Source organism: Vicia villosa, linkage group LG3 (genome assembly GCF_029867415.1).
Source record: "Vicia villosa cultivar HV-30 ecotype Madison, WI linkage group LG3, Vvil1.0, whole genome shotgun sequence".
In the NCBI taxonomy this organism is placed as follows: domain Eukaryota; kingdom Viridiplantae; phylum Streptophyta; class Magnoliopsida; order Fabales; family Fabaceae; genus Vicia; species Vicia villosa.
Genome location: NC_081182.1, coordinates 171,409,968 through 171,482,056, shown reverse-complemented (window position 1 = coordinate 171,482,056; position 72,089 = coordinate 171,409,968). Strand labels below are relative to the sequence as shown.

The following is a 72,089-nucleotide window of genomic DNA, read 5'->3' as shown; positions in this document are numbered from 1 at the left end:
CGCGTATGCCCCTTTCCCATATGCGTCTCATACGCGTACCACCAGGACCAGTTTTGCACTAAAAATTCTCCCATATGCGTATCACTTTTCCATACGTGTATAGCCTCCTTTCCATACGCGTACCATACGCGTCCTACCAGAAGTTGCACTATGTTGTGACAGGGGTGCGTATCATACGCATATAGCCCCTGGGTCTGCCCCTCATACGCGTATGGCCCCAACCCATACGCGTACCATACGCGAACTGACAGCAAAATTTTGTTTTTCCGGGTCTGCACTCGCACCAGTCCGTACTCACTCGTTTTCATCACTTCCAGTCTGCGATTTCAGGTCCAAAACACTATAATTTCATCCATTAACTCACACCTTTCATATAGACTCACTAACCTATCAATCTACAACAATTTTACATGATAATAACTCAATTCTCACTTATAAAATTGGACAATTACACATTCAGATTCAGTCCCTCTTAGAACATAACAACAACCCAATCAACATCCAAAATCCACACTATAATTCATCAGTCCAAAATAAAATTTTGTCCACAATCATACAGTACTCATTGATCATGAAGAACAACATACAACTCAACTCAATTCACACATCAAAGAAGAAATCAAACATATCAATTATGAAACCTAAAGAGGGAAAGGAACCCTCACTACCCTCTCATGTTGTAATCACCATTTAAAGAACCTATTCTCCCCCCTTACCTTGGATTAAAGCTTGATTTTCCTCAACAATGGTGGAGTTCTTCTGCCTCTTGCCCTAGCCTCTTCTCTGAATTTCACGTTCTTTTTACTGATGTTCACTAACTTCCTTAGTTTCTCTTAATTCCTTATTTTTATTAAAACATGCTAATTATTAAATTACTAATGGCCTTAGTACACACCTCCCAATTGCTAATTACACACTTAGTCTATTTTTAATTAAATCACCCTATAATTATATTATAGTGAAATTACTAAATTAATAAAATAATGATTAAGATATCAATTTAAGCACCAAATACGCCAAATAAATACGTAATAAAATAAATATCGAAAACGGGGCGTTACAGACATCACTAGAGGTGAGTTACCGAAGTGTTATTTCTTATGTGGCCTCAAAACTTCACCATATCGAGCATGCATATATGTTAACGTCAAGTGGGTAAACACCCTATAGATCCCCACAAGCACACCATAACGGTATCTCAGGTGTGATCCCCTTGATCATACAGCCAAGGCAGTCTCGTTGATCACACAGCCAGGGACAACTCCTTAACGACACAACCAGAGTCATAATACATACCTAGTAGTTGGTCTGCTTCCATTCGAGCATACACAATCATATTAAGCATCGAGTCACACAAGTCAACCAATTCCGAATGTTCAACCAGAACAACGGAAGCAACCATTGATCATATTATGCCATATATTAGTACAATACATTTCCTTAAGCATACACATATCAGTCGCATATAAGTGATCACAACATAACATATCATACATTGCATAGAACAAGTCACATAGACATTTTTTATATCGACAAAGAGGCTTCCAGTTAGTGACACAGAACGAAATTGCACTCAAGGGAAAAACATTTGTTTATGTCCATGCATGATCGCTAAGAGAACTGGCAGTGAAGGTCCGATTCGCTAAGCGAGGCCCCAGCAAATGAAGTCAGTAGCTTCACCATGTTCTAGAAAACAAAGCTCGCTAAGCGAACTCACAGCGAGACCCCCGACTCGCTAAGCAAAGCCCTAATTCGCTAAGCGAAAGTTGAAAAACTCAAAAAACCATAGGATGCACCAAGGCTAATCCACACCAAAATATTCATGGTTCAGGTTAATAGGTCATATTTCACATGTATAAACAAGAATGACAATATAGGATGAGTAATACACAAGGAATTCCATTCCAACAACCACTTCTCAAGTTCATTTATACTTAAATATGATATTATGCCACTTTAATCTCTAATTTCCATATCCCTCAAATGAATTAAAGGAAAAATATCTATTATATCCATGTAGAGCATTACAAGACCTTACCAACGCTTCCGACCGCGCTCCTTTTCGAGTTGTAGAACTCAAGTTATGGCCATTTTAGTGTAACACAATTCTGGTGCAGTCCGGAGGCATTCGCTAAGCGAATCTAACAGTGCAGAATACGGACTTTAGGGTTCTAACACCCATTAATTCATCCCAATCAATCCCAATCTGAACCCTAACATGTATTTATCACCCAAGGCATAAAAGAGCATCATAGGAACATAGTTTTACCAATTAATCAAGCATGCAACATGTTTATCTCAATTTAAGCCCTTGACATGCATTTTCCCCAAATCCTACCCAAAGTCTCTATCTAATGGAACTCACCTCAAACCATGGAGATTCTAACTTGAGGATGAGAATATAGATGATTACAACCTCGTTCTTCATTCTTGATCATGGTTCTTCATCCATAGTTGTTAAAGCTTCCCACACATGCAAGAGCTATTGGGTACCAGAGTATAAAGATATTTAGGACACAACTTAAAATAAGAGATTAAGGAGTAGAAAATGACACACAATATTTACGTGGAAACCCTCAACAAATAAGGGAAAAAACCACGAGCACCGGTAGAAAAGATTTTCACTAAGTGGAATAAATTACAACACTTCTCTCTAAATACAAGGAGAGAATAAATTACACTCTCTCTTGAAATAGGAGAACACTTACTAAAAGAACCTTACAAGGAGAACACTATTTTTTTCTCTCTTACTTTTTCTTCTTAGTTACTATGTTGTAATGCTATTTCGTGGTGTAATACAAATGAGAAATGTACCTCTATTTATAGGTGACCATCTTTACAAAACCATGGAAGATTCATAAAACCACGGGTGCAAAACCATAGGTGCAAAACTATGATTGTTTCTTTCTTTGACCCACATGATTTCCTTGACCATATGATTTCTTTGACTCACATGATTTATTTGACTCACATGATTTCTTTGACTCACATGATTTATTTGACTCACATGATTTCTTTGACTCACATGATTTCTTTGACTCATATGATTTCTTTGATCAAAATTGTGACTTTATTCACTCTTTGACCATTTGACTACAATCCATGACAATAATATCTTGGACCATTTGACCATAATCTTTGACAATCTCCCACTTAAAGTCACATTTGTGATCTTGCAAAAATTATCTCTACCTTGCCAACTGCATGTTGATTACGCTTCTAATAGGCCATAGGAAGACCTACACCATACAAACTTATCAGAGTTGATCGGTTTTGTCATTGCATCTGCTAGATTATCATTGGTGTGAATTTTCTGAATATCCACACTTCCTTCTTCTACTACCTCTCTGACAAAATGGTATTGAACTCCTATGTGTTTTGTTCTGGAATGAAAAGCTGGATTCCTTGCAATGTGCAAGGTTCTCTGACTGTCACAGTATACAATAATCTTTTGTTGCATGTGCCCGAGTTCTTCCAATAACCTTTGGATCCAAATTGCTTCCTTGCATGCTTGGGTAGCGGCTATGTATTCAGCTTCTGTAGTAGACAAATCTACAACAGTCTGCAATTTGGATAACCAACTTACCGCTCCTCCTGCAAGTTGGAACACATAGCCAGTAGTAGATTTTCTTTTATCAAGGTCACCTGCAAAATTTGAATCAACATAGCCTCTGATAGTGAATTTTGATCCCCCAAAACATAATGCAACACCCGAGGTTCCTTTGATGTATCTAAGGATCCTCTTAACAACATTCCAGTGTTCATTACCTGGATCTGCCATAGAGTGACTGACCGTCCCAATTGCATGAGCAATATCTGGTCTAGTACATATCATAGCATACATAAGGCTTCCCACCGCTGATGCATACGGTACTCGAGACATTTCCATCCTCTCCGCTTCATTGCTAGGGTTCATACTTGAGGATAATTTAAAATTGACAAGAAGTGGGGTAGAGATTGGCTTACAGTCTTGCATGTTGAAGCGACGCAATACTTTCTGAAGATAATTCTTCTGAGAAAGCCAAATCCTTTTGTCTTTTCTGTCTCGGTGAATTTGCATCCCTAAAATCTTGTTTGCTTGTCCAAGGTCCTTCATATCAAACTCCCTAGCCAACTATGCCTTCAATTCTTGGACTCGATCTTTGTTGGGGCCTTCCACCAACATGTCATCCACTTACAACAACAAAATGATAAAATCATCATTATCATTAAACCTTTTGTAATACGTACAATGGTTTGAATTTAATCTGTTGTATCCAAGGCTCATGATGAAGGAATCAAATCTCTTGTACCAACATCTTGGTGCCTGCTTTAAACCGTACAGAGATTTGGTCAACCTACAAACCAAGTTTTCTTTTCCTTGTTCTTCAAAGCCTTCAGGTTGGAGCATATATATTTCCTCTTCAAGTTCTCCGTGAAGAAACGCAGTCTTTACATCAAGCTGCTCAAGATGTAGATCAAATGCAGCAGACATCGCCAAGACCACTCTAATTATGGTGAGTCTTCCCACTGGAGAAAATATTTCATTGAAATCAATACCTTCTTTCTGAGCATATCCTTTGACCCCCAGTCTTGCACGATATCGTTCCACCTGATCATTGCCATCTCGCTTAATTTTGAACACCCATTTGTTGCCAATGGCTTTCCGACCTTTAGGAAGTTCAACAAGTTCCCATGTGTTATTTTTATGTAAGGCTTCAATTTCCTCCTACATTGCTGCCATCCACAGAGATGCATCTGAACCATTTAATGCCTCATGAAAGGTTGATGGTTCTCCATCTTTTGATAGAAGACAGTATGCATCATGACTTGACATCACATATTCCGAATGCCATGATGGTTTTCTTATCTGACGTGTTGTTCTTCTGGGATCTACATTATTGACTTCATTTGATTCTTGTTCTTCGTGCTCTGGCTCTGCTTCAGAAGAATCATTTTCTCCCGAATTTTCCTCCATCTCCACTCTAGTAGTCTCCTTTATAGTGTTGTCATCTTTTTGCTCATTTTGTAGTTCATTTTCTACAAAGATTACATCTCAGCTAACAATAATCTTGTGGGAAGCGGGATCCCACAGACGATACCCCTTCACATTGTCAGCTTAACCCAAGAATATGCATTTCCTGGATTTTGGGTCCATCTTTGTTCTTTCTTGGGAGTTGTACATTACGTACACAGGACATCCAAATACATGTAGAGAAGAATAGTCACCTAGTTTTCCCTTCCACTTCTCCATGGGTGTCTTTAAATCAATCGCAGTAGATGGTGATCGATTTATCACGTAACATGCAGTTTTGACAGCTTCTGCCCAGAAAGACTTTGACAACCTTGCTGTTTTCAACATAGCTCTCGTCCTCTCTAGGAGAGTTCTATTCACCTGCTCTGCTACACCATCATGCTGAGGTGTATGAGCAACCGTAAAATTCCGCTTAATACCTTCTTGCTTGCAGAATGTCAAGAAATCACCATCCATATATTCCCCCCCATTATCTGTCCTTAAGCACTTAATACTTTTCCCAGTTTCAAGTTCCACTTGTACTTTGAACTCCTTGAATACTGAATACACATTTGACTTCTTCTTGATTGGGTACACCCACAACCTCCTAGAGTAATCATCAATGAATGATACAAAATATTTTGCTCCTCCAATGGATATTTTCGGTGACTCCCACACATCAGAATGAATCAAGTCTAGTGTGTGTTTGCTTCTAATAGTTGAATTAGCAAACTTTAGTCTATGTTGCTTGCGTATCACACAATGCTCACAGAAAGGTAAATTTACCAACTTGAGCCCGGGTATGAGATTACGTTCTGCAAGAACTTTCAAGCCTCGTTCTGACATATGGCCTAGTCTGCGATGCCATTGATCCGCTGTCGCACACGAATCAAAAACGAGTGTTTTGTAAAAACTGTAGTAACGGTAACGACAACTCGGATATAGTCTCTCAAGGATTCTTATTCTTATTAACTAATTAATGAAACGATTAATGGGGGTTTTGTTTTAGGATCGATTTAATAGTAACAGAGTGAAAAAGTGATTAAAACAAGTGATTATGTAAATAAGCTAAAACGACAATTCTACTGATTCGGTTACCGACTTATCACTGGTTCAATAAACTTCAATCCCCTAAGCGGATTCTATTCCCCTAACGATTACAACACCAATTAACAAGCGAAATTGATATTATGAGATTTCATTCCTATTTTCCGAATAAAGCAAACGGATTAAGCACAATCACGAATTAAGCAAACGTGATTCTAACATACACACTTTAACGATTAAGCAACGATAAAGTACGATAAAAGTTAAGGAACATAAATCAATCGGTATAAATCAATGATATTCTATATAACTCGAATTAAGCAAACAAGACATATAGATTAATATCGAAAGGGAAAAGAAATTGAATTAAAGATTAAAAACCTCAAAGTATTGGAAACCGTAACCAGCAGAAATTGTCTTTGGGGATTAGTTCCTCATCATTCGTACAGAGAAAAGAGTATTTTTTTTCGTCATGAACAGTACCACGGCTGCTAGGACTTAGGGAAAAACACACAACACGTTTATGACCCAACTAGGTCGAATTACAAAACCAGGCCCACTACTTAACGACCCAAAAATTGAAAATAAAATAGTGCTGCAACTTCAAACGCAAATCTGGGAAATATAGGCTCCGAATCTGACTTCGACTCCAAAACAAAAGTCGTAGCTCTCTTTCTTAACTTTCTGGAGATTACTAGAATGCCTCAATCGGACTCCCGGAACTCCAGTTATGATTGTTTCCGTGCAAACTGCTAAAGCTGAAAATAAAGTGCGAAAATTAAATAAGTGTAAAAATAATTTAAATTATAAAAACACATTAAAAGGGAAAAATAACCAAAATAAAACATGGAAATGTAAAAGTATAAACATAGAGGATCATGTATCAAAATACACTGGTCAGCCATATCATCGTTGTTTCTTCCTGGCTTCCAGCTGCAACTAATGCATTTTCATTTTTCAACGTATCTCCCAAAAGCATGTATAGATTTGCATTGACTTTCTCTGCTTTCATCACTACTAGCGAACCTTTCACCACTTTCAAGATCCCACCTTGAACATGTGTCTTGCATCCGAGATCATCTAGTTGCCCAATAGACAACAAGTTCTTTGTCAATCCTTTCACATGTCGTACCCCTTGAAGTGTGCGAATAGTACCATCATACATATTCACTTTGACAGTACCAACTCCAGTAATTTCTACGGCATGATCATTCCCCATCAATACATGTCCTTCCGAGATAGGTTCATAAGTGCAAAACTAGTCTCGTCGTGGAGTCATGTGCCATGTTGCTCCTGAATATACTATGCAGCCATCAGTGAGTTGATTTTCACATTTGGTACTTACTGCTGCTCTACTATAAAGGATTTCTCCATCATCATGGTGTTTACGGTGATTTCCCGTAAACAACCGCTAGTCTTCCAAACTATAGAATATACTTTGGTTACTCACAGGATCGACTAGATTGGTCCTAGGACATAGTCAAGAAGTTTGTCATTTATGATAAATTGGTTCATATTTGTTGGTTACTTGGCTTCGATATAAGAAATAAATAGACAAAATGTAAAGACTGATAATCACCTTGTTATACACGTAAATATAACTCTGGAGAAAGATGGAGTAAAGATAAACTTGCAAGAAACTTAGAATACAGGAATGTAAATTGCAGAAAGTAAATACTTCGAAGTAAATTTAAACAAAAGATAAAGTTGCAAGAATGTAAATGGCTGGAATGTAACGAAAGATAGAAAATATTGAAAAGATACTTGCATAAAGATGAATACAAACGTAATTAAAATGGTGGTGTCATACGTACATTTCTCAGCGAACTCGTTCTCTTAACACTTGATACTTGAGTAATTTGTGAGTGATTTGTACAAAATGAACACACCGAATCCTGATATTAAGATCCTTATTTATACTAGTTTCGACCCTAACGGTCCTACACTAACGAAATGCCACGTTGCTCACATGCATACGCTTCGAATCCCTGGGGCGCCATCTGTCCTTGTTCGGTTACACAGACTATTTCGAAATTCAAATCCTCCCGCCTGAATTCTCTTTCGATACGTGGCAACATGATCAAAACCGAGAATGCTACGAAAACACGCCAAGCTTCAGTACCCTTCGTATTTCGCAAAAAACGCTTAAGTCTTAAAGACAATTTACTTCGAATCAGCTCCAATTCCCATTATCTTTATTTCAACTTAAACAACATCCTCGAATCATGGCCATCAGGAGCCATTTTTTATTCTCAAAAATGGTCATCAGAAACCATTCTTCTTCGAACTCTAATCCTTCAAAGAACATTTTCTCCAAACGAAATCTTCAGCTAACACATGTTAGAACAAGATTTGTTCTGATCAATATTCTTAGTTTTGATGATAACAAGGATATGAATTTTGTGTGAGATAATGTGGTACTCTAATACATTGCAATTTCCCTTTCAGGAAATATATAAAGAGTATGCACAAATCAGCGCTCAGAAGCTTTGTCTCAGAAGGTTCAACATGCAACATCAGAACATGGTCTGGCAAGACATCAGAAGATGGTCAAGGCAGAATCATAACATGGGTCTATGGAAGCATCAGAAGAACTTGAGATCAGAAGCCGAAGCACTGAAGTTCTCATGGTATCACGCTCAGAAGCACTTCAAGGTCAGAAGACAAGAAGATGCTATGCACCAAGCTGTTTGACTCTGATGATATTCAAATATTTTATTCACAAACATCAGATCAGAAGAAAGTACAGGTGGCAGGCTACGCTGACTGACAAAAGGAACGTTGGAAGCTATTAAAGGCAACGTCAGTAGACACAGCGTGAACAAGGCTCGAGGTAGTTGACAAAAGCGTGAAACATTAAATGCAATGCTGTACGGAATACGCAAAGCATTAAATGCGCCCAACGGTCATCTTCTCAAAGTGCTTATAAATATGAAGTTCTGATGAGAAGCAAGGTGGACGATTTGCTAACAATTAACTTGCTGAAACGCTGTTCAAACTCAAAGCTCAGAAACTTCATCTTCATCAAAGCTCACTACATTGCTGTTGTAATATATTAGTGAGATTAAGCTTAAATGTTAAGAGAAATATCACTGTTGTGATTATAGCTTTTCAGAAGCATTGTAAAACTCTTATTTGATTACATTAATTTGTAAGTAACTAGAGTGATCAAGTGTTGATCAGGATACTCTAGGAAGTCTTAGCTTGTGTCTAAGCAGTTGTAATTAGAGTGATCACGTGGTGGTCAGGATACTCTAAGAAAGTCTTAGCTTGTGTCTAAGAATTTGTTCCTGGAGTGATCAGGTTGTGATCAGGATACTCTAGAAGACTTAGTCGCGGACTAAGTGGAAAACCATTGTAATCTGTTGCGATTAGTGGATTAAATCCTCAGGCGAGGTAAATCACTCCGTGGGGGTGGACTGGAGTAGTTTAGTTAACAACGTACCAGGATAAAAATAACTGTGCATATTGTTTCTATCGTTCAAGTTTTTAGACTACACTTATTCAAACCCCCCCTTTCTAAGTGTTTTTCTATCCTTCAATTGGCATCAGAGCGCCGGTTCTAAGGTGCAAGCACTTAACTGTGTTTAGAAAAGATTCAGGAAGAGAAAAACGCTTCAGTAAAAGATGGCTGGTGAAGTTCATACAAATCCAACTGCATCTACATCTGGCTCTGCTGAGCAATACAACGGTAACAATGGTTATACTAGACCACCAGTATTTAATGGTGAAAACTTTGAATACTGGAAAGATAAACTAGAAAGTTACTTTCTTGGTCTAGATGCTGATCTATGGGATCTTCTGTTGGATGGTTACAAACATCCTGTTAAAGCTACTGGTGTAAGGCTCACGAGAAGCGAAATGACTGATGATCAAAAGAAAGATTTCAAAAATCATCACAAATGCAGGACTGTTTTGCTGAATGCTATCTCTCATGCTGAGTATGAGAAGATATCTAACAGGGAAACTGCCCATGATATATATGAGTCATTGAAAATGACCCATGAGGGAAATGCTCAAGTCAAGGAGACTAAAGCTCTTGCTCTAATCCAGAAATATGAAGCCTTCAAGATGGAGGATGATGAAGATATTGAAAAGAGGTTCTCAAGATTTCAAACTCTAACTGCTGGATTGATAGTTCTGGATAAAGGCTACACCAAGGCTGATCATGTAAAGAAGATTATCAGAAGCTTACCCAGAAGATGGGGTCCAATGGTGACTGCATTCAAGATTGCCAAGAATCTGAATGAAGTTTCTTTGGAAGAGCTTATCAGTGCCTTGAGAAGCCATGAAATAGAGCTGGACGCAAACGAGCCTCAGATGAAAGGTAAGTCTATTGCATTAAAATCTAATGTTAAAAAATGCACTAACGCTTTTCAGGCTAGAGAAGAAGATCCTGAAGAATCAGAATCTGAAGAAGAAGATGAACTGTCCATGATCTCCAGAAGGGTAAACCAACTCTGGAAGAGCAAGCAAAGGAAGTTCAGAGGCTTCAGAAGTTCAAAGAGATTTGAACGAGGAGAATCTTCAGGTGACAGAAGATCTGACAAGAAGAAGGCTGTCTGCTATGAGTGCAATGAGCCTGGACATTACAAGAACGAGTGTCCAAAACTTCAGAAGGAGAATCCCAAGAAGAAGTTTCATAAGAAGAAAGGTCTTATGGCAACATGGGATGATTCTGAATCAGAATCAGAATCAGACTCTGAAGGAGAGTAAGCCAACTTTGCGCTGATGGCTACAGAAGATGATGGATCAGAATCTACATCAGAATCAGATTCTGAAGAGGTATTTTCTGAACTATCTAGAGAAGAGTTAGTTTCCAGTTTAACAGAACTTCTGGAACTCAAGGCTCATCTTAGTATCAAATACAAAAAGCTGAAAAAGCAGTTTGAATTTGAAACTAAGAAGCTGGAATTGGAAAATTCTGAACTGAAGGAAAAAGTTTTAAATCTATCCAAAGATAGTGGATCTCCTTCTGAAACAGAAAAATCCATTCCTAGCATAAATCATATTCTGAAAGAATATGACTCGAGCTTCAGAAAGTTCTTATCTAGAAGTATTGGCAGAAGTCATCTTGCTTCTATGATATATGGTGTTTCTGGAAATAAAAGGTTTGGTTTTGGCTATGAGGGTGATACCTCACACAAATTTGAACCTATTGATAATCTGAAGATCACATACAAGCCATTGTATGACCAGTTCAAATATGGCCATGCACATGATATTAGGCTCACTTCACATGCACAGAAGTTTAACACTGTTCACACCAAGAAGCTTGTGACACATCCTAAGAAATATCATGCTGACAAACCTAAAAAATATCATGTTGTTCCTCCTGTTAAATATTTTGCTAAACCCAAGTTCAATCAGAACTTGAGGAGAACTAACAAGAAAGGACCCAAGAAACTGTGGGTACCTAAGGAGAAGATAATTTCTGTTGCAGATATCCTTGGCGGCAAAGAGGACAGAAAGCAAAATGTCATGGTACCTGGACTCTGGGTGCTCGCGACACATGACGGGAAGAAGGTCTACATTCCAAGACCTGGTGCTTAAACCAGGTGGAGAAGTCAAGTTTGGAGGAGATCAGAAGGGCAAAATCATTGGCTCTGGAACCATAAGTCTTGGTAACTCTCCTTCCATAACTAATGTACTTCTTGTTGAAGGATTAACGCATAACTTATTGTCCATAAGTCAATTAAGTGACAATGGTTATGATATAATCTTCAATCAAAAGTCTTGCAAGGCTGTAAGTCAGAAGGATGGCTCAATCCTATTTACAGGCAAGAGGAAGAACAACATTTATAAGATTGATCTTTCTGATCTTGAGAAGCAGAAGGTAACTTGTCTTATGTCTGTTTTTGAGGAGCAATGGGTCTGGCACAGAAGATTAGGACATGCTAGTTTGAGAAAGATTTCTCAGATTAACAAACTAAATCTGGTCAGAGGACTCCCAAATCTGAAATACAAATCAGATGCTCTTTGTGAAGCATGTCAGAAGGGCAAGTTCTCCAGACCTGCATTCAAGTCTAAGAATGTTGTTTCTACCTCAAGGCCGTTAGAACTCTTGCACATTGATCTGTTTGGCCCAGTCAAAACAGCATCTGTCAGAGGGAAGAAATATGGATTAGTCATCGTTGATGATTATAGCCGCTGGACATAGGTAAAGTTCTTGAAGCACAAGGATGAGTCTCATTCAGTGTTCTTTGAATTCTGCACTCAGATCCAATTTGAGAAGGAGTGCAAGATCATAAAGGTCAGAAGTGATCATGGTGGTGAATTTGAGAACAAATTCTTTGAGGAGTTCTTCAAAGAAAATGGTATTGCCCATGATTTCTCTTGTCCTAGAACTCCACAACAAAAGGGAGTTGTAGAGCGAAAGAATAGGACTCTACAAGAAATGGCCAGAACCATGATCAATGAAACCAATATGGCTAAGCATTTCTAGGCAGAAGCAATAAACACTGCGTGTTATATTCAGAATAGAATCTCTATCAGACCTATTCTAAATAAGACTCCTTATGAATTGTGGAAGAACAGAAAGCCCAACATTTCATATTTCCATCCTTTTGGATGTGTATGTTTTATTCTGAATACTAAAGATCATCTTGGTAAGTTTGATTCTAAAGCACAAAAGTGTTTCCTTCTTGGATATTCTGAACGCTCTAAAAGCTATAGAGTATACAATACTGAAACATTGATTGTAGAAGAATCAATCAATATCAGGTTGTAGCAACCCGCCTAAAAATTTCAGCTTTAGAGTCGCCACCTATTCTGAAAGGCGAATAGGAAACCCTACGCAGATAAGAGATTGAGGGTAAGTTATTATAATCAGGCTGAGGGAAGGTGTTAGGCACCCTCAGCCCTTTCCTAAAGGCTAATGTTCAAAGATTAGGGTTGCATGGCAGGGTTTGTAAAGAAATGTGGCAAACAGAATTTTAATGACATGATTGAGATTTTGAAGAGGGGGACTCGCCTTGTTGCCAAGTGCCTACGTACCTCCTTAGGGAGGATCAGAGTCTACGTAGTTCGGGGAAGGTTGTACGCCGTTAGGATTGAATTTGATTAGAGATGTGTTTTTTAGAGGCTTTTTGAATAGCCTATCGTAGTTTGGTTTGTTTTGTAATTTGAATGGATTTTAGAATTATTTTAGGGTTTGGGCGTACAACCCTGATTTGGCACAGTTAACCGCAATGATCAATAGGTTTGATCACCATAGTTAAAAGATTAAGGGTTTGTAACATTACCAATTCAAACCGATTGATTCGATTATCACTAATAATGACTTATTGTATTTTATTATTTTATGAATTTTATTTTATACTGTTACCTCTCATAACCGGTTAATATGGTCACAAATAATAACAGATTAATTATAGAACGAGGCAGGATTAATCACCACAATCAATAAGATGATTGCAGCCATTTAATTGAATATAGTTTGATTTTTATTTTAATTTAGCAGTATTTTAATTAAAATCATTGTTAACCACAGCGATCAATTGATTTAATCGGCGCGAATAACAAATTAAAAATTTTAATATAATCATCATGTATTTATTTTTATTAAAAAATAATTATAACATAATTAATATATATTAAAATAAGTATTTTAATTTAAAATAAACAAATAATTAAAAGAAATTTAGTTTTATTAAAGGTTTTGATTCTATGTGGTTGTTTAATAAGGTATGTAGTATAGGGAGTTAATCAGGGGCGTTAGATCTAAGGCTAGTGGGGATTAATGGTCAGATCTGGGGGACGCATGGTGTTCTATGCATAGGCGCATGTATTGGATCCAGGAACAAACATTTTCAGAAAAATAATGAAGGAGGGAGGGCTCGAACCTGCGACCCTCCACTCCCAAACGCACTCACTTACCATCCCAACCAAATTGCCTTGTTGTTTAAAACACGCGCTCATCAAATAATATGAAGAACATGACACGTATAAAAGGGAACGCGCGCCAAATTTAAATTGACGAACCAGGGGACGACACCTCATCGTCTTCCCCAACCAGACCTGAATTTCTGAAACCTGTTTGCTACGATTTTGCTACAGAATCCGTTCATGGGTACCCGACTAGGAAAATAGCGAATACGACATGCTCGCTTATAAACCCTTTGCGACCTATCTATCTTACTCGTATGAATCACGCGAACCCAACCCTGTGGTTAATTTACTCCAATTTTATCCCTAATTAAAACCCCCAACTTGAAACCCTAAAACTCAAAACAAACTCTAATGGCAGAACACGATTAAAACAAACAAACTCCAAACAATTGATTCAGCGATGATCAGAACAACAAGGCAAACTCAAATATGCATTCAAATTTCAATGTAAGTGCATGAATCATTCAGATCGAGTGAGTTTTTGGAATGACCTACCTGAGTTAAATGGAGAAATTTCTGGGGGTGTTGAAGTCGTGCGAGTATCCAGACACGTTCTAAATCCTCCAAAGAAACTCTTGCAACCTTCAAATTGGATTGAAACGCCCTGAATCCTTGAAACCGAGTTTGAGCTTTGTGAGGAAATTTTGTTCTTGAATACCTTTGCTCTGCCCAGACTTGCCAACCCTTATTCATGTGCATAGCTTCACTTACTTATAGCCTTCCATTAGGTCACGAATTGGAGGCCCATAGATCCAAAAAATCTCTTTTGCCAATCTTGGAAATTTGATTTATTCTTGATTCATAAGTTACCATATCTAGCCTATTTCATATCAATTTTTCCTTATTTAATTATGCATGAAAATGTTATTGTATTTGGTCATTAATTGTGATTGAAATTGGCCTTTATGAATATTTTATCATAATATTTGATTTTATACTTAATTAAATCATAAAAATGAAATAAAAAAAAAAATTAAATCAATTAATATGATAAATTTCGTGCCCTTTTGTTTTGGACAAGCTAATGGCTTGTGGATCAAGTTTGTACCATAAAAACATAGGCCCATTTGCAAAAATCCTTAATTTGAACCCTCCTTTTTCACATTTGGTCCCTCAAAATCACCTGACTTTGATCAAGCATATCTCCTCCAATTTTTAAGCTATGAGGGAGTTCTAATACTTTTTAGAAACCTCAAGAGGTACTCTACAAGCCACTTTGGAACATATCTCTCATTTGAAGCTTTTATCTTAATCATATCCCCTTTGGGAAAAAACTGTTTCTGAAGGATGCCTGGAAATGACCTGTAATCTTTTGCTTTGTATCTCTTAAATGAAGCATTTCTAGCCTTGGCTTGTGAGACACAAAGTTGTAGAGAATCCAATTTCCTTCAAAATAGGCTTTGAGTGGGGAATTTTTGATGTTCCATGTGAAAGTTATGCCCAGTCAAAGTTGGGTTGACTTTCTCCTAAGAAACCCTAATTTGAACCTTTTTGCATTTGTTCATCTCTGAGTTTCTATTAATGGAATCATGATCAATTCTTGATCAAATGATGATTATGCATCCTACACTTGATGTTTGCCTAATGATCATGGTTTGAATCATGCTTTGATTGTAATTGACCCTCCAGTTTGAATCAGTTGACTGTGAATTATCTGGATCGTTTGAGTGAGCAAGGTTTTGGAGTTTGCTCTTAAACCTTGTTATGAGAGAAGTGTGGAAGGTAAATTTTGGGGTATGACACAGGTTTGATGATAAGCTTGGTCTTGAAAAACCAAAGCAGTTTGAGAATTTTGCAGATTTTGATATTGATATATCAGAAGCAGTAGAACCAAGAAGCAAAGCTGCAGAAGCTGGCAGTCTCAGAAGCAATGGATCAGAAGATCAAGTTGCTGCATCTTTAGAGAATCTCAGGATTTCTGAAGAACAAACAGTCAGAAGATCACCTAGACTTGCCTCAGCTCACTCAGAAGATGTGATCCTTGGGAAGAAAGATGATCCCATCAGAACAAGGGCATTCCTTAAGAACAATGATGAATGTCAATTAGGTCTTGTTTCTTTGATCGAGCCAACTTCTGTTGATCAAGCTCTAGAAGATCCAGACTGGATAATTGCCATGCAAGAAGAACTCAATCAGTTTACAAGGAATGATGTATGGGACATGGTTCCTAGACCAGAAGGATTTAACATCATTGGCACTAAGTGGGTATTCAGAAACAAGCTGAGTGAGAAAGGTGAAGTGGTAAGAAACAAAGCCAGACTGGTGGCTCAGGGTTATAGTCAGCAAGAAGGGATTGATTATACAGAAACCTTTGCACCAGTGGCCAGGTTAGAATCTATTCGTCTATTAATTTCTTTTGCCACTCAACACAACATCACTCTTTATCAGATGGATGTTAAGAGTGCCTTCTTAAATGGTTACATAGATGAAGAAGTTTATGTCCATCAACCTCCTGGTTTTGAAGACTCCATGTCTCCAAATCATGTTTTTAAATTAAAGAAATCATTATACGGATTGAAACAAGCTCCTAGAGCTTGGTATGAACGTTTGAGTTCTTTCCTTCTGGAAAATGGTTTCACTAGAGGAAAAGTGGACACTACTCTCTTTTGTAAAACATTTAAAAAGGATATTTTAATTTGTCAAATATATGTTGATGATATTATCTTTGGAACATCTAATGCTACACTTGGAAAGGAGTTTGCTGAGTCTATGCAGGCTGAATTTGAAATGAGCATGATGGGAGAACTCAAGTATTTCCTTGGGATTCAAATCAACCAAACTTCTGATGGAACTTATGTTCATCAAACGAAGTATGTGAAAGAACTTCTGAAGAAGTTTAATCTTTCTGAAAGCAAAGAAGCCAAAACTCCTATGCATCCAACATGTGTCCTAGGTAAGGATGAGGTAAGTAAGAAGGTAGATCAGAAGTTGTACAGAGGTATGATTGGATCTCTTCTATACCTAACTGCTTCTAGACCTGACATTCTCTTTAGTGTTTACTTGTGTGCTAGATTCCAATCAGATCCGAGAGAATCTCATTTAACTGCGGTTAAGAGAATTCTGAGGTATCTGAAAGGTACTTCTAATGTTGGTTTAGTTTACAGAAGATCCAAAGATTACAACTTAGTAGGATTCTGTGATGCTGACTATGCTGGAGATAGAATAGAAAGGAAGAGTACTTCTGGAAGTTGTCAATTTCTTGGAAGTCACCTGATCTCATGGTACAGCAAGAAGCAAGCTACTATTGCCCTCTCAACAACAGAAGCAGAATATGTTGCTGCTGCTGGTTGTAGCACACAAATGCTCTGGATGAGAAGTCAGCTAGAAGATTATCAGATATATGAGAGTAACATTCCTATCTTCTGTGATAATACTTATGCTATATGTTTATCTAAGAATCCTATCTTACATTCAAAAGCTAAACATATTGAGATTAAACATCATTTCATAAGGGACTATGTTCAGAAGGGTGTTATATCTTTAAACTTTGTGGATACAGACCATCAATGGGCTGATATCTTTACAAAACCCCTTGCTGAAGATAGGTTTAAGTTCATTCTGAAGAATATTAGTATGGATTTATGCCCAGAATGAGAAGATGAGAAGATCTTATGTATGAGTATCTTCTGAAATGAGATTGGATTAGTCTTTTATAAGAAGTTCTGATTGTAATCAATTAGAAGTAGTGATTCAGTTATTACTAACGTTTCATTGTCTAAGTTGACTCAGAATCTCTTTAAAAGTTAAACAGCTGTAACTGGCTATCCAGATGGTAAACACGTGTTCACTATCTCTGGACAAGCGTGCGTGCAGTTGACGGGACGCCTACTTAGGTAACTATGCAAATCACTTCTTTTGTCATTATTATCTCTCCTCACGTCATGTAACATTAAATGCTATCCATCATTTCCTTTTATTTCGTTTTCTTTTTATACTCTTCAAACGTTTCTTTTCCCTCTTATATTTCTCTCTCTTGCATTCAGTTTCTTTTTCGCCATCTCTCTCTTTGCATTCATATCGTAAACCCTAGCAGTTTTCACTATCTGCAACTTCATCATGAATCCCTCGTCAAGTTCTGCAAATCAAGAAACTGATCGTAAACAAAAGAGAAAGGCAACTGATGAACCAGAAATCAAACCCAAAAGAGTAAGGATCACCTATGACCCTCTCAAAGTGAACCCGTTTGAAGCTATGATGTCTGGAAACTACTCTAGACGTGTGTATCAACCCCTTGATGGTACCCCTCAATCACCTCCCTCTTCACAGACTTCCACCACTTCTTCCTCTTCTTTCATCTCTCTGGAACCACCTTCTTCACCATCTGATATCTCCTCTCCTCCAACCCGTCCCTCAGATATATCCTCATCTCTCTCACACCCTTTTCCCACCAAAACACCTAACCCCTACAGTTTTGTGTTTCCCGACTCCAGGTTCACTGTCAACCCTCCAACACCTACCACTCAATCATTTCTAGAGCTTTTACATTCTGATGTAAATAGCTGGTTGGAGATTCTGGGTGCTGCTCACCTTAATCATCTAGATGAGTATGCTACCTGCAACCTCTGGGAAGCCTTTCGCCAGGATTTTCTGGTTAGGGCTACGGATGTCCAGAGAATGATCATGACTGAAGCACCTGGGGCTCGTGGTTGTCTCTTGGAAGTTGGTGAAAGCAGCTATCACCATATCATCAGGAACAGAAGAGTTCTTGAAGAGAGGATACCTGCAGATGAGATGGTAGAGGAAAATCCCTGCAGAGACATTATGGTATGGAGACCAAGGTTTCCAGTGCTGACTGGAGATTTTCAATGGCTGTTCAATTGGTTCAGAATGAACCCTTCTGAAAGTGATCCTCACATGGTCTTTCCAGAAGTGGTTTATCCTGCTGAAGTTGCTAGTCCTACTCCTCCAACAAACCTAGCAGCTATTCTTCAGGCGTTGGAAGTTGGAGCTTCTGAGTTGCCTGAACCAGAATATGCTGAGGCTGGTCTTGAGTCAGACTCAGATGTTGAGATGGAAGGTACAGAAGCTGAAGACCTCCCGGAAGATCGTCCTGCTGAGATTGCTGTTGGCAGAAACTATGGTGCTTCTTCTTCTGGTGTACCCTCAGCTTTGATGGAGACCTTGGAAGCTCTGCATCAGAATCAAGCTTTACTGGCTTCTCGTTTGGACGCGCAAGAAGCAGCCAATGTTGAGTTTCGCTCCTTCATGGCAAGGCAAACTGCAAGCACTGATGGGGTTCATGACATTCTGGCGCAGATTTTGTCTAGGCTAGGGTCTTTGTAGTTTTCTTTCCTTGTTGCATCTGTTTTCTGCATACATCTTTTGTAATCCTGCTTGTTTAAATCAATGAAAAGTTTAATTCTGTTTATTTCCTTTGTCGTTTTCTACATCTGAATCTTTTATATTCTTTTTGATGTTATGACAAAAAGGGGGAGAAAATATATGATAAATGATCTGATTAATATTATCAGTTACCGGGTAAAAAGGCCCCACATTATTAACAGAACTTGCAAAGTTCTATGCCTTAAGTTGTGTTGTTGCAGGAATTGAAGATTCTCTTTAAAGATCAACATAAGAAGCAACAAGATGAATCAAGCCCTTGGATTCTTGAAGCAAGCTGAGTGCTATGAAGCTTCAGAATAAGAAGCAAGAAGGAAGAATGTTCAGATATTCTGATGATAGAATATGATCTGATTCTGAATGTCTATTTGTTCTGATACATTCTATATGGCTTATATGGCTCTGATACATATTATGTGTTCTGAAACATATTTTATATTCTGATTCATTCATGCTGACTTTTATCGTTTAGTTTTGTTCTGTAACATTTCAGGATGTAGAGACGCTCTGATGAAGCTCTGGTACATTCAACAATGTTCTGATACAATCTAGCATGAAGTGATGTAAGAAGAAATTCAAGCTCTGAAGCTGTCCCAATGGAAGCAAGAATCAGAAGCTATGAATGTTCTGAAGATCAAAGAAATTCAAGTTCTGAAGCTGTCTGATGGAAGCAAAAGTCAGAAGCTGTGAATGTTCTGAAGATCAAAGAAATTCAAGTTCTGAAGCTGTCCGATGGAAGCAAAAGTCAGAAGCTGTGAATGTTCTGAAGATCAAAGAAATTCAAGTTCTGAAGTTGTCCGATGGAAGCAAAAGTCAGAAGCTGTGAATGTTCTGAGGATCTAAAGAAATTCAATGTTCTGAAGCTGTCCTATGGAAGCAGAAATCAGAAGTAATGAATGTTCTGAAGATCAAGCACTGTGAACGTCTCTACCGAAATAATCAGGGAAGTCTTTTATTATTAAAATTCTTCTAGTATTAATTTCAGGGGGAGATTATTCATCTCAGGGGGAGATTGTTAATCTCAGGGGGAGACATATTCACATGCTTACGCTATAGTTGTGTAATTTGTCTTTAGCCGTCTGCTCTTTCTGATCGCAAATTCATATCATTTATATATGTTTTTGTCATCATCAAAAAGGGGGAGATTGTTAGAACAAGATTTGTTCTGATCAATATTCTTAGTTTTGATGATAACAAGGATATGAATTTTGTGTGAGATAATGTGGTACTCTAATACATTGCAATTTCCCTTTCAGGAAATATATAAAGAGTATGCACAAATCAGCGCTCAGAAGCTTTGTCTCAGAAGGTTCAACATGCAACATCAGAACATGGTCTGGCAAGACATCAGAAGATGGTCAAGGCAGAATCATAACATGGGTCTATGGAAGCATCAGAAGAACTTGAGATCAGAAGCAGAAGCATTGAAGTTCTCATGGTATCACGCTCAGAAGCACTTCAAGGTCAGAAGACAAGAAGATGCTATGCACCAAGCTGTTTGACTCTGATGATATTCAAATATTTTATTCACAAACATCAGATCAGAAGAAAGTACAGGTGGCAGGCTACGCTGACTGACAAAAGGAACGTTGGAAGCTATTAAAGGCAACGTCAGTAGACACAACGTGAACAAGGCTCGAGGTAGTTGACAAAAGCGTGAAACATTAAATGCAATGTTGTACGGAATACGCAAAGCATTAAATGCGCCCAACGGTCATCTTCTCAAAGTGCCTATAAATATGAAGTTCTGATGAGAAGCAAGGTGGACGATTTGCTAACAATTAACTTGCTGAAACGCTGTTCAAACTCAAAGCTCATAAACTTCATCTTCATCAAAGCTCACTACATTGATGTTGTAATATATTAGTGAGATTAAGCTTAAACGTTAAGAGAAATATCACTGTTGTGATTATAGCTTTTCAGAAGCATTGTAAAACTCTTATTTGATTACATTAATTTGTAAGTAACTAGAGTGATCAAGTGTTGATCAGGATACTCTAGGAAGTCTTAGCTTGAGTCTAAGCAGTTGTAATTAGAGTGATCACGTGGTGGTCAGGATACTCTAAGAAAGTCTTAGCTTGTGTCTAAGCATTTGTTCCTGGAGTGATTAGGTTGTGATCAGGATACTCTAGAAGACTTAGTCGCGGACTAAGTGGAAAACCATTGTAATCTGTTGCAATTAGTGGATTAAATCCTCAGGTGAGGTAAATCACTCCGTGGGGGTGGACTGGAGTAGTTTAGTTAACAACGAACCAGGATAAAAATAACTGTGCATATCGTTTTTATCGTTCAAGTTTTTAGACTACACTTATTCAAACCCCCCCTTTCTAAGTGTTTTTCTATCCTTCAACACATGGGTACTAGCAATACATCCTTGAGATGTACTTCCTTTAGAAGACTTCTCGCCATTCTTCTTGTTGAACCAACATTCTTTCTTCAAGTGTCCTCTCCTACCACCATTGTAGCATTTGAGGTTTATCCTTCTTCGAGATTTTGATCTACCATGATTTTGAATCCCACTAGGGCCACATTCTGTTGATCTACCTCTCGTCATTGTTAAAGCTTCTATTTGTTTTGAGCTTTCTTGTCGATCTTCCTTATTTTTACGCCTGGATTCTTCTTCAAGAATAGCTCCGGCGACATCATTAAAGGATGGACGGTCAACAATATTTTTGTTTGTAATATTGATGATGAGTTGATCATACGAATCTGGTAATCTCTGAAGAAGAAGTTCCGCTCGTTCATTTTCCACTATTGTGAAATCTGATGCAGATAGTTGAGCAAGTAATGTGTTGAAATTGTTGATGTGATCCGGCACCGAGGTGGATTCACTCATTCGAAGAATGTAGAGTCTCCTCTTTAAGAAAATTCTATTGTGAAGTGACTTGACCTCGTACAGTTGGATGAGAGTATCCCAAATCTCCTTTGCAGTTTTCTTTTCTGCAATACTGGACAAAACTGAATCCGCCATTGCTAAGTGCAAATTGGCAACAGCATTGTCATCCATATCTTTCCACTTTTCATCAGTTATATCAACAGGTCTACCTTCAATTGCTGGTAAGCAATTATCCTTCCTCAGGATCGCCTTCATCTTCAATTTCCAAAGGGAGAAATTACTCCCATTGAATTTCTCAATCTAAAATTTTGCTGCCATTTAATTATTATTAATTTTTTCCACTAAACCGGTTTGCACAATTTCACTGTGAGTAGCACAATATACGTAAGCAGTATTGTATATTTTTACCGCACACTAGAATAAATCTAGTATACGTTAACAATCACTGCAAAAGTATACAACCACACGTGTGAATAGTAACCGAATGCTGCAACGGAAATAGGGACCGACACCAGCAGCTCTGATACCACTGTTGGGTATCAGAGTATAAAGATATTTAGGACACAATTTAAAATAAGAGATTAAGGAGTAGAAAATGACACACAATATTTACGTGGAAACCCTCAACAAATAAGGGAAAAAACCACGGGCACCGGTAGAAAAGATTTTCACTAAGTGGAAGAAATTACAACACTTCTCTCTAAATACAAGGAGAGAATAAATTACACTATCTCTTGAAATAGGAGAACACTTACTAAAAGAAACTTACAAGGAGAACACTATTTTTTTCTCTCTTACTTTTTCTTCTTAGTTACTATGTTGTAATGCTATTTTGTGGTGTAATACAAATGAGAAATGCACCTCTATTTATAGGTGACCATCTTTACAAAACCATGGAAGATTCATAAAACCATGGGTGCAAAACTATGATTGTTTCTTTCTTTGACCCACATGATTTCCTTGACCATATGATTTCTTTGACTCACATGATTTCTTTGACTCACATGATTTCTTTGATCCACATGATTTCTTTGACTCGCATGATTTCTTTGATCAAAATTGTGACTTTATTCAATCTTTGACCATTTGACTACAATCCATGACAATAATATCTTGGACCATTTGACCATAATCTTTGACAAGAGCTTGATGAATATGATGAACTTCTCTTCTCCTCTCCAAGTTACATGTGTTCTTCTCTTCCTCTCATCCAATCCCATTTCTCAAATTCTGATTTTGTGAAGTGAAATGGGAGAACTCCACTTAAGTAAAAATTAGATGGAAATGTCTAATTTTCTTTCTAACTATGCAATATTCAACATTAAATAAAAGTATCGTATACAAGGTAAGCATTTTTAGAGATTCAAAGGAGGAAGGAGAACTAAAGGTAAGCATTTCTATGTGTTGTTTGATTTTCTATTTTTCAAGTTCGGAGATTTAAAGACTTCAATGTTGATACGTTAAATCAGTGAACAACAGTAAAAAAATTAGAAAATTTCTTTATAGACCTCCCAACCTTCTAGTCCACCTCTGGTGAAAAACCCAAACTACCCCTAACTTCAGAAATGCATTTCCGAAATGCAAGAAAAAGGTGTTTTCGGAGATGCATCTCCGAAAGCGCCTTTTTTTTTTGAAAAAATTGCCTTATTTCGGAAGTTCATTTCCGAAAACAGCATTTCGGAAGTTCATTTCCGAAATACTGCGCATTTTGCAGATTAAGCAAAACAGCCCCCTCCCCCTAATCATTTACCCTAATCATTTACCCAAACTCAAACTCTCTGCAAAAATTCTGCAAAAGCAAGTGTGAAGTAGCCAAACTCTTCTTCCAAACTCAACCAAACTCATCATCAAACACTAATTGGTAAGTTTCTCATTGTTTTTTCAAGTTTTAGATCCATTTGAATAAACTTTATTAGGGTGTTTAGAAACTGAAAAAATCACATTAAGATAGGTTATTACTGATATTAGGATGTTTAGTAGGCATAAAAATAGTTTTGGTTTAGGTTTTTGGGGTCTGCCATTGGAGGTTGCAGAGAAGTTCTGCGCAGGGGTGTTTCGGAAGTTCATTTCCGAAAACACCTCCATCCCAGTTTTCGGAAATGAACTTCTGAACTGTATCAGAAGTGCATTTTTTTTGTTTTTTCATTTGTCTCGCATATTAATCGATTTCGATTGTTTACAGGAACATGTCAGGCAACCAACCATCGCGCATCAGACAGGGTAGGGAGACCCAGACTGCGTCGGCTAGACGCGAGCGGGCGGCGGCGCAGCTGGCGTCGACACAGGGACGGGGGCAGGGTCGGGGACGACGTGTGCGAGTTCCCGTGGGCGACGGAGAGTGTACATCTGCTTCAGGATCTAGGAGTCGACTGACTCGGGTATCTTCTTCCCGCCAGCGAGAGGAGGAGGAGGATGAGGAGGAGGTGGCGGCAGTGCCCTATTCCGAGCCGGAGGGGGTACCGGATGTTGACCCTCCAGCGGGGGAGGGGGATGAGCAGGAGGACAGCTATCCGGGAGGGCCCATTGACACTTCCGTGCTGATTCACTACCACGATCACGTCGCTCGGCGTATCTGGGAGAAAGAGGTATTTTTTTTAAATTAACCGTTTATTTGTCACCATTTTTTTATAATTTAACCGTTTATTTGTCGCTTATTTAATATATGTCGCTTATTTGTTTTTCTGTAACAGGAGAGAGAGCCGTTGAAAATGGTGAACCACGCCCGGAAGATTTTCAGTCTGTTTAAACCAGCAGCTGAGTGGTTTAACGACCATCTGCGAGGTTCAGGGCTTAGCGGGCTCTGCATGACGGGGTACACCACCATCAGCACCGGCATGCAGGGGGCTCTGCATGACGATCACCTTGCATGACGTGCAGTGTCTTCTCCACCTGCCGATTAGGGGGCCGCTGTTGCACCACTCCCGGATCCAGAGGGTCGAGGCCATTGAGTGGATGACGCTCTATTTGGGCATGGAGCACGAGGTTGCTCACTTTGAGTGCGTCACGACATCTGGGCCTCATATCCGGTTCACCACACTGAGCGCTTATTTTGAGCACCACCTGGACGCGGCGGCCGATGCCGAGTAGGAGGGTGACGAGCTATTCACACAGTATCACCGCGGCTGCGCTCTCCGGTGCTGGTACATGCATGTGGTAGGCGCTGCATGCTTTGTGGATAAGAGTGCAAGGTACGTCGACGTGACCTACATCCGCTACTTCATGAACCTGGATACCGTTCACCAGTGGAACTGGGGGGCAGCTACTCTGGCATACCTCTACCAGAAGCTGAATGAGGCCTCCAACTGGAGGACAAGGCAGTTGGTCGGATCCTGCACATTACTTACGGTACGTTTTATTTTAATACATTATCGTATTTATTTATTTATTTATTTATGTTTCGTATTTATTTTTAATACATTATCGTGTTTCTGTTTCAGAGCTGGATCATCTCCTACTTCTCCCGCATCCACAGCTTTCACATCGATCCTGCGTAAGTGGACGCCATGCCCAGGGCCACCAGATACGTTCTCCAGAGGGGGAACGATGCGATGGGACCATACCGTGGATACCTGGACCGCACGATGCACGACGACGTCACCTGAAGGCCGTTCAGCGACTACGCTCAGATTGTCCCCTTTGATGGCATTGCTCTATATTCAGGTCGGCTGGCATGCGGGACTACCATCATGGTCCAGTATCTCCCTGAGCGGATTCGTGCAGCGGATACCCAGGTCACCCTTTGAGGCTGCTCCCGACACATTGACCTGAGTGCAGCTCACTGCCATATGGGAGGACTGGAAGCATCATGTGGTACCGCAGGAGGACCGTCTCACTCGGGTCACACAGGACTGGCACAGTGAGGAGGGATACGTCACATGGTTCTATCGGGTGTCACATCCTCTGCTGAGACCCGACGTTCCCGACGCTCCTAGGCCAGCACACGAGGAGATCCTGGAGAACCAGCAGGCCGAGGATGACCACGCCATTGATCTTATGCCGATCTGCCAGCGTATAGAGATGCTTGGGCGGGACGCGTTGGATCGAGGTGTCGTTCAGCAGGGCGGTCCAGAGGCTGTGGCTGTGATGGAGATGATCGTCACTGATGCGGGCCGTGCGGCGGGGTACAGGCGGCAGAGGAGGGCCCAGGGTGAGAGGGTTAGGCACACCCAGTAGTGGTCGGGTTTATTTATTTTTTGATTTCGGATTGTATCTTTCACACAATATTATTATTATTTTCGGCTTGTATATATTATTTGGATTTGATTTATCATATTAGTATTTTCAGTTTATCTGTTGCTTATTTTATTTGGCGTTTGCGTTTAATTAAAATGCGAGACTGTTAAGCTAAAACATAAAAAAAAAAACATAGTTTCTGCATAATTCGGAAGTTCATTTCCGAAGACACCCCCCATGAGGTGTTTTTGGAAGTTCATCTCCGAAGACACCCCCCATGAGGTGTTTTCGGAGATGCACTTCCGAATTGTGGAAATTTAAAATAAAAAAAAGCGCTTCGGAAGTTCATTTCCGAAGCAGGGGTATTTTGGGATTTCCGCTGGGGGTGACCCCCATAGGGACCTGGCTAAAGAAATTTTCAAAAATTATTATGGTGGAAGGATAAGAGAGAGAGAGAAGTATTTATCCAAAATTAGATAAAAATATCGTATATAATTTTAAGCTTACGCAATAAAAAAAGGGACAAATAATTCAATCCCACCAAAAAGAAACGTTAAGGCCTAAAATGAACCAAATTTCTCTACAATATCCATATTATTAGGGTTTAGGGTTTCAGAAAAGTATGATGGCGATTTTTTCCGGCACGGCTCTCCTAGCGGTGCTGCGAATCTGAATTTCTGGGGTTTAGCACAGAGGATTCCAGTTAGGGGTAAAGTCATCTCTCCGATTTTGGTTTAAACTCTTGGTCTTAGGATCAGGGACCTTGTTGGAGGGGTTGTACGTTTATTCTCTGACTTAGGGTTCTTTGGGCTTCACCAAGGTCTTCTCTTCTTCTTCTATCTTTCTGTTTTGTCGTCGTGAGCCGGAGCGTGGGTGTGTTTTGTGGCTTCTTTCTTTCAGATGCAGGAAGGTGTGTGGACGAGGGTTTCTCATTTCAAGCGTTCGTTGCCGAAATGGGACACTTTCCCGTTCGGTGGGAGGAACCGGAACCCATCTCTTTCAAACAAGGATATTACGTCTATGTATGTTTCAGAGTTTCCCGATGTGTCTTCGGCAAAAGATTTGTTTGACATTTTTGGGTGTATTGGGAATGTGGTTGAAGTAGCGATATCTCCTAGGAGGAACAGGTTAGGTAAGAGGTTTGGTTTCGCTCGTTTCGTCGATGTTGAAGACGGTAGGCTGCTTGCAGTTCGTCTGGATAACACTATTTTGGGAGGGAAGAAAATCCACGTAAACCTTCCAAGGTTTCGTAAAGGGTGGTCAGGTGGTGCTTTTAGGGAGGGAGGATCGAAAACTGGCTTGTTGGTGAAAAATAATGCCAGGACAGAAGCGGACGGAAGGGGAGGAATAAGGGTCAATGATGGAGCTCTTAAGGAAGGATGCTCTTATGCAGAGGCGGTGTTTAAGGCAGGGGAGAAGATAGATAAACCAGAGGAGCCCATAAAATCTTTTCTGTTTCAGCCGTGTGAGTCTCGAAGGAATAGACTAGCTAAAGCATATGTAGGCAAAGTGTGTATTCTGGGTTCGGCGTATAATATACAAACACAGTTTGATATGGAGGGAGTCTTCGCGGTTAAAGTCTCGCCATTAGGAGGTAACTTGTGCTTATTAGAGGAGGTTGAGGAAGGTTTTATCGAAGATTTGTTGAGGGAAGGTGAAAGTTGGTGGAGGAATTGGTTCTCGGAAATTAAAAGATGGGAGGAGAGCATGGTGGAGGATAGGAGGGATATGTGGATTAGACTATACGGTATACCGGTTCTGGTTTGGCAGTCGGAGTTTTTCGTGGCGTTGGCGGAATCATGGGGAAGGTTCATATGCATTGATGATAATACGGCGAAAGGTCAAGCCTTTGACGTAGCGAGGATGTTGATTAATGTACCCATTTCTTTTAAGTTGCCCGAGAGTTTGGTTTTAGATTTGGGGGGGAGGCGTTTCAACATATTCCTTCGGGAGGATGCTATGGGACAATCTTTTGCAAAAGCTGGTACGCCGGGTTCTGCCACTTCGGAGTGTGATTCCTCTGAGTCGGAAGGAGGGTGGGCAGAAGCAGAATCTGCAGATTCCTTATTCTCGCAAGACAGCATTGAGCAATTTTCGAGTAACGGTATTTTGGAGTCAAGGAAAGTGAAGGCAGTTGGTTTGTCTGATGGCGGTATGGTTAATGGTGGAAATCAAACGGCCAGCGGTCCTGTTTCTGTTTCTGTCTCTCAGATTGGGAAAGTTATCAATAGCAAAACGGTCGGTCTCGGGATGTTCGATGATTCTTTAGCTTTGATCAGGGGATCTAGGGGCTGCAGGTCGGAGCCAGGGGTAGTAGGTTCTGCGCTGGCTGAAGCACATGCAGGTATTGTGGATGGTGGAAGATTTTGTGGAGGCCAATCCTGCGGTATTTCTTCGGCTGAGATGGTTAGTGATACAATCCTGTTTCCAGAATGCCTTATTAATAAGAAGGGAGAGTGTGATACGGTCAGGGGCTGTAAGAGGAAGGAAGCTGCGAGTAATTTTCATTCTGATAGGGTAGTGGAGGGAGCCTCGGACGAGAGGCACAGGTCTATGGATGTTGTTGCTGCAAGTGGTTTTCAGGGTGGTCCCAGCTCAAAGCAAGTTAAATTCATGGCTTTGAAGGATTGGCGAAAGAGAGGCAAACACGTTCAAAAAAGACAAAGCAGTAAGGGCAACATGGATACTGTTTCGGTGGACCACAGTGGGGGCAATCCGGCTCTGTTTTACGGTAACCAAATGGAGGCTTCGGACATTCTTCGTAGTAATACGAGACAATGGAAATTCTTAGATTCGAATGTAGGGGATAAATTGTGGGAGGCTATAGTGGCTTTGGGAGTGGTAGACAGGGAGGGCCGGAACAAGTTAATGAATAGAATTGAGAACTTGGAAAAAGGTGCGAGTCTTAAAGATCAAGAAGGGCCGGTTAGGAAGGAAATAAACATTGGTTCTCAATGATTATTGGATCTTTAAATATTAGAGGGGGAGTGAATGCACTCAAAAGAAGAAGGATTAATGCTTTAATTAATAAAGGAAGGGCGGATATATTTTTATTGCAAGAAACCAAAATTTCGTGCATGTGTGATGATTTGGCTAAGAGCTTTTGGAGTTCTTCGGAGGTGGATTTTTCTTTCTCTAATTCATTGGGGAGATCGGGAGGGATTCTTACTATTTGGAAGAAAGAGAACGTGGAGGTTTTGAGTAGCTTTAAAGGAGAGGGTTACCTCGGGATTCATGTGAGGTGGAAAGGATACTTATACTATGTGGTGAATGTTTACTCTTCGTGTGATACGAATAAGAAAATCTCTTTGTGGCAAAATCTTTTAAAGTTGAAGGAGTCTTTGAAAGACGGCGAATGGATTATAGGAGGCAATTTTAATGCTACGAAAAATGGAAGGGAACGAAAAGGAAGGGCGATCTCGGTGAGTAATAGAGACTCGGAGCTTTTCTCGGATTTTGTTGATAAAAGTGCTTTGGTGGACATACCTTGTAAAGGAAAAAAGTTTTCGTGGTTTAGTGGTGACGGTAAATCTATGAGTCGTATTGATCGTTTCCTAGTCTCGAGTATTGTAGTGGATAGATGGGAGTTGGTTGGGCAAGTGATTGGAGATAGAGACATTTCAGATCATTGTCCAATATGGTTGATGAAAGACAATTCCAATTGGGGTCCTAAACCTTTCCGGTTCAACAATGAGTGGTTTTCTAATAGTTCTTTTATTTCTTTTGTGGAAAAGGAGTGGATGAGTTTGAAAGTGGAAGGAAGGGGTGATTTCGTCTTGAAAGAGAAACTTAGGCTTCTTAAAGATAAAATTAGAAGGTGGGACAAGGAGGTGTTTCGGAAGATTGAGCTAGATATGGATCAAGGTGTCCGCGATTTGAATGAGGCCGATGAAAGGTTGGTTTTCGCTACTAACTCTTCTTATTCATCTTTTGAAGATAATTTTTATTTGAGAAAGGAAGCTACTAGTAGTTTTTGGAGGAACTTGAGGATAAAGGAGAATTTAATTATTCAAAAATCTAGGTTGTCTTGGCTAAAAGAGGGTGATTCAAATAGTAGTTTTTTCCATAAGGTGATGAAACAAAGGAGAAGGCGCAATCACTTGGGGCCGATTCGGGCTACGGGAGGAATGGTTGAATCGGTTGAAGATGTGAGAGAAGCGGTGTTTAATCATTTTGGAGACAAATTTTTGGAAATGGAGGAGGTTAGACCTTGCTTAGAGGGAATTTCTTTGAATTCTCTTAGTAGCGAGGAGGCGGAGGGGCTTGAGAGACCTTTTCTTGAAAGAGAGATTAAGGAGGCGGTGTGGGCTTGCGGAGTTAATAAAAGTCCGGGCCCGAATGGTTACTCCTTTCTCTTTCTCAAAAAGTGTTGGCATTTGGTAAAGCTAGACTTCATTCATTATTTCAATTATCTTTTCGTTGGTAAGGCTTTATCAAAGGCGGTTACTTCATCTTTTTTGACTCTTATTCCGAAGGCTTCTAATCCGATCGGATTGGATGATTATAGGCCTATATGTTTGGTGGGATGCATGTATAAGGTGGCGGCGAAGCTCTTGGCGAGGAGACTAAAAGGAGTGTTGCATTCTATTATTTCTCCTTCTCAAAGTGCTTTTGTTCCCGGTAGGCAACTCCTAGATGGTGTTTTAGTGGCTAACGAGGTGGTGGACTTTGCGAGAAAAGAAGGTAAAAGGTGTATTCTTTTCAAAGTTGACTTCGAAAAGGCTTATGATAAAGTTAGTTGGAATTTTTTGAGATTTATGTTGAGAAAAATGGGGTTTGGGGAGAAGTGGATGAAGTGGATGGAATCTTTGGTGTTTACTAGTAGTATGTCGGTGTTAGTTAATGGGAGTCCTACGAAGGAATTTAATGTTTCTAGAGGTTTGAGGCAAGGGGATCCTCTTTCTCCTTTCCTTTTTGTCATTGTGGCGGAAGGTCTCACGGGCTTGATTAGAAAATCTATAAAGTTGAGAGAATTCCAAAGGTTTGTGATTAGGGAGTCTTGTGCGGTGGATATTCTCCAATTTGCGGATGACACTTTAATTGTGGGCGACGGAAGTTGGAAACATGTGTGGGCCATAAAGGCGGTTCTTCGCGCTTTTGAGATTGTTTCGGGCCTTGGGATCAACTACCACAAAAGTAAGTTGATTGGTATTAATACTAATAGGGGTTTTTTGGAAGCGGCATCTTTCTTACTTTCTTGCAAGGTGGAGGAAAGTAACTTTTATTTTCTTGGTATCCCTATTGGTTTTAATCCGAGGAAGGAGGACACATGGAAGCCGCTTTTGACAAAGATGAAAAATAGGTTGGAAGGATGGACGAACCGCTTCTTGAATTTCGGAGGTAGAATTACTCTTTTAAAGTCTATTCTTAGTTCTTTAGCTATTTTCACTATGTCTTTTTATAGAATGCCGAGTAAAGTGGTGAGAAGGATCAATTCCATTCAAAGTAGTTTTTTATGGGGTGGTGTGGAGGAAAAGAGGAGATTACATTGGGTGAAATGGGATGATATTACCTTACCGGTGGAAAAAGGGGGATTGGGAGTTAAAAATATTTCTTTGTTTAATGTGGCTCTTCTTAACAAGTGGAGGTGGCGCATTCTTCAAGGACAAGATTCTCTTTGGTTCAAAGTGTTGAAAGCTAGGTATGAAGATTTATCAACTAAAGTGTTTAGCACCGCCGAGGATGTCATAGTTTCTCCTTCTTGTTCATTTTGGTGGAAGGATTTGTTAAAGGTGAGTTCTTCTTTTACCTTGGATCCTATAGTAGAAAAAACTAGTTTTGTTGTTAATAATGGCTTTTGTACTTCTTTTTGGGATTCTAAGTGGCTTCTTGATGAGCCTTTGAAAGAGGTTTTTCCGGCGTTATTTGAGTTATCTTATTTGAAAAAAGTGTCGGTAGCGGCGATGGGTGGTTGGAAAGATGGTGTTTGGAAGTGGGATAATTTTGGTATTTCCGATATGATAGCTAGTAATGATGTGTGGTTGGAGGAATTGGAAAATTTGAAAAGTAGGGTGGAGGAGTTTAGAGGGTGGGGTGTTGGTAAGGATTCGGTGGTGTGGAGTGGGTGTCCGAATAAGGAGTTTTCGGTAGCGTCGTGTTATGATTTTTTGGATTCCATTAGGATTCCATTTGGCCCCGCTAATGTTCATGACGGAGTGTTCAATTTGATTTGGAAGTTGGAGGTCCCTTTCAAAATCAAAGCGTTTGGTTGGAGGTTATTCCGTAATAGACTCCCTACGAAGGATATGTTGGTAACTAGAGGTGTGGTCCTCCCTTTAGTTAATTCTTTTTGTATATTTTGTGGAAATGATACGGAAAATATGAACCATCTTTTTTTTAGATGTGGGGTGGTTAAGAAGATATGGAGTGAAATAGAGTTTTGGGTTGGAAAAAGCAATCTTGTTTTTGAAGAATGCTTTTCGCATTTTATGGAGTGGCATTCCTTTTTTGATGTGAATATGGTGAAAGTTAGGAAATTGGGGATTGTTTGGTTAGCCACTTGTTGGGCTATTTGGTTGGTTAGAAACGGCGTGTGTTTCCGGAACGATCCGTGGAATGTCAACAATACCGTTTGGAATATTAAATATACGGTTTGGAAGTGGTCTTTTTGTGGGAATATTACTCACTCCAATTACTCCTTTTACGAGTTTTGTAAGGAGCCGATTTATTTTCTCTCGTAATTGTAATTGGTATGTAATTTTCTTGTTTGGACCACTCCTTTTTTGTTTGTATTCGGGTTGGAGAACCCTTAGTTCTCCCGTTATTGGATTTCTTGCTTCCTAAAAAAAAAAAAAAAAAAGGGACAAATGAGTTATCCATTATTGCACAAAACAATTATGATAGATAAATATAAACACGATTTTTAAATATATATTTATCATCTTAAAATTAATTCTACTAATTATGTCTAACTATATTATATTTAATTTGTGTCTTACAAAAAAAATTGCATTATACACGCGTTTATTTTTCTCTACTGCGCACGTTAAAAAAAAGCGGACAAACAAGTACGGAGGTGTCTGTTTGAACGCTAGAAATAATAATAAATGCCACTTTTGAAAGTATTAGTGTTATTTAAATTAAGACTTTTTATTGTAAAATTTTCCAAGAATCTTATTATAAGTCTTATTATATTATTAATATAATTTAATATAATAAATTTGACTATTCATAAAAATAATACATGTTAAAAAATATGAGATGAAATAAGTTAGCAAGTTTATGGATGAATTTGAAATAAAAAAAGAAGTATAAAAGTAATCTAACATGATTTAGGTCTAAAATGTGTTACACGTAAATGTAATAGGTTTTTCGTATCCTTTTTTTTTACGGATACCATATTTCAAATACCAGCATACGGTATACATTACAATCGTTAGGGTTCTTTCCACTATCTACATACACGTTCAGATATGGCAAATTCCATTCAGAGACCAAACCGTAACATCTCAGATTCACTTCCCACTCTTCCTTCTGATCTAATTCTAGAAATACTCTCTAGCTACCTGTGAAGCACCTTCTCCAATTCAGATGTGTCTGCAAATTATGGAATTCTCTAATATTTGATCATAAATTCACCAGAAAGCACCTTAAGTCAACCACACGCACCATCCTCCAATGTGTAAGCTACCATACTCCTTCGTCCCATTATATTCTGAAGTCTTTCTCGATTCAATCCATTTTCGCAGACATGGCCACTAACATCACTCAACACGAGTTTTCATCCAAAGATGTTTTTAGACACAAAATACATGACATTGTTGGCTCTTGTGACGGAATCCTTTGTCTTGCCAACTATTATAAACCTTTAATTGTATTGTGTAATCCTTCCATTAGAAAATTCAAGGAATTGTCCCCTTTTGATAACCCACGAGTGGATAGCCAGCTTAATATGACATGTGGATTCGGCTATGATCATGTTTCTCATAATTACAAAGTGGTTGTTGTTTACAATTTCACTGTCAAAGGTCAGCTTAAAGGGCGTAATAGTGATCCACCCTTTATTGTTTCATTTGATTTGGATAAGGAGTCTTATCAAAAGGTTTTTCTTCCGGATCTTGGAGAGATAGATGTGTTTGACTTGACATTGGGTGTGTTGAGGGATTGCTTGTGCTTAATTCATGATGACGATGTTTGGTTCATGAGGGAATATGGAATTAAAGAGTCTTGGATTAAATTGTTCGACCTTTCTTACTTGCAAGATTCAACCAAGCCTTCTACTTTGACAAAGGTATTATATTTATTTGAAGACGATAATGTGCTGCTGGAGTTTATTTATTTTGAGAAAAAGAAGTTGATCCTGTACAATTCCAAGAATGGTAGTTTTAAGAAAGGTTCTTTTAAAAATGCTGCTATGTTTCAAAACACTTTAGAAGTTTGTGTTGAGAGTTTGATATCACCTTGTTTTTAATGCTAGGATGTCACTCTAGATTTTAAACCATAAACTATGAGTTAATTTATATTTTTCTAATTTTGTTGTGTGATTTCATGAATTAGTGTGTTTTATTATGTACATGGATTATGTTATATAATTCACAATCAAGCAACTTGTTTCCTAGTTCTTAACTTGTATTGTTATAGTCTCATATTTAGTGTGCTGGTCAAACGACCTCAGAAAATGTATTTTGTTTTTGAATCTGACAGTGATTTGATTAAAAAGAATTTTCTCAATGCAGAGGGTAAGACAGTGATAAACATTTTCTGTCCATTTTAAAAATTAACACAGTTTGTCATATATATATCTTTATGTGTACATGTGAGGTTTGTACATCTAAAAAATGTTCCAGTATTCTAGGAACTTTTATTCCTTTATAATTAATAACTTCTTAATATATTGATTGGTGTTACTGGTTTGTTTGAAGCAAATTTAATCGGGTAGGCAGTGATAGTGGTCTCATTGCCATTAAATTAGTTCGTTTTCTTTTTTGTTCCAATTTTTTGTTTTTGTTTTTGCACTTAAAGCCTTGCGTATATTCAAATCAATGATACTATAAAATTATGCGTGATGCCTTTCATTATTTTATTGACTTAGTCTGATTTTTCTCAATTATAGAGTTAGGTTTAATGCATATTTTTCATGTAATCTACTAACTGCTGAATGAGAGAGGGAAGATGACATATTTTATTTCACTTGTAATTCATTCCTGTCTTTTTTGGAAAATGAACAGATTTTAAAGATTGATAAGCCATTTTATAGGTAAAAATTTTAGCTTTTCTTTTCTAATGAAGTCCTACTGTATACTCATGTTTTCTTTCTTTCTCATCTTTCCACCCTTCTTCAGTTTACCTCACTTATGGATAAAATTAAGATTGCAGACATGCAATGTTGACAAGATGATAATTTCACACTCCTATGAACCAGGGTACATGATCTCTTTCAAACCAAGTCCCCAATGTCTGGTTTCAGTAGCATGTCATGCCATTTTCAAAGCCAAATTCACACCATTTTCATGTTATTCAAAATCATGTCATGACTCTGTCAGATTCGCATTAGACTTGTCAGGATGAGATGATACCTATATACCTTAGATATTTTACTTCAATGCTTGCCTCAACTAAGAAGTAACAATTCTAGAAAATTTCCTCATTTTACAAATATACTTTATCTCACGTTGCTAGGGTCAATGACTTGTCGAATTATGCTTAATACAATAATTACTAGTTTTCATCGATAACGATTCACAAGTAAAAACTAATACTTTACCTGAATTTACACACTAACAAGTAAAAACTAATTTATTTTTATATATACACTAATACTAATATTAGTAAAAGATTAGATTTACATAATATAAAAAATGTTAGGACAGTAAACTTTTAATACCGAATATATTGATTGGGTGTTACAGATTTGTTGGAAGCCAAGAGTTATAACTGTAAACTTTTAATAGTGTTTAACATTATTATTTCTATATTCATTGCAACTCTGACTTACATAATTAATTACTTTAGTGACTTTTACATGTCGTAGTTGTATACAATCTGTTGTCTAAACCATGGCTTTAAATTATGGACTGCATGTCGTAGTTGTATACAATCCGTTGTTTAACGCTGCAACGACCGTATCATAACACTGCAACGACCGCATCAGCATGCAATAGTTTGTGCATTGTTTGAAAAAATTACTTAGGTCTACCTTCCTTCTTATTTATATTATAAATTTAAGGTTTGTTTTAAAAATATTCAAAAGATTTGAAGTGATGGCGAATTGTTATAGAGATATTTGAAAATTTTAGAGAGAAAATGGAATATATTGTGAAACATAAAATAAATAATAAATTATATTATTTTTTGTTAAAAAAATAAATTCACGCCGCAACAACCGCAATCCGCATCGCAACAGCCGCAGCCGCAGTGGTCGCATCTGCAATCCGCATCGCAACCATCACAATAGCTGCAATCGCAGTGGCCGCAACCGCAACTACAACTGTAGCCGCAATTTAAAACCATGGTAAAAACTACAAAGTATGAACAACAGTCTCTATTTGGAAAATGATGTTTAGTATATTGTACGTATATAGAAGACAATACTACAAGCTATCATAATTCCCATGTTTCAAGTATATAAATCTGCTTATAACTGTCGAGAATACAGTTTGAATTTAACTATTTCTTTTACTAAGCAGTTTGAATTTGACTAAAATGTAGAATAGAATGATTTGTTATATGAATCTTGTTGTATCCTTTATTTTTAGCTACTTCAATGGCAAGTATTGAAGTAGAATTGTGCTCTGCACATTTTCATTATTCATTCATTCAATAGTAAAGATTCATTTTCTGTTACAAGGGTTGACTATACAACAATAACAAACTTATCTGTATACTACCCTATTACACTTGATATAGAATAGTAAGAGAAGAGGCCTAAGCCCATTACACAACTAAGGCCCAATTGTCCTTAAGCCCAGTCTAATGTGATACACTAATACTCCCCCTCAAGCTCACTGTTGTGGCAGAAGAACAACTTTGAGTTTGCTCCTTAAGTCTTGAAAAGCTGCACTTGGAAGTGGTTTGGTCATAATATCAGCAAGTTGAGCACAAGCAAGGACATGTTGAATTTTGAGTTTGTTAGCCATTACCCTTTCCCTGACAAAATGCAGATCCAGCTCTATATGTTTGGTTCTTGCATGGAGAATTGGGTTGTGAGATAAGAGCACAGCACTAAGATTGTCACATAGCAACACAGGAGAAAGGCACTTGACTCTGAGCTCAGCTAGAAGAGACTGCAGCCATAGAAGTTTAGTAGTAGTGTGTGCTAAGGCCCTGTATTCAGCCTCTGCACTTGACCTGGCCACGAGGGTTTGTTTCTTTGAACTCCAAGAGATCAAATTTGGACCTATGAAAATGCAGGTACCTGAAGTAGACCTCCTGTCATCTGGATCATTGGCTCTATTTGAGTCACTATAAGCTCTAATAGATAGAGCTTGAGCTGGATCAGGAGGTGCTAACTTCAGCCCATGGGTGGCAGTACCACTGAGATACCTAAGAATTCTTTTAATTGCAAACCAATGACGATCCAGTGGATTGGCCATAAATTGGCAGGCCTTGTTTACACAAAGGCTATATAAGGTCTGGTTAGTGTAATATATTGTAATGCACCCACAACTGACCTGTATAATAGAGGATCTTGCATAGTATCTATCCCATACTTACTAAGCTTACAGTGATTGAACATGAGAGCTGCAACTCTATTAGATGTGTCCATGTGAACTTTGCTTAGAAGATCCCTAATATGTTTTGTTTGTGTGAGAATAACAGAGCCATCTTGCTGATATTTAACTTCAACACCAAGAAAGTAATCAGGTGTCCCAAGTTTCTTGAGAGCAAATTGATCATGTAACTTGGAAATTAACTTCTGAATTAACATTGAAGTTGAACCTGTAATCAGAATGTAATCCATAAATACTAAAGCATATAATGTGATGCCTTGATGATTATAAATTAACAAGGAATGATAACACCTACTAGCTTTGAAGGCAAAATGAAACAGTGTCTTGTGAAGCTTTTCATACCATGACCTGGGTGCCTGTTTCAACCCATATACTGCCCTATTCAGCTTACACACTAGAGATTTGTTATCACTCTCAAAGCCAGGAGGTTGTATCATGTAGACTTCTTCTGCAAGACTTCCATTCAAGAAAGCATTGTTGATGTCTATTTGTTGAACTTCCCATTTGTAAGTCAGGGCTAAGGTTAAAAGAACTTTAATGGTAGCTGGTTTGACTACAGGGGAAAATGTCTCATGGCAGTCAAAGCCATATTGTTGGTTGAACCCCTTGGCAATCAATCTAGCTTTATATTTATTGAATGATCCATCAGATTTTTCTTTGATTCTAAATACCCACTTGCAGCCTATAGCCTTTCTGTGAGATGGAAGATAAGTAAGGAACCATGTATTGTTGGATAAAAGGGCATTATATTCCTGTTTCATGGCTTCAAACCAGTGTGGTTGAGCTAGTGCTTGCTTGACTTTGGTAGGTTCAGTGTGGGCCAGAAAAACCTTAGGTTTTAACTTTCCTGTTTTACCTCTAGTGACCATAGGATGTACATTTGTCACTAATGTGGTTGTAGGGGTGGTGTTGTGTGATCGCGACTTTACGTGTCTATAAATCTGATAACTGCAAGTGCACAGTCGTGTCGTGTAGTTTTAAAAGATATCGAATCCACAGGGACTATGAATCGATCTACCGTTATCTAAGGTTACTATGTAAAGCTAGGAGTACTAAAATTTCGATTGTTCCTAAGGGAAAGTGATTGTGAGAAAATAAAGAATAATAATAAAAGATAGGTGTCAGCATGTATTTCGTTTAACTACAGGTAATCCGAAGGTCCATTGGCTTTTGCATAATTAAATTAAAAATATTTACTAATTCAATTGATTAAAAATCCTCGTCTCAAACTTTCGCTCTGTTGAGTCAGACTACTATCCTAATCCTAATGTACGCTTTCGCCATCCCATTAGATTTTAGAAGAGCTTTTTGGAAACAATGTGATTAATAAAATGCCTATTTTACGAGGTTGTTATCTATTTAAATCTCCTAATCTCAAACTTTCGCTCTGTTGACTCGGAACATGCTAATATCCCTAACGTACGCTTTCGCCATCCCGCTCGAGTGTAAAAACAATTTTTGAAAATAAATAAGTCCCAATTAGTTTTAATACGCTTTCGCCATCCTTAAAACTAATGTCCTATGCCTACTATCCAGTTAAAGATCTCAAACTTTCGCTCTATTGATTTTAACCTTTGACCGTCCTAATCCCTCAAACTTTCGCTCTATTGATTTTAAGACTTACTAATTAAACTAGACATATAAACCAAAAATAAGTGATAATTAATAAAACATAATTTAAGCCAATTAATTTCGGACCCCTACGGTTAACTTACTTTACATACCGACACCTTTAGTATTTTAGCCAGACATATTAATACGATTAAACATACATATATTGGTTCGGTTCATAATAATAAGCATATTAAATGGCATATAATATATCATGCAGATAAATAATATAAATAAGGCGGTAAATAAAAAAACCTGAATTAAAATAAATCTGGATTGAATTGAATCTTGAAGTACTCGAACTTCCACCACAGGTTGGCTGGATCGTTCTTCGGAATTTAAATAGCAGAAAATAAAAACAAGGAAAATAAAGCGATAAATCTAACGTAAGGCTAGATCTATGAAAAGTTCACAACAATTTCCTGTGTAGAAATCATTGTGAGAAAATAGACGGTTAAATGAAAACAGAATAAGGAAAAGCAGTTCGCGGTACAATTTCGGCAGCACTTCGTTGGCAGGAAATCGGACAGATTGAAGTGAGATAGCAGGTCCTATTTATAGGAGGGGATTTGCAGTTGCTTTGCGTGAAAAGAGGAGATTCTGCAGACTTGGACGTGGAGACGTGCGTCTCCTATTCTTCAGGAAGACTTGAGACGTGCGTCTCAAGTGGAGAGGATTTAGGGAGGTGGAGACGTGCGTCTCCCTTTTTGCTGAGGTGGCAGAGACGTGCGTCTCTGCTTACTAGTGTGGCCTGGGTTGCTTTCCTTCGTGGGCTGGATTGCTCTTTTGGGCCTTTTTGGGTCCTAATTGCACCCTTCTTTCATTACAGCACCCCTTTTCGTCTTTTAAGCATAAATATTGGTCATTTAAGCTCGATTTTCTTTCCTTTTCGCAAATAGTCGTAATTGAAGTGTAAAACCTGAAACAAAGCAAATACACGCGTAATATCATAATAAATTGACATAATAAATGGAAAATGCTATAAATATCTATGGATTTTAGGCTAAATATACGATATAAAATCGTGTTATCAAATTCCCCCAGACTTGAACCTTTGCTTGTCCTCAAGCAAGATAATAAGATAAAGATAAATAAAATACACTTCCTCCACGTCGCTCGGTCATACTCAGCCACATAGTGTTCTTATTTGAAAATGGTGATAACGATCCTAGCAATAGACTTATAGTAGCGACACTAGACAACTCCCAGTATGCATACCAATCCGAATCATGCCATTATAGCTCGACCTTTGACTTGTCATCATGTTTTACCCTTTTCATTCGTGCGCAATCACATTAAGCCCATTATCTCGACACGCACATAGCAGAGTAGTCGGTTAGTGACTATGATCCTTCTCATGGAGTTCTGGCACAATAAGTGGTATACTCCTTAGCGCTCATTTGAGGATTGTGGGGAATAGGATAATAGTCCTTCCTACCAAGTTCAGTACCAGATGACTTCTGAACCAATCAACAATGAGTTTTTAAATTCTTTGTATTTGAGAATTGTGACCGTTAGGTTAAATGATCTTGTGAGGACCACCTTACTTAGTAGGCACATTTCTTCTTATAGTTGAACACATAATTATTATGAGGATCATACACTTATATTCATCGACTCTCTGCGTAGTTTGTATCTAAGACGGTGCCGACTGCTAGAATAAACTACTAAGGGTTATTTCAAAACTTAAAGTCGATGGTTTTGGTATAAAGGGTATTCAAATCGGTTACGCATACTCGGGGGTTTTTAAAGTGTAGGGACTATAAGGATATTAACTTGAATCAATTTTTATGCGTTTAGTGTTTGAGTAGCTTCGTATTTCGCGAACGTGTGGGGTTTTGTATTTATCGTTTTAGGAGCAAAAATTTTGTTATGGCTCAAGAAAATGGAAGAAAGGGCAATAACTACGGAATTATACATATAAGACTTAAATTCCATAAATATTATTTTATTGAATTAGAAAAACATTACAAGGAAGGGAAATAACTGAAGGGGAAAATAAAACTAAAGGAAATAGGAAATAGAAATAATACGACTCCCCCAGACTTAGATGATGCAATGTCCTCAGTGCATAAGAACTACTCCTCATTGTTGCGGTTTCGAGAACTGCTCGCGCCTCTTGTACGAACACGGCGACGTCTATCAGGAGAGTCACTAACACGAATGTCAAGATCATGCAAATATGTGGCAATTTCAGCGTATTGACTTTCGTTCCTAATAGCATAGTCACGGTGCTCCTGTTGCATCTCTCGGATGAGCCTAATTGTTTCAGTTTGGTTTGTCTGCATAGCTTGAACGAGTTGATCTTGGCGTTGAATAGCAGCATACATGGCTTCAAGAGTGATAGGCGGAGGGTTGTTTGGAGGAGGTTGGTTGACATCAGCTTGCCCTTGGTTGAGTTCTTCTTCATTTGCATCCATAGGTTCATTAGGATGATCAGGTTGGTTATCTTGAGGATTGTCTTCAATAAGCCTCCAACGTTGAACATAACGGATGTTAATTCTTTCAGGACAAGGAAGGATGACATAAGGAATCAGAACTTTGTTGACGACCAAGGTGTATCGGCCATCATGGCGTGGTGAAACCAAGTGGGAGTCACGGCAATAGGTGAGGTCAAGTGATTGAGCAGGCATCATGAGATGAGAGAGTGAAAGGAGCTCATCACCAAGACCTAAAGCACAGGCCAAGGAAGTAATAATTCCGCCAAACAAAAAGGGATTTGTAGCGGGGGCGTTGACACAGCCTTGGATGTGTTGGAGCATAAACGGTGCGGCATTGAAACGGATGTTGTTTAGCGCACAGTAAAGGAAGAATAGTTCATGTTGATTTACCTTGTGGTTGTTGGATCGCGCAAAAATAGTATGCCCCAAAACACGTTGAAAATAACGTATAGCGGGGTTTTGAATGTGAGAAGCATGTAGGGCCCTCCAACCAGTTTGAACTTCGCCAGTGAGGTTAAACCATAGGTCGAAGGCATGTTGTTCCCATGAACGACCATTGAGTTCTTGAAAGATATTGCGGAGAGCATTCGGTGATGTATTGAAATTCAAGTACGTAGCCACAACTTCTTGATCCAGCGTATATTCACGGTTGAACATCCTAAATTGGATGCTACCGGTTGAGAGTGGTTGATCAGAAGGAGTGTCGTAACTGAAAGAACTCAAGAATTCTAAGACGAGCGGCTCATAAGTGGGTACGGGTTCGGTACAGAGATGGTGTAGGCTAGATTTAGTGAGTAAACGGGTAACACCATCAATGAGGCCTAGAGTTTCTAGACATTCGGTGTTCACAAATTTTGTGGGAACAACCGAACGTTCGTAGAAAGCGAGGTATTTGGTTCTTTGAGCATCATTGTCGTCTTCGCGGAATATAATATTGTTAAGGTTAGGGGGTGGTCTCTCAGGACGCACACTACGGATGATTGAACGTGGAGGCATGATGAGTTTGAAGATGAAAAATAGAGATGGTAGTAGAATGGTAGAAAAGAAATGGTATGAAGGTTGTGAAGAATAAGAGTGGTGGTGGTGTGGTTTTATAGTGAGGTTTGAAAATGGTGTGGTAAATGGAGAATTAAAATGGATTAATGGTGGTGTTTGAATTTTGAATAGAATAGAGAAATGGGAAATGAATGGAGTTTAAGAGGTGAATGATGGAGGATGAATGAGGTTTATGGGGTTTAAATGGAATAAATAGGGGGAGAATGAGGAGAATGAATTTTGAAATTCAAATTCAAAATTCAAGAGGGAGAGAAGAGTGGTCTGCGTGGTCAAATGCAGACTGCTAGCCTTGGGAGACGTGCGTCTCAGGCAGTCAGTCTGCTGGGGCAGAGCATGGAGACGTGCGTCTCCTGTCCCAAGAATGGCATCTGCTGGTCCCACACAGATGGAGACGGTCGTCTCCTGTGGCAGGCAAGTGGGCACGCATGCAGGTGACCAGACAGTGCTGACAGATACCATTAACAGCAAAAAGTGTCCATCAGTTCAGAACAATGTCTTATTTTAATACTATTAACAGCAAAGAGTGATAGCCAGGCAAATATATATAGCAGTTAATAGCAGTGTATTATAACACAACAGCAGTAGTGAATAAAATATTGCATTTTAAAATTAAATCAGTACTGAGTGTTAACAATAGCAGAATGGAAAAGTGCAGAAAAAATGAAAATCTAAACTAGAAATAGAAATTGCTAAAACTAGAAATAAAAATCTAATAATCTAAATGGTAACGTCTAGCCACGTCTATTGTTGTTTTGATTAGACTGAATGTGTTTGAAAACTTCGTCGAACTGAGCATTGACGGTGTCGATGAAATCGAAGAAATGCATTTGCAAAGTGTGAAGCTCGTTGCGCACATGTTGTACATCTTGTTGTAGTGCATTGATTGCTTGTTCGTGCGTGTTCAGATTGGGCATCCTTTGATTTACCGATGCGGTGGATGTAGCGGGTTGTTGTGGCTCGAGCTCGACATCAGTCATGTCAACAGTGTATTCATCAGCAGAATCTTCAGAAGGTGTCTCAGGCTCATATTCGGGTATAGGTTCGTCTTCTGATAAAGGTTCATATTCAGGAATCGGTTCATCTTCAGGTAAAGGTTCATAGTCAGGAATCGGTTCATCTTCAGGTAAAGGTTCATAGTATCCAGGCGGTGTTTCTGGTTCAGATTCAGATGCAGGCATTTCCTCATCAAAATGTTCATAAGCTTGAGGAGTTTCAGGTGAGGGCTCTCTCTCAGGAATCTGACCATAGTAAAGCCAGTTGGCAGGGTTGTGCACACTTGTCCTAGGATTCGGTAAGGTGAACTGATACCAAACTTTGTTATCAATGAGCAATTCAAACCGATGAGGTCCAAGATTACCGATGATACCTCGATTAAAGCAGAAATTGATGTCCATAGAGGTATGGGTACCAAAAGGTGTCAATCTAAGCAAAGGTACTCTCATTCCTATGGCATTAGCAATCATAGTGACAAATCCGCCGATCCTAATGGGTGAAACTTCGTCTTGCGTGATGCGCTCGAAGTTTGTTAGCATGAATGCGATGGCATTGACCGGGCGATTCTGAGAGGAGCAGAACATGATGAATAACTCTTCTCTAGTAACTTCAGTGACATTATCAGGCTTTCCAAAAATGTAGTGAGCAAGGATCTTGTGAAAGTAGCGGAAAGCAGGATTGTGGATATTCTCAGATTGAAATTCATTCTCTTCAGGGTTATCATTTCCAGTGATTTTCCCCCAGAATTTTTCCAGCTCCCAGTATGGAAGGTTTTCTTCAGCTACTTTGGCATATGCATCGGGTCCATGAGGTAGTTCTAACATTTTAGCAAAGTCTCCCATGCAAAAGTTAAATTCCATTCCAAAGAGTCGAAAAAGGATGACTCCTTTCTTCAGTCCTTGTCCACTGTTTGGAAGATAGGTCAGTGAGCTCAAAAATTCCAAAGTGAGTTTCCGGTAGGTATTAAACTTGCGGAACAAGTGGTAACCAGTCCAACCGACTTGGTTAAGCAGGTGCAAAACGCTTTCTTGGATGCCAAGTCGTATCATAGTCGATTGGTCAGGGTAGCAAGTCAGATCTATTTGTCTTTCAGCCAGCTTGTTGAATCTTGCTTCTTGTCCTCTACCACGGAACACAACTTCCATATTATCAACTCCTTCCATCGTAGTTAGTAGTTAATTGAAAAACCTAGAAGTTGAAAATATTAGGATAAGTTAGAATTAGGCTAGTGTTTATTTAAAATAAAATAAAAAGTTAAAATTAAGCTTAGGTAACAAGTTATAATAATAGATATAATTATAACGGAAATATTTTCTCAAATCAAGATAGTAGTTATAATTATAATAATTATTATAAGATGTATGAAAAATCAAAAATGATTAAAATTAAAATTAAAAATAGAATAAAGTTTTAAAATGAAAAATAAAAATAAAAAAAATTAGAAAAATTAAAGTTTTAAAAAAATAGAAGAATAAATAAATGTGGGTTGTCTCCCACCAAGCGCTTTGTTTAATGTCGTAAGCTCGACGATTTAAAAATAGAAAACTATTTTTTCGAAAGAGCGGGCAGTTCGTCAAGTTTAAAAACTTCGATGTTTTCATCGTATTCGAGATGATGGTAATACTTAAGACGTTGCCCATTTACGACAAAAGGTTTGACGGTTTCTCCTTTGATTTCTATCGCTCCACTCGGAAATATGTTAGTTATTTCGAAAGGGCCAGACCATCTAGATCGTAACTTACCAGGAAATAATTTTAGTCTAGAATTAAATAAGAGCACTTTATCGCCTATGCTAAAATTTTTCCTAGATATACGCTTGTCGTGCCATTTTTTCGTTCGCTCTTTATAGATTTTGGCGTTTTCGTAAGCGTCTTGTCTAAGTTCTTCTAATTCGTTTATGTCTAGAAGTCGTTTCTCACCAGCGGCAGTGTAGTTTAGGTTTAAGTTCTTAATGGCCCAATAGGCTTTATGTTCTAACTCTACTGGTAGGTGGCATGATTTTCCATAAACGAGTTTGAATGGGGTAGTTCCTATTGGAGTTTTGAAAGCTGTTCTATAAGCCCATAAAGCTTCATTTAGCTTGGTTGACCAATCTTTCCTAGATATAGCAACAGTTTTCTCCAATATTTGTTTTATTTCGCGGTTAGATACTTCTACTTGACCGCTTGTTTGTGGATGGTATGGTGTGGCTATTCGATGATTTACTCCATATTTTCGAAGGAGTTTCTCAAGTATTCTTGAAATGAAATGGGAACCACCATCGCTAATTACCAATCTTGGCACACCGAACCTAGGAAAGATGACGTTTTTGAAAAGTTTAATAACTACTCGTGTATCGTTCGTAGGGGAAGCAATAGCTTCTATCCATTTTGAAACGTAATCGACGGCTACGAGTATATATTGATTTCCAAACGATGACGGAAACGGTCCCATGAAGTCTATTCCCCAGACGTCAAATATTTCTACTTCTAGAATGCCTTTTTGAGGCATTTCATCGCGTCTTGAAATGTTTCCAGTTCGTTGGCATCTATCACAGCTTAGTACAGCAAAATGGACGTCTTTCCACAGGTTGGGCCAGAAAAGTCCGGATTGAAGGATTTTGGCGCAGGTTCTAGATGTGCTATGGTGTCCTCCACACGGTGCAGAATGACAATGTGTTATTATGCTTCTTATCTCTTCCTCGGGTACACAACGTCTAAAGATTCCATCGGGGCCTCTTTTGAAAAGGAGTGGGTCGTCCCAATAGTAATGTTTTAGGTCATGGAAGAATTTCTTCTTCTGTTGGTAGCTTAGATCAGGAGGAAGCACACCAGCAGCTAGGTAATTTACGAAATCTGCATACCAAGGTGCGTCAGATCGGGCTAAAGCTATTTCAGCTAATTTCTCGGTTTCGGAGTTTGGACGGTATGGTTCGAATTCATTTGCTTCTAATTGGGCGATGAGTCTTTCATAAGGGAAATCATCGTCAATTGGTACTTGTTCGGGTTTCAGATTTTCCAATCGAGAGAGGTGATCTGCTACGACATTTTCAGTGCCTTTCTTATCTTTAATTTCCAGGTCGAATTCTTGCAGTAACAAGATCCATCTCAAAAGTCTTGGTTTAGCGTCCTTTTTGGTTAGGAGGTACCTAATGGCGGCGTGGTCAGTGTATATGATTATTTTGGCTCCTACCAGGTAAGAACGGAATTTGTCTAGTGCGAATACGACAGCTAATAATTCTTTTTCTGTCGTGGCATAATTCATCTGAGCTTCGTCTAGGGTTCTACTCGCATAATATATGACATGTAGTTTCTTATCCTTTCTTTGTCCTAGAACGGCTCCTACAGCATAATCACTTGCGTCACACATTATTTCGAAAGGCTCATTCCAGTCGGGAGGTTGCATGATTGGCGCAGAGATCAATGCTTGTTTAAGCGTTTGAAATGCTTCAGTGCATTTATCGGTGAAAACAAATTCGGCGTCTTTCATGAGTAGTTCAGTTAAGGGTTTGGTTATTTTAGAGAAATCCTTAATGAAGCGTCGGTAAAAACCAGCATGTCCCAGAAAACTTCTTATTTCTCTAACGGTTTTGGGAGGTTGAAGGTTTTCGATAATTTCGATTTTTGCTTTATCAACTTCGATTCCTCTATCGGATACGATGTGTCCAAGTACAATTCCTTGTCGAACCATGAAATGGCATTTTTCCCAATTAAGGACTAGGTTTACGCTTACGCATCGTCTAAGCACCATTTCAAGGTTTTCTAAACATGTTTCAAAACTTCCTCCGCAGACAGAGAAGTCGTCCATAAAGACCTCCATTATTCCATCTAGGAAGTCGGCAAATATTGCCATCATGCATCTTTGGAAGGTCGCGGGTGCATTGCAGAGTCCAAAAGGCATTCGTCTATAAGCGAATGTACCATAAGGACAGGTGAATGTGGTCTTCTCTTGGTCGTCAGGGTGGATAGGAATTTGGAAAAATCCGGAGTATCCATCCAGATAACAAAAATGTGAGTGTTTAGCTAAGCGTTCGAGCATTTGATCTATGAAAGGTAAAGGGAAATGGTCTTTTCGGGTAGCTTTATTTAGCTTCCTATAGTCAATGCACATTCTCCATCCAGTTTGGGTACGTTGTGCTACAGATTCTCCTTTTGCATTAGTGATTACAGTGACTCCTCCTTTCTTTGGTACGACGTGAACAGGGCTAACCCATTTACTATCGGATATAGGATATATTATTCCAGCTTCTAGCAGTTTTTGGATTTCCTTTTTAACCACATCGCTCATAATAGGATTTATTCGCCTTTGATGTTCCCTAGAGGTTTTACTATCGTCTTCGAGCATAATGCGGTGCATACACAGAGAAGGGCTTATACCTTTCAGATCTGATATGTTGTATCCTAAAGCGGTAGGGTATTTTCTTAGGACATTAAGTAATTTTTCAGTCTCGGTTCGTCCTAAGTTGGCGTTCACTATAACTGGTCGGTTTAGTTCTTCGTCTAGAAATTTGTATCTAAGATCGGTAGGGAGTGTCTTCAGCTCTATAGCAGGTTTCTTTGGTCCAGGTATAGGATCAGGGGTTAAAGCTAAGCATTCACTCAGGTGGTTATCTTGATATTCCTCACGCCAGTTGTCATCTTCAAAAATTGGCGGCATAGGAATTCTTAGGGTTTCGGTTTCCTTATTTGGTTCGGATTTTATTTCCTTGACACACTCGTCGATTATGTCAGCAGAACAGCATGTGTCAATTATAGAAGGTGCTTTTAGGAACTGGGAAAGGATAAATTCTATTTTCTCTTCTCCTACTTTGAAAGTAAGCTTTCCTCGCTTTACATCTATAATTGCACCAGCGGTCGCTAAAAATGGTCTTCCTAAAATGATCGGGATGTTAGAATCTTCTTGGATATCCATAATGATGAAGTCAGTCGGGATGTAGAATTGACCTACACGAACAGGGATATTCTCTAACATTCCTACAGGATATTTAACTGAACGGTCTGCTAGTTGAAGAGACATTCTTGTTGCTTTAAGCTCACCTAGATTGAGTTTCTTACAGGTCGAAAGAGGCATCAAACTAACACTAGCTCCTAAATCGCACAAGGCTTTCTCTATGATGGTTTTTCCAATTACGCAGGGTATAGAGAAACTACCAGGGTCTTTCAGTTTTGGAGGCATGTTATTTTGGATGATAGCGCTACATTCAGCGGTAAGCGTTATAGTTTCGTTATCCTCGAGCTTCTTTTTGTTTGATAAGATTTCTTTTAAGAACTTAGCGTACGAAGGCATCTCAGTTATGGCTTCTGTGAATGGTATGGTTATGTTTAATTGCTTCAGAAGTTCTACAAATCTTTTAAATTGCGCTTCGGTTTTTGATTTGGCTAATCTTTGAGGGTAAGGAATTGGTGGCTTATAAGGTGGGGGTGGAACATAAGGTTTCTCTTTTTCGGGTTCCACTTCGTTATTGTTCTCTTTAGTCTTAGCAGTTTGTTCGTCGGTTGTTTTCTTTTGGGTTTCCTTTGGCTCTTGTTGTGACATGGGTACGTTTTGGGTTCTAGGATCTATGGGTCCATCGTAATTAGTTCCACTTCGTAGTGTTATCGCGTTCGCATGTCCTTTAGGATTAGGTTGTGGTTGAGCAGGAAACGTGCCAGCAGGGGCAGCAGTAGGTGCTTGTTGTTGAGCTACTTGTGAGATTTGAGTTTCTAACATTTTGTTATGCGTAGCTAAAGCATCTATTTTGTTCGATAGTTGTTTTAGTTGCTCGCTATTGTGGATGTTTTGAATCAGGAAGTCTTTATTGGTTTGTTGTTGGGAAGCTATAAAGTTCTCCATCATGATTTCTAGGTTTGACTTCCTAGGGGTGTTTTGAGCAGCTACAGGCGCTTTTTGGTAGCCAGGTGGTACAGCAGGTGCTTGTCCAGGCGCGTACAACGCATTGTTGTTCTTATAAGAAAAGTTCGGGTGGTTTTTCCATCCAGTGTTGTACGTGTTAGAATAAGGGTTTCCTTGAGCGTAATTTACTTGATCAGATGGGACTCCAGTCAAGAGTTGGCATTCAGCAACTACATGCCCAGTCAATCCACAAATCTCGCAGTTAGGTGCTACAGCGGCAGCGGTGGCTGAAGGAGTGATGGTTAAATTCTCGATCTTTTGAGTTAAAGCGTCTACTTTAGCGTTAACGCGGTCTATACCACTAATTTCGTACATTCCTCCTTTGGTTTGGGCTTTCTCTAGAGCGGCGCGTTCTCCTCCCCATTGGTAATGGTTTTGTGCCATGTTCTCTATGAGTTTGTATGCTTCATCATGGGGTTTGTCCATTAATGCTCCGCCAGCAGCGGCATCTATAGTCATTTTAGTGTTATATAAGAGACCACCATAAAAGGTATGGATGATCAGCCATGGTTCGAGTCCATGATGAGGGCATATTCTAAGAATGTCCTTGTAACGTTCCCAAGCTTCGAAAAGCGATTCGTTATCTTTCTGGGTAAATCCGTTGATTTGACCTCTAAGCATAGCAGTCTTGCTAGGCGGAAAGTATCTTGCTAAGAATACTCTCTTCAATTCGTCCCACGTAGTTATGGAATTGGAAGGCAGGGATTGAAGCCACGCTCTCGCTCTATCTCTCAAGGAGAAAGGGAAAAGGCGTAATCGAATAGCTTCGGAACTAACGTTGTTGGCTTTGATAGTGTCGGCGTATTGCACGAACACGGATAAATGGAGATTGGGGTCGTCTACAGGGCTTCCAGAGAATTGATTCTGTTGAACAGCTTGGACCAGTGAAGGTTTCAGTTCGAAATTGTTCGCTTCAATCGCAGGTGGTGCGATACTTGAATGCGGTTCAGCGCGCGAAGGAGCGGCATAGTCTCTAAGAGGACGAATAGCAGCCATCTCTAACTTCGGGGTGATTTGATTGATTTGATCAGTAAAATTCAATTACTGATTAATCGGAATTTCTGCTACTTCGGGAAGGTTGCGAGCTCGACGTTTAACGTTAATGAAACGTTCGATCTCGTTAATTCGTTGTATTAAGTCTCCTCCTTGTGAACGAGTATATGGCATACAATCGTTCAAAAAGAAAGGGAAGAATTATCCTAGTCTCTACGGTGTAACAGTGAGTTACGATATCGACTTAAATAGTCCCCGGCAACGGCGCCAAAAACTTGATCGCGACTTTACGTGTCTATAAATCTGATAACTGCAAGTGCACAGTCGTGTCGTGTAGTTTTAAAAGATATCGAATCCACAGGGACTATGAATCGATCTACCGTTATCTAAGGTTACTATGTAAAGCTAGGAGTACTAAAATTTCGATTGTTCCTAAGGGAAAGTGATTGTGAGAAAATAAAGAATAATAATAAAAGATAGGTGTCAGCATGTATTTCGTTTAACTACAGGTAATCCGAAGGTCCATTGGCTTTTGCATAATTAAATTAAAAATCTTTACTAATTCAATTGATTAAAAATCCTCGTCTCAAACTTTCGCTCTGTTGAGTCAGACTACTATCCTAATCCTAATGTACGCTTTCGCCATCCCATTAGATTTTAGAAGAGCTTTTTGGAAACAATGTGATTAATAAAATGCCTATTTTACGAGGTTGTTATCTATTTAAATCTCCTAATCTCAAACTTTCGCTCTGTTGACTCGGAACATGCTAATATCCCTAACGTACGCTTTCGCCATCCCGCTCGAGTGTAAAAACAATTTTTGAAAATAAATAAGTCCCAATTAGTTTTAATACGCTTTCGCCATCCTTAAAACTAATGTCCTATGCCTACTATCCAGTTAAAGATCTCAAACTTTCGCTCTATTGATTTTAACCTTTGACCGTCCTAATCCCTCAAACTTTCGCTCTATTGATTTTAAGACTTACTAATTAAACTAGACATATAAACCAAAAATAAGTGATAATTAATCAAACATAATTTAAGCCAATTAATTTCGGACCCCTACGGTTAACTTACTTTACATACCGACACCTTTAGTATTTTAGCCAGACATATTAATACGATTAAACATACATATATTGGTTCGGTTCATAATAATAAGCATATTAAATGGCATATAATATATCATGCAGATAAATAATATAAATAAGGCGGTAAATAAAAAAACCTGAATTAAAATAAATCTGGATTGAATTGAATCTTGAAGTACTCGAACTTCCACCACAGGTTGGCTGGATCGTTCTTCGGAATTTAAATAGCAGAAAATAAAAACAAGGAAAATAAAGCGATAAATCTAACGTAAGGCTAGATCTATGAAAAGTTCACAACAATTTCCAGTGTAGAAATCGTTGTGAGAAAATAGACGGTTAAATGAAAACAGAATAAGGAAAAGCAGTTCGCGGTACAATTTCGGCAGCACTTCGTTGGCAGGAAATCGGACAGATTGAAGTGAGATAGCAGGTCCTATTTATAGGAGGGGATTTGCAGTTGCTTTGCGTGAAAAGAGGAGATTCTGCAGACTTGGACGTGGAGACGTGCGTCTCCTATTCTTCAGGAAGACTTGAGACGTGCGTCTCAAGTGGAGAGGATTTAGGGAGGTGGAGACGTGCGTCTCCCTTTTTGCTGAGGTGGCAGAGACGTGCGTCTCTGCTTACTAGTGTGGCCTGGGTTGCTTTCCTTCGTGGGCTGGATTGCTCTTTTGGGCCTTTATGGGTCCTAATTGCACCCTTCTTTCATTACAGCACCCCTTTTCGTCTTTTAAGCATAAATATTGGTCATTTAAGCTCGATTTTCTTTCCTTTTCGCAAATAGTCGTAATTGAAGTGTAAAACCTGAAACAAAGCAAATACACGCGTAATATCATAATAAATTGACATAATAAATGGAAAATGCTATAAATATCTATGGATTTTAGGCTAAATATACGATATAAAATCGTGTTATCATTGTGAATAGAAGGAGAAAGTGAGTTTTCTGATGTAGTAACCTCTATAGTACTGATTACTGGTTCAGAAACAGGCTCTTGTCCTGTGGTACTAAGTGTTATAGTACCATTTTGTGAGGGATTTGAAGTGGAGTGAGAGGGTACATTTGGTAAATTCCAACTCTTGATGCTCAGGCTCAAACCATACCTGTTGGTTAATGACAAGTGTTGTGTGGTGGTTGATATTGACTTGACCCTGTTGACTATCAGATTTTAGACTGGAGGGTACATCTTGGTTATTTTCAATAAAAGTTGTTTGTTGGTGTAACTGGTTAGGTCTTTGTCCTGCAGGCACTTGTAATTGTAATATTTTGGGTAAAGAGGAGGATTCTGCTTTGTTCATCACATCAGTTTTTCCAGGTTTTCCTACAATCTTAGAAAAATGGAATCTATTTTCATTGAACACTACATCTTTGGATATGTAGATTTTGCCATCACTACTTAAGCACTTGTGACCTTTATGGTGGGGTGATATGCCTAAGTATGTGCACTCAGAACTTCTAAGTTGAAGTTTATTTTTGTTATAGGGTCTAAGGTGGGGGAAACAAGAGCACCCATAAGTTCTAATACTTTGATAGTCAGGCATTTGATTGAAAAAGGCCTGATAAGGTGAGTTGAACTGAGGAAAATTGGAAGTAGGAAGTCTGTTTAGCAAATAAACAGCTGAGGAGAAACTGTGATCCCAATATTCCATAGGCATATGAGCATGAGCCAATAAGGTAAGACCCATTTATACAATGCTTCTGTGTTTTCTCTCCACAGTCCCATTCTGATGAGATGTGTGAGGACATGTGAGTTTGTGCACTATGCCTAAGTCATTCAGATATTTAGTGAATGGCCTAAATTCACCTCCAAAATCAGACTGGACAGCTTTAAGAGTAGTTTGGACCTGTGTTTGAACATATACAAAAAACTGTTTAAAGATACCTAAGGCATCAGATTTATGTTTTAGGAAGTACAGCCAGGTAAATTTAGTGAATGTGTCAACTATAGCTAAATAATATGAGTAGCCTTGACTAGATAGATTGGGGGATGGTCCCCACAGATCAACATGTACTAACTCAAAAGGAGTGGTGTAAGAAGTTTGAGAAAGAGGAGCATGTAGTCTATGTGACTTACCAATGCTACAAGAATTGCAAAAATCAATACATTCTTTATTAGGAATGGAAATGTTATACAATTTCAATTCACATTTAAGAGAAACAACATTTGTATGACCTAGTCTATTATGCTAAAGAGAAAGCTTATTAAAGCAAGTACTTGAATTTTGTAAAGATGTAGCTTTAGATGACACGCTGTTAGAACAATAATTGTTCTGATCAATATTCTTAGTTTTGATGATAACAATGTATATGAATTTTGCTTGAGACAACGTGGAACTCTAATCCTATGCAATTTCCATTTCAGGAAATATATAAAGAGTATGCACGAAATCAGCGCAAGAAGCATTGACTCATAAGGTTCAGTATGCAACATCAGAACATGCTCTGGCAAGACATTAGAAGATGGTCAAGCAGAATCAGAACATGGTCTATTGAAGCATCAGAAGAACTTGAGATCAGAAGCAGAAGCACTGAAGTTCTCATGGTATCACGCTAGAAGCACTTCAAGGTCAGAAGACAAGAAGATGCTCTGCACCAAGCTGTTATGAATTTGATATATTCAAACGTTGTATCTACAAAGATCAGATCAGAAGCAAGTACAAGATGGCAGGCTACACTGACTGACAAAAGGAACGTTAGAAGCTATTAAAGGCAAAGTCAGTTAAAGTAGGAAAAGCAAGGCTCGAGGTAGTTGACAAAAGATTGAAACATTAAATGCAATGCTGTACGGAGCACACAACGCATTAAATGCTCCCAACGGTCATCTTCTCAAACTCCTATATATAGAAGTTCTGATGAGAAGCTGAAGACAACACTTTGCGCAAACTTACAGAAACGCTATCAAATTCAAAAGCTCTCAAACTTCATCTTCAACCTCACTTCATTACTGTTGTAATATCTTAGTGAGATTAAGCTTAAACTTTAAGAGAAATATCACAGTTGTGATTATAGCTTTTTAAGAAGCATTGTATAACTCTTGTAAGAATTTGTTTACATTCATTTGTAAAGAACTAGAGGAGATCAAGTTGTGATCGGATTCTCTAGAAAGTCTTAGAGGGTATCTAAGCATTGTGTTCTTAGAGTGATCAGGTTGTGATCAGAATACTCTAGAAGACTTAGAGGGTATCTAAGTGGAAAACCATTGTAATCAAGATTGATTAGTGGATTAAATCCTCAGGTGAGGTAAATCACTCTAAGGGGGTGGACTGGAGTAGTTTCGTTAACAACGAACCAGGATAAAAATCATTGTGCAATTGTTTTTATCTTAAGAGTTTTTAAAGTACACTTATTCAAACCCCCCCTTTCTAAGTGTTTTTCTATCCTTCATTTGGCATCAGAGCGCTGGTTCTAAGGTGCAAGCACTTAACCGTGTTTAGAAAAGATTCAGGAAGAGAAAAACGCTAAGTCAAGATGGTTGAAACTCCAACATCTACATCTACATGTGGCTCTGCTGAGCAATACAATGGAAATGGTAACAATGGCTACACTAGACCACCAGTATTCGATGGTGAAAACTTTGAATATTGGAAAGATAAACTCGAAAGTTACTTTCTTGGTTTAGATGGTGACTTATGGGATCTTCTGGTGGATGGTTACAAACATCCAGTGAAAGATAGTGGTGTAAAGCTCTCAAGACAAGAGATGAGTGATGATCAAAAGAAGCAATTCAAAAATCATCACAAGTGTAGGACTGTTTTGCTGAATTTTATCTCTCATGCTGAATATGAGAAGATATCTAACAGGGAAACTGCCTATGATATATATGAATCATTGAAAATGACTCATGAAGGAAATGCCCAAGTCAAGGAGACCAAAGCTCTTGCCTTGATCCAGAAATATGAACCCTTCAAGATGGAGGATGATGAAAACATTAAGAAAATGTTCTTAAGATTTCAAATGCTAACTGCTGGATTAAGAGTTCTTGACAAGGGATACACCAAGGCTGATCATGTCAAGAAGATCATCAGAAGCTTGCCAAGAAGATGGGGTCCTATGGTGACTGCTTTCAAAATTTCCAAGAATCTGAATGAAGTCTCTTTTGAAGAATTGATCAGTGCTCTGAGGAGTCATGAAATTGAGCTTGACGCTAATGAACCACAGAAGAAAGGTAAGCCTATTGCGTTAAAATCTAATTATAAAAAATGTGCTAATGCATTTCAGGCAGAAGAACAAGATTCTGAAGAATCAGAATCAGAAGAAGAAGATGAATTGTCCATGATCTCTAGAAGGGTAAACCAACTCTGGAAGAGCAAGCATAGGAAGTTCAAGAACTTCAAAAGTTCTAAGAAGCTTGAACGAGGAGAATCTTCTGGAAGCAGAAGATCTGACAAGAAGATAGTCACATGCTATGAATGCAATGAGCCTGGTCACTACAAGAATGAGTGTCCAAAACTTCAGAAGGAGAATCCCAAGAAGAAGTTTCATAACAAGAAAGGTCTTATGGCAACATGGGATGATTCGGATTCAGAATCAGAATCAGACTCTGAAGGCGAGCAGGCAAACATTGCACTGATGGCCACAATTGATGATGGATCAGATTCTACATCAGAATTAGATTCTGAAGAGGTATTTTCTGAACTGTCTAGAGAAGAGTTAGTTTCCAGTTTAATAGAACTTCTGGAACTCAAGGCTCATCTTAGTATCAAATACAAAAAGCTGAAAAAGCTATTTGATTCTGAAACTAAGAAGCTGGAAGTGGAAAATTATGAACTGAAGGAAAAAGTTTTAAAATTATCCAAAGATATTGGATCTTCTTCTGACTCAGAAAAATCCATTCCTAGTCTCAATCATATTCTGAAAGAATATGACTCGAGCTTTAGAAAGTTCTTATCTAGAAGTATTGGCAGAAGTCATATTGCTTCTATGATATATGGTGTTTCTGGAAACAAAAGAGTTGGCATTGGCTATGAGGGTGATACCCCACACAAACTTGAACCTGTAGATGATATGAAAATCACATACAAACCATTGTATGATCAGTTCAAGTATGTCCAATCACATGATATTAGGCTCACTTCACATGCCAAAAGCTTTCATGTTACACACACTAAGAAGCATGTGACACAACCTAGAAAATATCATGCTGCTAAACCTAAGGAATATCATGTTGTACCTCCTGTTGTTTATTATGCTAAACCCAAGTTCAATCAGAACTTGAGGAAAACTAACAAGAAAGGACCCAAGAAGTTGTGGGTACCTAAGGAGAAGATAATTTTTGTTGCAGATATCCTTGGCAGCAAAGAAGACAAAGCACAACATGTCATGGTACCTGGACTCTGGGTGCTCGCGACACATGACGGGAAAAATGTCTATGTTCCAAGACCTGGTGCTTAAGCCCGCTGGAGAAGTCAAGTTTGAAGGAGATCAGAAAGGCAAGATTATTAGCTCTGGAACCATAAGTACTAGTAACTCTCCTTCCATGTCTAATGTACTTCTTGTAGAAGGATTAGCGCATAACTTATTGTCCATAAGTCAATTAAGTGACAATGGTTATGACATAATCTTCAATCAAAAGTCTTGCAAGGTTGTAAGTCAGAAGGATGGCTCAATCCTATTTACAAGCAAGATAAAAAACAACATTTATAAGATTGATCTTTTTGATCTTGAGAAGCAGAAGGTGACTTGCCTTATGTCTATTAGTGAAGAGCAATGGGTTTGGCACAGAAGATTAGGCCATGCTAGTTTGAGAAAGATTTCTCAGATTAACAAACTAAATCTGGTGAGAGGACTCCCAAATCTGAAATACAAATCAGATGCTCTTTGCGAAGCATGTCAGAAGGGCAAGTTCTCCAAACCTGCATTCAAATCTAAGAATGTTGTCTCTTCCTCTAGGCCGCTAGAACTTCTGGACATTGATCTGTTTGGACCAGTCAAAACAGCATCTGTCAGAGGGAAGAAATGTGGATTAGTCATCGTAGATGATTATAGCCGCTGGACATGAGTAAAGTTCTTAAAACACAAGGATGAGTCTCATTCAGTGTTCTTTGAATTCTGCACTCAGATTCAATCTGAGAAGGAGTGCAAAATCATAAAGGTCAAAAGTGATCATGGTGGCGAATTTGAGAACAGATTCTTTGAGGAGTTCTTCAAAGAAAATGGTATTGCCCATGATTTCTCTTGCCCTAGAACTCCACAGCAAAATGGAGTTGTAGAGCGAAAGAATAGGACTCTACAAGAAATGGCCAGAACCATGATCAATGAAACCAATATGGCTAAGCATTTCTAGGCAGAAGCAATAAATACTACATGTTATATTCAGAATAGAATCTCTATAAGACCTATTCTAAATAAGACTCCCTATTAATTGTGGAAGAACAGAAAGCCCAACATTTCATATTTTCATCCTTTTGGATGTGTTTGTTTCATTCTGAATACTAAAGATCATCTTCGTAAGTTTGATTCTAAGGAACATAAGTGTTTCCTTCTTGGATATTTTGAACGCTCTATGTAGCGGGGAAAATCTGATATCGAAGCCATGGGATTGACTCGAATCAATATTTCATTTGAAATCGCCACCGCGCTTTATTTTTTCAAAGGAAAAGGGAAAAGAACGAAAAACCCAAAGTTTTGTTTTTAAAACAAGAAAGAGAACTCAGGTTCGGGTGTTGATTATATGAGGGGAAGGTTTAAAGCACCCCTCATATCTGTGGTACTCCACAGGAACCTTTTTGAAAATCTATGTTGTGTGTGCTAAAAAAGGGTTTGTTTTATTTTTAAAATAAGCTCGGCAAGACGTTAAGCCTTGTGCCTACATACCTCCTTGGTGCAATGGAGAAGTCAGAGCTAATGTAGTTCCGCTTTAAAGGGAAAACATTTTTAAAACGAATAAACACTTTATCGTTGTTGGAGAGAATTACTCAGCCATTGATCTTGAGCATGAGAACAAACGAGTTCTTTGCATCGCTAATGAAAGAAGGGCTCCAACTCGGATAAAATCGACGAGTATGCCACTAACTCTCTCACGCGGAAAAGATCTCATTATATCAATCAATTTCAAAATCGTGGGGTATAACCACTCGTTTCGACAATTAACAGTGTCTAAACTTTTGAAGAAAAAGTCACTAAGGGCAAAAGATATTTTTAAAGAAAACTTTTTGAAAATGATTGCAAACATAAGAAGGTTTTTGAAAAAGGGAGAAGATTTTGAAAATTTAAGAAGTGGGAGGAGATGAAGAGGCTATCCTATTGCGTAAAATAAAAGCTAAGGAAAAGAACGGTCTAACCGAAGAAGAAGCCAACACTTGACATTATGAGTCAAGGTAGATTTCCCATCCTTTGGAATATCAATACTAAACCAACATTATCACTTGGGGATCCAGATGAACTTATTGTCTTAGCACCACTTTGCATTAAGCACATTAAAATTCTGACAAAAATCGGGCAGAGTAACGGCTGTTTTCGGGTAAAATCCTTATATCAATGCCTTGGAATTAACCATCAAGGGCTTTCAAGGAAATACCTGCACATACAAACAGACAACAATCCAATACCAGACACACAGAATAACAGCAGAGTAATAACGGAATGAGGGTCCAGAGGCACCAAGTCCATAAGTCCGAATCTCCAAAATGCTAGGCATAGTAACCAATAGTCCAAAAGAGAGCCTTAGGTGTTTTTTATATTTTTGTTATTTATTAGTGTTTTGGCATAAAAGTAAAGTATGGTCCAAGTGGACAAAAAGAAAATGGCGGAAACATAAACATAGTGTCCAAATGGACAAAGAGAAAATAGCGGAAATATAAACATAGTGTCCAAATGGACAAAGAGAAAATACCGGAAATATAAACGTCCAAATGGACAAAGGAAAAATAGCGGAATGTAAATATGATGAAATGATAAAATAAAGCGATAAAGCGAGAAATATAAAGAGTGGTATAATAAATTGCGGAAATTAAAGTTAGTTGTTAGATGTTAAAGATATCCATCTTGAAACTTGTCAAGTATGTTATCAAAGTTAGTAGTAAAGATCGATGGTGAGTGAAGGATGTTCTCGGATTTAAATTCAATGGAACTTTATCAGAAGCTTGATAAAATCATAGCGACTACACGATAAATTTCCATAAGTCTTAAATCAACCGCATACAATTCTCTTCCATGTTTGATCTTTTTTTATTCGGGACACGAAATATTGCGCTATGTTAAGCAGATCGCCAAGTGATTTATGTAGAAATCACCCTACAACGAGGCCGGTCAAAACTTTATGTGCTAATGCATGCGAGAGAAATGATATGTAGATCATTCTCCGAAAGCAATACCGCACGAAAAGAAAATAGGGAGCGATCTAGTCTCTACCAAGAATCCATAAGAATTCTCAAGGTGTTAAGACTTTCATCGATCAAAAGAAAAAAAGGAGAAGAAGAAGAAAAAATGTATAAAGTAAAATCAACTCACACTATCATTAATATCATTCATCTAATATTATGGATTTGGTCCTTTCAAACCTATCAACATCCTAGATCCAATGATATTAATGAAGTAGAGGAAGAAAAATAAAATGCATAAAAAGATAATCAACTCACACTATCATTAATATCATTCATCTAATATTATGGATTAGGTCATTTCAAGCCTATCAACATCCTAGATCCAATGATATTAATGAAGTGGAGGAAGAAGGAAGCCAAAACAAGCATAAAAAAGGCAAAAAACCACATTCTGCCAGCAGGAAATCGATTTCATGCAGGGGAAATCAATTTCCAGAGTGCAGTTTTTCAAATCTGGCGCAGAAACGGAATGGAAATCGATTTCCCTAAGGAGGAAATCGATTTCCTCTGTGCAGTTTTCAAAAAAATCAGCATTAGGAAGCATAAAACTTGACTTGAGCAAACATACAAACATCTTATGATCACATATCAATTGGAGCACGAATTTTCCATCAAATCACCATCAAATAGGACCAATATAGCATCAAAGATGCATCACACACAAGCACAAAAGAATCACATTATGATGGATGAATAAGGATGAAGAAAATTACCAAATCTTGAACAAAACTTAGATCTACTTCAAGAATCACCAACACAAATCTTGATCTCTCAACAATTGAAGAAAAAAAAGAGTGAAATGGATGGTGGTTTAGCTCAAAGTTTGTGAGGTTCAAGATGTGACTCACAAACTTTATGAAAGAAAAAGAGCTTTGGTGAATTTGGTAAGGATGAGGAGAGAAATTGCAAGGGGTTTTTTGGCTCTCAAAGCTTGAGAAATGAGAGAGTAGTGGCCTCTATTTATAGGATGAGAGCAAGAGTAGTGGCAATTTGGTCATTTGCTCTTAGTTAATTAACTTGTGTTTAATTGGTGATTAAAGTGGCATTTAAATGGTAAAAAATGGTAAAATGAGGTTAAAATGGAATTAATGAAGGGAATTATTTTGGTGAGTTGGAAGATTGGTAAAATGACAAAAATGGTCAAAGAAAATAGGTGCCAAAATCAAATCAAGCTTCCCTCTCTATTGTTTTTGAATTTCGACTTAAGGAAATCGATTTCCCCCAGGAGTGAAATCGATTTCACTCTGTTCCAGAAGAGAATTTGGCGCAAAATACACTAGGGAAATCGATTTGCCCAGGAGGGAAATCGATTTCATGCTGTCCAGAATGTGATTTTGTTGAAAATTGCTGTAGGGAAATCGATTTACCCAAGAGGGAAATCGATTTCATCAGTCCAAAATGTGGAAAATGCCTTCTTTATTGCATGTCTTGGCTTGGTACCTACAAAACAAAAGCCTACAAAGAAACAAAGCAATATTTTTGGTATTTGGGTTAGTATAATATGCATACAAGATAAACAATCATTGGTGCTTAACGGTCCCTCTTATTGATGAGGTGAGTGCAACACCACAAACAAAACTTCCAAGTGAAGCTCTTGATTAATGATTGGGATATGAATGATATTTGATCTTAAGGTCAAAAATTGGGGTATGACAGATGCCCCTATTTAAGTTTCTTCGATCCGGAGGTACGATGATTGCAAATCTTCATTTTGACGAGATTGAAGAGACTTAAATATATAAAACACACAATTTTTGATCCTAAGATGCAATGCAAAGGTTATATGATGATGATGAAACATAGCAACACTGGGGATGCAAAGGAAATCCACTGGGAACACAAAATGTCTTTGTGGGAAGAATTCCACGGGGAAGATAAGAATCTGTTGGAGAGACAAAACTTTGCTGGGAAAAGAAACTTCACAGGGGAAAACATTTCGCGCCAGAGAGGTTAAAGCATCACCTTTCACTAGGGTGAGAAAAGGGGACATCCTCTTTCACTGGGGATGATAAATATGCATCCTCTTTCACTGGGGAATCAGAATACCTATCCTTCGTTAACAGAGAACACACCATCGTTCCACTGATGATATGAATAGAAATGCATCGACGTACCACTGACGATGAAGATAACAAAATACACCCACGTTCCACTGAAGGTGAACTACCAACGTCCCACTGGAGGTAGAAAGAGATGTATCGCCGTACCACTAACGATAACACATACCAACGTTCCACTGAAGGTATTAAAGAGAAATACATCGACGTACCACTGACAATGAAGATAACAAAATACACCAACGTTCCATTGAAGGTGAACTACCAATGTCCCACTGGAGGTAGAAAGAGATGTATCGCCGTACCACTAACGATAACACATACCAACGTTCCACTGAAGGTATTGAAGAGAAATACATCGACGTACCATTGACGATGAAGATAACAAAATACACCAACGTTCCATTGAAGGTGAACTACCAACGTCCCACTGGAGGTAGAAAGAGATGTATCGCCGTACCACTAACGATAACACATACCAACGTTCCACTGAAGGTATTGAAGAAAAATACATCGACGTACCACTAACGATGAAGATAACAAAATACACCAACGTTCCATTGAAGGTGAACTACCAACGTCCCACTGGAGGTAGAAAGAGATGTATCGCCGTACCACTAACGATAACACATACCAACGTTCCACTGAAGGTATTGAAGAAAAATACATCGACGTACCACTGACGATGAAGATAACAAAATACACCAACGTTCCACTGAAGGTGAACTACCAACGTCCCACTGGAGGTAGAAAGAGATGTATCGTCGTACCACTAACAATAACATATACCAACGTTCCACTGAAGGTATTGAAGAAAGATACATCGACGTACCACTGACGATGAAAGAGATGTACCGCCGTACCACTGACGATAACACATACCAACGTTCCACTGAAGGCATGAAGAGATATACCACCGTACCACTGATGATATAAAAAGGGATAATTCATCGACGTACCACTGACGATGAAGATAACAAGATACACCAACGTTCCACTGAAGGTGAGCTACCAACTCAATAGTTGAAGGTGGGAGAAAATTGAATTACCGCCTCAATAGTTGACGATGAGCTACTGAGAATAATAAGCTGCCTCTAAGAATAGGGATCAACTTCTTCTTTAATCAAGGACAGGGCTTGAGAAAAGGAACTGGATGCAAACTGTCACTTCTGATGAAGGGACTTACCATTTGCTGAGCTTCTTCCATTTGGATGCAAACTGTCACTTACACTGAAGAGACTTACCATTTGCTGAGCTTCTTCCATTTGGATGCAAACTGTCACTTCTGATGAAGGGACTTACCATTTGCCGAGCTTCTTCCATTTGGATGCAAACTGTCACTTACACTGAAGAGACTTACCATTTGCTGAGCTTCTTCCACTTGGAATCAAGAAGTTCATAAAGTATGAGAGATTATCACTTGATTGGAAGATAAGATTAATATGTGGAGACATACAAACTTGCTCAAATAAAGAGGCTTGCATTTGTTGTCAACAAAACATGCTAAGGACAGAACCTGCCCCTTGCTTTCAAGTACCAATTACAACGGAGTGCAATGACAACACTGTCGGGAAATAAGCCTTTCAATATTTGATAAGAACATCAATCACAAATGAATTTTCCATTGTTGAGGAAAGCATAATCCTTAAGAGATGCAAAATAAATGCCTCCTCAATCTAGGTTTCCCAGCCTAGAGAGGTTCAAAATAGTATTGCAAGAGACCAAAGTTCAACTCCAAGAACAAACTGGATAGAAATGGTCAAACAAAGCTTTTCCCCTTGAGGAATAAACTCAACTGGGGATGAATTCCATCCTGACAAATGAGCTGGGGAGGAACACCGAAGCAAAATTCTTCCACGAGGAACAAACTTAGTGGGGATTATCAATCTCTGCGAGGAATTTACAGATCATCTTCTTCTTATCAAAAAGATTGGACAACACATCAAGCTCTATTATGGGGAATCAGAGAAAATTTCTTTGGAGAAAATCACCATTCCAAACTTGCAGAGGAAATAAGAAGTTAACATCAAAGCAAACAATTTAACATGCGGGGGATTTTAGTTCAAAACTCAACACAAGGTGAGAAAGAAAACCCAACAGTCAACCGTTGTCTCAAAACTTCTTGGTAGAGAGTGACATACTCTGGACTAATCATGGCAACAACCTTTGTACTTCAAGCTAATGAGGTGATCAAGGTAACTTCTGATTCACAACTTGCCCCATACTACATGGTCTATGAAAGGAAACTACGTCAAAAAGGTTCGTAGAGATCCTTGGCGTCATGAAGACTTCGAATAATCTGCCCCAGATCAATAGATTTTTGGAGAGATTTGTCAAATCTCGACGTAGCTGCCCCAGATCGACTAAACTTGGCACATTCTTTTACTCGACAAAGCCTTCGAGCTTTGCCCCATGATGGTAATCAAACTTGCAAAAGCATTATACTGGGAAAACAACATGCCCTTGGCAATGTTTTAGTTTTCTACTAATGATCAGATGTAAACTTCCTGGATGTCAAACGAATGTTTGCAAGCAGAAAAGTGTTTATTCTGAGAATGATAATGAAAATGCAACAATTATGTAAGTCTTGAAGTTTTATTAAAAAGATTCCGCAAAACCTTGTGAATGAATCACTGGTTAAGGAATGACATTGATTTTTGTATGCATATGATACCAACACATGTTTTCAACATAACCGATAGGAGTCAGGAGCGCTTTCTTGTTTAAGTATGCTTTTGAAATAAACCCTGCTTCAATTAGGACTTTTGAGGGTTGTAACGTGGCCTGGTTCACGGTTTTCAGAAAAAAAAGATTTTTAGGCTCAAAGTTTATTTAGCCCACCCCAACTTCGTGATGTTCTCCAGTCCTATGTTCAGTTAATTCAACATGAGTATTCATCTCTCAAAAGGATTTTGTGCCATTAAGGACCTAATGAAGCTTTCTTGAAGTAGCAGTCACCCTTTTGTCTTCTTTTTTGTATTCACACAGATTTGTTCACCGTTGAGGACTTTTAAGGGTAGTCCTTTCTTTTCACTTTTCACTTTTTCCTCTTTTTTTTTATTTATTTCCCTAACTTTTGCCTGGACTTATTCTTTTGAATTGGTCGTCCAGCGGGATGCTCTAACTTTTGCCTAAGTCACTTGTTTTCAAGTTTTTGACTTAGCGAGCTTTTTTCTTCTTTCTTTTGTCTTTCCTTTTTAATCTTTTGATTTGAACAAATCGTGTGACATTTACTTTGTCTTGACTTGTTGAGAGGGTTGTGACTTCCTCATTTCTTGGCTGATGGAGGATAACCATTGTGGTTTCACATTTTCCAGCCTTTTGATGCATGGGGAATAACCATTGTGGTTTCCCATGATCCATCCTTTGATGTGGATATGACGTATTCGACCCTTGGATGCACAATCCTTTTTGAAATCTGAACACTTGGTCAAATCAACTGAACACTACCCTGCCCCAGGTTAAAAATTAGGGTTTTTCGTTCAGAAAAGAAACTCCTACTTCAAGGCTCAAAGGGGTTAACAAGGGATTATCTTCCTTATATCTCCGGTGTTTGGGAATTTGAAACAATGCCTGTACATCATAAACAGGGTTTTATTCAAAAGCATACAACCAGAAATTTTGCGTTTTCAGATCATCATCCTCCTTCCAATCTTTGCATAAGCAAGAGTTTGGCAAAAGTAATTGGTATCATAATGCATAAAAACAAATAAACATGAGTGAAACGAATGGATTACTTCAAGACAAAAATTATCATTGCATTAGCATTAACATTCAAAAATAAACAAGTTTCTACATGCAAACAATGCATTGAAAAATAAGAAATATGACAAATGGAAATCAATAAGAATACTAAAAACTGAGAAAACTCTCTCCATCTGGGTTTGTGCTGAAGGAAACATCTTTCAAACTTCAGGATACCATCAATAGTGATTCATTCATGCTTTGGCAAGGGATTGTTTTGAACATTAGGGCCAATGTCTCGGAAAGACAAAATACCAGCACGAGTCAATCTTTGAACTTCAATCTTGAGAGGCCAGCAATCCTCTAAGTCATGTCCAGGAGCATTCTGATGAAAAGCACAAGTGACATCAGCTTTATACCACCAAGGGAGTTTCTCGGGAACAGGAAGCGGTGACCTTATCTGAACCAAATTCTTACGAATCAAAGCAGGGTACAATTCTGTGTAAGTCATGGGGATAGGACCAAAATTCCCCTTTTGAGGTTGATTTTGCTCGTTCGGTGGAGGAGCTCGTTGACGAGTACTCTGCTGATAATCTGGAATTGCATGAACTGAATTGGATACAGGAATGACATAGGAAACATGCTGATGTTGATGATGATTGTTTCCTCCCCTGATTCTCTTCTTTGTAAAGTCATTACCAAACTTCTTCACACTACCAACTGAGTTACCTTTTTCAAGCAAACACTCATTTCGGACATCATTTTCTAGAAGCGCATTCATATCCACCTCTCCACGGGAGTCAGTAGGTGTACGGACTACTATCCCCTCAAGAAAGGATGAGTTTAGAGTTTCAAGAAAGACCTTTGCCATCCTTTCTTCCATCATAGGAGGATTGACTTAGGAAGCAACTAGAGTCTCAACCAGAGCAGTCAGATGCTCCATACCAGCCTTCAGAGTAATCACCTCTTCGCGGAGTTCAAGAATCTCCTGTTTGATGCTTTCCATTTCTTCTTAGCACGAGCGTTGTACTGATGCTACCAGGAGAAAGGAAATAAGGCTCTGGAAAACTTCTTTAGAAAGTAGGACCAAATGCAGAATGATGCATGCAATGTAGATGATATTTTTTTTTATTTTTAATTTTTGAGTTTCAAGGAACTTAAGATATTAACTTGTAAACACTCAAACATTGGACTAAAGCTTCGATTAAGTTATCATCAAAATCAATCATCCATTTTGGTGGATTAGAATTTTCACCCATCAACACCCAAGATCCATTGAGTTTGATGAAACTTATGATGTTTACAAGGAAAGACCTCTAAGTTCCTTGAAAATCAAAAGAAAAAGAGTTTTCATGGATGCATGAATGCATGGTTTATGCATCAACCACAATCAAGAGTACGTAAGGTCACATAAGATCATAGTTCAAAGGTTCGACGTCACGAGCATGGAGCCATGGGTCTAACCATCCCAAAAGGCATGATCTAAGGAAGTTTGTACCTGCCGATCGGGTTCTACAAAGGTTCCCAGAGTTTTCAATCTTCTATCGGATATTACCGGCACGCACAATTGCTCATGGGCGCCAATAATATGCCTAAAAAGACCTCGTCTGAGCATAGTATCACATGACAACAAGCTCAAATTGGTACTTGATCTTGATTCTGCACTACATCCTAAAAAGGCTTAGATTGGTTAAAAGGGTTCTAGGCCATTCAGCTTCTACAGACACTCACTATTGAAAGTAATAGCGTTATCACGATGGTTCGTAACAACCTCTACTACCTTCCATGAGGCCTCCACTGATTGGGGTTCCACCATATGATGCTCATGTTAAGGATCGCTCCTGACATGCAACTATTGGTCTTACCACCTCCTATCTCAAGTTACTCACCAAAGTTCGGATTAGAACTTTATCTCATCACAGAGGAACCATCGAGCATCAAAAAGAAAAAAAAAGAAAAAAAATAAAGCACACAACAATATATACCGATAAAACACACAAATAAACAAAAAAAGGCTTAACACACTTAAAACTGACTTCCCCAGTGAAGTCGCCATTTTTCTATAGCGGGGAAAATCTGATATCGAAGCCATGGGATTGACTCGAATCAATATTTCATTTGAAATCGCCACCGCGCTTTATTTTTTCAAAGGAAAAGGGAAAAGAACGAAAAACCCAAAGTTTTGTTTTTAAAACAAGAAAGAGAACTCAGGTTCGGGTGTTGATTATATGAGGGGAAGGTTTAAAGCACCCCTCATATCTGTGGTACTCCACAGGAACCTTTTTGAAAATCTGTGTTGTGTGTGCTAAAAAAGGGTTTGTTTTATTTTTAAAATAAGCTCGGCAAGACGTTAAGCCTTGTGCCTACATACCTCCTTGGTGCAATGGAGAAGTCAGAGCTAATGTAGTTCCGCTTTAAAGGGAAAACATTTTTAAAACGAATAAACACTTTATCGTCGTTGGAGAGAAATACTCAGCCATTGATCTTGAGCATGAGAACAAACGAGTTCTTTACATCGCTAATGAAAGAAGGGCTCCAACTCGGATAAAATCGACGAGTATGCCACTAACTCTCTCACGCGGAAAAGATCTCATTATATCAATCAATTTCAAAATCGTGGGGTATAACCACTCGTTTCGACAATTAACAGTGTCTAAACTTTTGAAGAAAAAGCCACTAAGGGCAAAAGATATTTTTAAAGAAAACTTTTTGAAAATGATTGCAAACATAAGAAGGTTTTTGAAAAAGGGAGAAGATTTTGAAAATTTAATAAGTGGGAGGAGATGAAGAGGCTATCCTATTGCGTAAAATAAAAGCTAAGGAAAAGAACGGTCTAACCGAAGAAGAAGCCAACACTTGACATTATGAGTCAAGGTAGATTTCCCATCCTTTGGAATATCAATACTAAACCAACATTATCACTTGGGGATCCAGATGAACTTATTGTCTTAGCACCACTTTGCATTAAGCACATTAAAATTCTGACAAAAATCGGGCAGAGTAACGGCTGTTTTCGGGTAAAATCCTTATATCAATGCCTTGGAATTAACCATCAAGGGCTTTCAAGGAAATACCTGCACATACAAACAGACAACAATCCAATACCAGACACACAGAATAACAGCAGAGTAATAACGGAATGAGGGTCCAGAGGCACCAAGTCCATAAGTCCGAATCTCCAAAATGCTAGGCATAGTAACCAATAGTCCAAAAGAGAGCCTTAGGTGTTTTTTATATTTTTGTTATTTATTAGTGTTTTGGCATAAAAGTAAAGTATGGTCCAAGTGGACAAAAAGAAAATGGCGGAAACATAAACATAGTGTCCAAATGGACAAAGAGAAAATAGCGGAAATATAAACATAGTGTCCAAATGGACAAAGAGAAAATAGCGGAAATATAAACGTACAAATGGACAAAGGAAAAATAGCGGAATGTAAATATGATGAAATGATAAAATAAAGCGATAAAGCGAGAAATATAAAGAGCGGTATAATAAATTGCGGAAATTAAAGTTAGTTGTTAGATGTTAAAGATAACCATCTTGAAACTTGTCAAGTATGTTATCAAAGTTAGTAGTAAAGATCGATGGTGAGTGAAGGATGTTCTCGGATTTAAATTCAACGGAACTTTATCAGAAGCTTGATAAAATCATAGCGACTACACGATAAATTTCCATAAGTCTTAAATCAACCGCATACAATTCTCTTCCATGTTTGATCTTTTTTTATTCGGGACACGAAATATTGCGCTATGTTAAGCAGATCGCCAAGTGATTTATGTAGAAATCACCCTACAACGAGGCCGGTCAAAACTTTATGTGCTAATGCATGCGAGAGAAATGATATGTAGATCATTCTCCGAAAGCAATACCGCACGAAAAGAAAATAGGGAGCGATCTAGTCTCTACCAAGAATCCATAAGAATTCTCAAGGTGTTAAGACTTTCATCGATCAAAAGAAAAAAAGGAGAAGAAGAAGATAAAATGTATAAAGTAAAATCAACTCACACTATCATTAATATCATTCATCTAATATTATGGATTTGGTCCTTTCAAACCTATCAACATCCTAGATCCAATGATATTAATGAAGTAGAGGAAGAAAAATAAAATGCATAAAAAGATAATCAACTCACACTATCATTAATATCATTCATCTAATATTATGGATTAGGTCATTTCAAGCCTATCAACATCCTAGATCCAATGATATTAATGAAGTGGAGGAAGAAGGAAGCCAAAACAAGCATAAAAAAGGCAAAAAACCACATTCTGCCAGCAGGAAATCGATTTCATGCAGGGGAAATCAATTTCCAGAGTGCAGTTTTTCAAATCTGGCGCAGAAACGGAATGGAAATCGATTTCCCTAAGGAGGAAATCGATTTCCTCTGTGCAGTTTTCAAAAAAATCAGCATTAGGAAGCATAAAACTTGACTTGAGCAAACATACAAACATCTTATGATCACATATCAATTGGAGCACGAATTTTCCATCAAATCACCATCAAATAGGACCAATATAGCATCAAAGATGCATCACACACAAGCACAAAAGAATCACATTATGATGGATGAATAAGGATGAAGAAAATTACCAAATCTTGAACAAAACTTAGATCTACTTCAAGAATCACCAACACAAATCTTGATCTCTCAACAATTGAAGAAAAAAAAGAGTGAAATGGATGGTGGTTTAGCTCAAAGTTTGTGAGGTTCAAGATGTGACTCACAAACTTTATGAAAGAAAAAGAGCTTTGGTGAATTTGGTAAGGATGAGGAGAGAAATTGCAAGGGGTTTTTTTGGCTCTCAAAGCTTGAGAAATGAGAGAGTAGTGGCCTCTATTTATAGGATGAGAGCAAGAGTAGTGGCAATTTGGTCATTTGCTCTTAGTTAATTAACTTGTGTTTAATTGGTGATTAAAGTGGCATTTAAATGGTAAAAAATGGTAAAATGAGGTTAAAATGGAATTAATGAAGGGAATTATTTTGGTGAGTTGGAAAATTGGTAAAATGACAAAAATGGTCAAAGAAAATAGGTGCCAAAATCAAATCAAGCTTCCCTCTCTATTGTTTTTGAATTTCGCCTTAAGGAAATCGATTTCCCCCAGGAGTGAAATCGATTTCACTCTGTTCCAGAAGAGAATTTGGCGCAAAATATACTAGGGAAATCGATTTGCCCAGGAGGGAAATCGATTTCATGCTGTCCAGAATGTGATTTTGTTGAAAATTGCTGTAGGGAAATCGATTTACCCAAGAGGGAAATCGATTTCATCAGTCCAAAATGTGGAAAATGCCTTCTTTATTGCATGTCTTGGCTTGGTACCTACAAAACAAAAGCCTACAAAGAAACAAAGCAATATTTTTGGTATTTGGGTTAGTATAATATGCATACAAGATAAACAATCATTGGTGCTTGACGGTCCCTCTTATTGATGAGGTGAGTGCAACACCACAAACAAAACTTCCAAGTGAAGCTCTTGATTAATGATTGGGATATGAATGATATTTGATCTTAAGGTCAAAAATTGGGGTATGACACTCTAAAGGCTAAAGAGTATACAATACTGAAACATTGGTTATAGAAGAATCAATCAATATCAGATTTGATGATAAGCTTGGTCTTGAAAAGCCAAAGCAGTTTGAGAATTTTGCAGATATAGATATCTCAATCTCAGAAGCTGAAGAACCAAGAAGCAAAGTATCAGAAACTGAAGATCTCAGAAGCAAAGGATCAAAAGATCAAGTTGTTGCATCTTTAGAGAATCTCAAAATTTCTGAAGAGCCAACAGTCAGAAGATCTTCTAGGCTCACATCTGCTCACTCAGAAGATGTCATTCTTGGAAAGAAAGATGATCCTATCAGAACTAGATCTTTTCGAAAGAATGGTAGTCAAAATATTTGATCAAAATCAGAAGATGAGAAGTTCCACCTTTCATCAAAAGCAAATTCAATGTAAAACAGCTGTCACCAAGCGCTTTCTGATGGTGAACACGTGTTCATATGATAGGTAAAATCGTGCGTGAAACTG

The 72,089-nt window shown here is 38.4% G+C and overlaps 1 protein-coding gene and 1 non-coding gene across 2 annotated transcripts; both read left to right on the top strand.

Annotated features, from left to right (window-relative positions):
* Positions 1-33,969: 33,969 nt before the first annotated feature.
* On the top strand, positions 33,970-34,689 carry LOC131659386 (F-box/kelch-repeat protein At3g23880-like). Its single transcript, XM_058928585.1, has one exon. The coding sequence runs from the start codon at positions 33,970-33,972 to the stop codon at positions 34,687-34,689; it is 720 nt and encodes a 239-aa protein (XP_058784568.1).
* Positions 34,690-50,434: 15,745 nt separating this feature from the next.
* Positions 50,435-50,541, top strand: LOC131593694 (small nucleolar RNA R71). Its single transcript, XR_009281079.1, has one exon. It is a non-coding gene; the product is annotated as a small nucleolar RNA R71 (small nucleolar RNA).
* Positions 50,542-72,089: the final 21,548 nt, after the last annotated feature.

What these genes read in the sequence shown, in the direction of transcription:
- LOC131659386 (XM_058928585.1), top strand. Translation starts at nt 33,970, where the DNA reads ATGGCCACTAACATCACTCAACACGAGTTTTCATCCAAAGATGTTTTT.